Source organism: Anas platyrhynchos, chromosome 1, assembly GCF_047663525.1.
Source record: "Anas platyrhynchos isolate ZD024472 breed Pekin duck chromosome 1, IASCAAS_PekinDuck_T2T, whole genome shotgun sequence".
Lineage (NCBI taxonomy): Eukaryota > Metazoa > Chordata > Aves > Anseriformes > Anatidae > Anas > Anas platyrhynchos.
In genome coordinates, this window is record NC_092587.1 from 11,045,084 (window position 1) to 11,117,172 (window position 72,089).

At 35.7% G+C, this 72,089-nt stretch overlaps 1 long non-coding RNA gene across 1 annotated transcript; it reads left to right on the forward strand.

Moving 5' to 3' along the window:
- Window positions 1-16,382: 16,382 nt before the first annotated feature.
- On the forward strand, window positions 16,383-45,286 carry LOC119715601 (uncharacterized). Its single transcript, XR_005262840.2, has 2 exons — window positions 16,383-16,501; window positions 40,646-45,286. It is a non-coding gene; the product is annotated as an uncharacterized lncRNA (long non-coding RNA).
- Window positions 45,287-72,089: the final 26,803 nt, after the last annotated feature.

A 72,089-nucleotide genomic window follows, 5' to 3' on the forward strand; every position in this document is an offset into this window, starting at 1 on the left:
CCCCTGACCCTGCCCACAGCCCAGGACCCACTCCATTCCTTGGAGCCATGGGTCCCTGCCCTAGAAAGGCCATAAGATGTCCCCAGCCCCACCACAGCTCTGCCAGCTCCACAACCCACTCAGCACCCTGCTCACCTTCTCCTGACCCAGCTCCTGCTGCTCCCTAGGCAAGGTAAGTAGAAAGAAATAGGGACAGCAGGAGCAGACAGGACATCCTGCCCAGCCCTCCCCAGACATCTGTGACTGCCTTGTTCTGTTTTGCCACTGCTGTCAGAAATGGGATTTGGTCCCATAACTCCTGAGGTGTCTCACAGATAAGACCACAGAAGCTTGTCCACAGGAAATCTAGGTATGGGGCTGTGTCTGAGCCCAAAAAAGGGCATGGATCTTTCCCTGCCTGTTCTCTCATGCTCTTTCACTCCTGGCCCAGTACCACTTTCCCTTCCCTTCTAGACCCCACTGCTTGGGAAAGTTGGGCAGGACACGATGTACTTGTAGCACTAATTAATGAGTAAATAACCGAAGTTAAAAAATATAAATCAGGTCCTGATTTAAAATAAATATAAATCAGGCTTGTTGTTGTTGATTGTTTGTTTGTCATGCAAGTAGTACCCAAAAATTAGGAACTGGCATGGCCTTGGTGATAAAACCTATTGCTGCTTCAAATATTTTGGGTGGGATAATCTGCTGACAAGTTTCATTAAACTTCTCCCTTTCCCCAAGTTCTAAGAACAGAGTGGTATGACAGTCTTATAAGATCCTTATTGAGCCATTTGTCTCTGTTCCCAATTTTGTGCACTGATGCTGAGAGGCCAGACTTTGCCATTGGGTGAGCTCATCCATCTTTTGAGGAAAGGGCCAGCTCTTTGGCTGCCTCCTGAGGTTGTCTGGGTGTGACCAACAGCAACTCCTGGCCCTAGAAATCAAGTAAAGAACTTTCTGCTCTGGGCTGACACTAATGATTGGCCTTTGCTCACATTAAAAATATGCACACTTCAGCAGAGGGTGCGTTAAGGAATTCTACAGTCCAATGTGCATCAAAAAAGACTCCCTGTGAAGCCAAATATCTGAGCCTGTAAAGTGTGTTTAAACACATTTAAAAATTTTAAAATCCAGGTAAGATGTTTGATACTTTAAAGCTTTCACTAGAAACATTACATTTTTAATACATTAACATGACACATTCTGTTTCCTAAACCTGAAGTTTTGCCTCTAAGAGACTCATTGAACTTAAATCTAGTCATGTCAAGTACTGTGCTTCGTGGTAATAACCATGAAGGGATAAATCAACGGTTACTATTTGAAATCTTCAAATCTTTGAGCCATTAGAAATCTCAGTCTATTACACTCTCCCAGATCTTTTAAACAACAGACCTTGTGTGATACTTCAGATGACGTTTTGATAGTTCAAGGAACATCTACGAAGTAGAACTCATAATTATTTAAAGATGTAGCTTGTCCTTTCTATTCAGACTACAGCCATGCCTTTCCATAACTGATGCAGATCTTATATAGAATAATTGCATTAGAAGACTCTGCATATGTATAGCTTTTTTTCTTTTCTTTTCTTTTCTTTTCTTTTCTTTTCTTTTCTTTTCTTTTCTTTTCTTTTCTTTTCTTTTCTTTTCTTTTCTTTTCTTTTCTTTTCTTTTCTTTTCTTTTCTTTTCTTTTCTTTTCTTTTCTTTTCTTTTCTTTTCTTTTTTTCTTTTCTTTTCTTTTCTTTTCTTTTCTTTTCTTTTCTTTTCTTTTCTTTTCTTTTCTTTTCTTTTCTTTTCTTTTCTTTTCTTTTCTTTTCTTTTCTTTTTTCTTTTTTTAAGAAAAATATAATTATTATTTGGAACATTAGTTCTACATCTGCATAGAAATATTACTGCATGGTTAAAACATGTCCTATATGTATCATTTATAAAATAAAAAGCTGCTGAATAGATTAATATCAATAAATGCTAAATTTTATAGATGAATTGATAAATTATAAATTAAACTATAATGTTGAAAAGCAATAACTTCATTCAACATGAAAACTGATATTACCTTGGTTTAAATATTCCTACATTCTACTTCCTTGTTTTTGTTAAATTATTGAATTCTTTTTCATGTGCATACATAGTGCTCCATAAAACTCTTCAGTTCAAAGTATTTCATTATTGAATTCAAACCTTTCTAATAAAGCCAGTACTTCTCATTTACTCTACTGGGGATCTTTTTTTTTTTTTTTTTCTTACTACATATCAAAAATAAAATGATTCCATTATTATTTGAAATATCTTTTAATTTTGAAATCCTCCACAACTGCAGTTTTAGACTGATTTCAAATCACTATATAATGTTAAAAGTAAAATATATTTTACTGGTCTAATCTCCACACTTTTAGTGCCTCAGAAATACTAGCAAATTGAAAAAGACACACGTATTTTTCCACAGTTAAAATGAATATTCTTAGTGCCACAGCTATAAAAAGTAGGCTAAACTTGAATTTAGAGTAATATTACCTTGAAGTTTTCTTCTGTAATATATATATATATATATATATATATATATATAATTTTTTTTTTTTTTTCCAAATTGCCAAGCCATTAGCAGCTAATTTTCTTTAAATAAATTATTTGAAATGTTTAGGCTGTCTGAGTTAACCTGAGTTGTCTACAGCATGTTAACATTTGAACTTGTCTCTTTTGTTCTCCCCTTCTACAGTGTTGTATGGAAATCATCACTTTGAAAGGACAACTAATTTAATTTAAAGAACTTTCACTATTGACATTAGTTAAATGAATGAGACACCACAGTCAGATGTCCACCTTTAGTCAGGTTATTTCCTGTGACATTTGTGGCATAAGTTTCCAAAAATACAGAAAGCATAGGATTAAAGACTATGTGATCCATAGTGCGAAGGGGGCTCCCATAATGTGCAGATTGAACATCTATGTATGTATGTTTTACAGTCAGAGGAGACCAAATGGCATATTTCAATATTCTTATTAAAAAATGACAGGAAGCAACTTTTAGAAGGTATAGGTATAAGGGATAGGTATAAGGTAGAAGGCATAAGGGATATTCCTCCCCTTATCCAACTGTCCTCTTGTCCTTAATTTTTTCAGATATTTGAATTTAGTTCCATGCTTATGGTTATCAAGAATCTCAACCAAAATGCTGTATTCAACCTTTCTCCTGCCTACCAGCTCATAACTTTCTGATTTGGTGTCCAACCATGAGAATCAGGTCATCTCCATCTCTAGTTTTAAAAAGAAGCAGGTGATGTTTTCATAGCTGAGCTGTATTAGAATTAAAAATATTCATGTTACATTAAATGAAGTCTCCTGATTTCTGAAGTAATTTAATACACAGGGAAATCTTTTGGATTAATATTTGTATGACTAGTTCCAGCACTGCTGACTGTGATCAGCTGTGTATCAGGTCAGGGGCTTTCATTTCTGGCATTCTCCCATCTTACTCTATACTCTCAATCTGTTTCCAATGATTTGTTCATTTTGTTAAAGTTTAAATCACCACAAGTGTTTAAAAGGATATCTCTTTGTAGTATTGCAGTTAATAAAATTCAAACTGATTTTAAAAAATTCATGGGAACATGAGAAAATAATAGAAAAATAAAAATCTGAGGGCTCATAAATTATAATGCTTTCAATTTTAAGAATGGACAATAAGTTGTTCTGTTTTGAATTCCCAACCAAGAGATACTACCATAATCTCCAATACATGTTTCTCGTATTTTTTAACTGTTATAATAGCACAGCAGGTCCAAAATTGGTTTTGGCGTTTTTCTCCACTAATGAATTTGCCATAACTTCATATAACTCCATAGTCTAGCAGGTGTTGATCGTATCAGAGGGATAGGTGGCAGACTCAGAAGTCTTCTCTGTGTTTGAAGATATCTCTACCTTGTCTGGAGGAATTATTATTTTTACTTTTTTTCTGACATAACATGACAAATTCTATACGGAAGAAACTCTCCTGTACTCCTCTCCTCTCTTTCCATCTATCAGAAAACAATTTTACTATTTTTATCACAGGTAGATGGCTTTTGTAATCATCAGCTAATTAGGTAAATTAGACTTGATTTTTCTGACTAAAAATCATGTAAAAATCTAAATTTCTGTTACTCTTCCACTGTTGCAATTACACGGAGTAGAAATTAATCTGAAGCTAGATTAATAGAATAATATTATCTATAGTCTGAAACTGACATACACAGAAAATGGCCATTAAGGAAAAAAATCATTTTAGAATTGCTTTTTTTTTGAGTAAGATTTTTTTTTTTTTTTTTGGTCAAAGATAGCATTTGTCAAGATAGTAATTTTCATGAAATCATGATTCAATTTAAGAAGCAAACATACATATTAAATCTTAAATAATACTGGGAAAAAAATCAGATTGAAACCAGAGATACCACTGATTATACCATTATACCATCATACTTACAGAACATTTTACATGGCTCCAGACCTCTTCTTTCTGCAGGCAAAATTAGGGCTTTAATAATTGATTAACATGATCTTTACAGACTACAAAAACATTGAGGATTTTTGCCGAATCCTGGATGCCAACACAGTTATGTTAGCACATAAAAATATCATGTTCAGTGGGCATTAAAATGATGTATAGTATCCACAAATGATGTAAAATTTTCTGAAAGCTTTATAGGCAAAATAGATGAAAGAGATATAGCCATAATTAATTGTCACCAATTCCATACCTTAATAAAAGAAAGAATAGGCAAAATTTTGAGTGAACATTGCAATCTGTAAAATACTCCTGAGAAATGTACCTTAGTTTTAATTAAAAACTGTCAGCTTTCCAAGAGCTTCCCATAAAAATTACTTAGTTGTCTGGACACCATTCATTGCAGACTCTATAATCTTTTACTGTTGCTCGAGTTCACAGGAAAAGCTTTCGAGCTCTGTAATACATGACAACCTGCAAGTAAGATGAAGATATTTAGAAAATATTCTTGCTCACTATTTTTATTTTATGGAAGGCAGGGCATTGTCTCATTTCTAACATGAATTAAAAAACTTTTTTCAGTCCCAGCTACATTCATTCTGAATTTCTTCTTTGTACCAGTTTTAACACTCGAATCTTCATACATATTCCTCTAAATAACATGTTATAGCCATCTATTCACCACAAAACAGTTCTAAACAAAAAAGGGATGGAAACTCTTCTAGTGAAGTACTCAGAAGCCATCATATGTTTGCTGTCACACACTGAAATTTTACCAATAAAATACTTTTTCCAAAACAGAACTCAACTTTGTTCTTTACGGTGGACTTGAGAAATAATAGAGGCTAGACAAACAATGGGAGGTAAATACCATGTTTATTGGGTTGAAAGGCAGCTAGCCTATAAATTGAGTGGAAGGTAAGAAAAATGGCCCTGAAGGGAAGAAGAAAACAGTCTCAAGAGGATGGGAGAAACCTGGAGGAATCCTCTGTGAGGAGAATCAACTGTCTGTAGGAAATAATGAGAAGAAAGTTAAGATGAGTAATGCAAGAGAGCGTACCAACCCTGGGAGAAGACAGTCTTTAAAGACAATACTTAAAATATTATACAAGTTTGCTTTCTTTTGTTACTCTTCAGATACCAGTGCCCTGCTCTAACAGTTTTTCCTTTCCACTGAGTTGCAGTAAGCACATGAGGTCTCACAGATTGCTTTTTCCAGTGAAGGAAAAATCATAGTAAAAAATAAATAAATAAAAAAATCTTATATAAAGTATATTATTTGTATTCACAGCTGCCCTGCAAAAGAGATGAAAAAAGCATTCAAGACATACTCTTCTTTGAGGATACTTTATTTTTCAGACACTCAATACCAACTTCTCATGGAGTAAATCTACATCAAGGACTGAATGCAAACAAAACTCAAACTGAAACATCTCTTAGTACTTATACGTCTCCACTTATTTTAACTCAGATATCACCTTCTTATATTTTTCCAAGACCAATCATTTTTTCTACTAAACAAACAAACAAAAAAAATATTTGCAGTATTGCAACTTTCTAATGACTACAGCTGATTCTATGTCTTTTTGCTTTCTTCGTGCTGACATCTGCTCTTAGGGAGGACAGCACACAGACTTCATCCTTCTTTTTTCTTTTGTAAAAAATATAGCTTATCAATGTTTTCATGTTATTTTTTTATTATTATTTTATTTTATTAAAGTTAATAACACCTACAACCAATTATAGTTGTAGGGGCAATACTGAATAGCCCCTTAGTGGATACATATAATTTTTTTTTTCTTTTTTAATTTGCATTCTCAGTTAAACTTTTTCACATTTACTTGGAGGATTTCCTCTTTTTTTTCCTTTTTCCATTTTTTTTTTTTTTTTTTTTGTAATTGTCACAGAATCATAATCCCTTTCATTGATCATCCTTATCTTAGGATAATGATGGATGGGATGGATAGGATGGAAAGGATAAAAATGATTTCCAAAAAATGTTGAATATTTGAACAACTCTACTGGAAACAAACTTAGTATAAATTTATCCCAGATGTATTCAATCTGACACCGGTTTTACAAAACCTTACAAAACACTTCAAGTGAAGGTCTGGAGGGTTCAAAAGTGTTACCTCTTGGGAGTTCATTGTGTTACTGTAACTTTGTTTGACATGAGCTCTACACAGAGTTCATAAATCAGTGCAGAAGAGCATGGTGACAGGAGATTTGGGCTTATTTGGTTCACAGAGATAACCCTTTTCCTGTCATTTCACCACCAAAGTATGTCTTTTCTTTCCTCCCTCCCTCCCTCCCTCCCTCCCTCCCTTCCTTCCTCTCTTCCTCTCTTCCTCCCTTCTTCCCTTTCCTTCCTTCATTTAAACTCAAAGTGAAGATGAAACAACATTTGTTTTTCAAAGTTCTATATTTGAAAAATATGTTAACTTGTTAAATCTAGAATACTGCTCTTCAATATCTTTTTTTTTTTTTTAGTTCTGTTACTGTAACAAACTTTATATGTGTTATGCAATCTGCAATGTTGCTAATGAAGCAAACCAACTGTGCTGTCTTTGCACTTGATGTTTGCTAGATCTGATTGTATAAATTTCTGAGCAACCTTCTAGTGCTGTTCTATAATGATCTTCAATAACATTTAACTTTAGTTAAATGATATATCATTAAATTTAGCTAAATTTAGTTAAATGAAATATCATTTAACTTTAGCATGTACCCCTAATTATATCAAAACTTCCATGGTACATGTCATCCCAACATTCTGCCTCTAACTCAAGCAGGTCAATTCCTCTGTTGTGAAACTAAAAGGATTCAAGGACATTTTTGCTCAAATCTAGGTCATGTAACAGAAACTGAATACCACCCCAAATTGTGCCTAAAGATTTTCCTAGCATGATGAAACAATTGTGTACTCTAGGACTAATAAACTAATGCTGACTCATTAGCCTGATAAGAATTCTGTAAGGGTTCGTGGACTGAGTGGAACAGCAACCCATGTTGTAGAAGAATTAAGAAATGCAAAATGCATAATGGCATGGCATTCAGAACACCTTAAGGACATTTCAGAACTGGTGTTCTTTACCTATCGGTACAGAGTCAGAGAATATTACACACTCCTGAAGACATATGGAAAATTTAGGGGGAAAGTAAAATTGAACATTCAGTAAAGTATTACGTGTATTTTGCAAGCATTTTTTTTTTTTTTTTTTTTTTTTTTTTGTCTTGGAAGTGCTTACTACTAGCTTTTTACCAGACAAATAAAACGCTCTTCTGTTTTAGTTTTCTGATTTCTGTGTTTTCTGCATTGTTTTCTGTGCATGTGTTGCATTGGAATGTGTATCACCATGCATCATCATATCTATATAAACGCATGAAAAATCCTTGTGCTAGTAACCTCAAATAGAGATTTTCCGTGTAAACATAGAAAATGACTTTACCTCATGAATGAAATGCAAAGCTATAAAGTAAATATAGTGCAGTTTACATGTATGTCCAAATAATACATTACATGGCACAAGATCTGTTTTCTCTAATTATAATTTCATTTGTCCAGGAGAAGCCACAAAGATGATGAAAGAACAAGAACACCTCTCTTACGAGGAAAGGCTGAGAGCTGGCACTGTTTAAGCGAGAAAAGAGAAGGCTCAGGGAGATCTAATCAATGTATGTAAATACCTGAAACAAGAATGAAAAGAGGACAGATCTAGACTCTTTTCAGTGGTGCCCAGGGGGACAAACTGTACAAACTGCAGCACAGGCAGTTACATCTGAACTTAAGGAAACACTTTTTTTTTTTTTTTTTTTTTTAATGTGACCAAGTGATGACCAAACACCACTGGAACATGCTGTCTGTAGCAGTTGTTCAATCTCCATGCTTGGAAATATCCAAAATCTGGATGACTCCGCAACTAATCTTTGTCATTAGAGCACAGCAAAATGTTAGTGGAGGGAGTTATATAAGGATTGCTGAGACTTCCAGTTATTTCTCTGGGTTCTTCCCCAGAATATTCATAAAATATCTGCTTCTATTCAACAAAAAGAGGAACTGAGGACAAGTAAGTGGAACAGTTAAAGTAGCCACTATTTGTGAGGTGAATGCTGACAGAATTATAGAGGTAATATTGTCTGTATCTGGTATATAATTTCACTGCTTTCCAACACCATAAAGAAGCTAGCATGAAGGAACTCTGCAGTCCACTGTCCATATTTCAAAATCCATTTAGGTTATCCAAGATTTTGTTTCTTGCTACTTTTTTTTTTTTTTTTTTTTTTTTTTTTTTTTGGTGTGTGTTATGTGGTTTTTGTTTTGTTTTGTTTTTATTTGTTTAAAGAAAACATATGCTACTTCATCCACAAAAGATGTGAAAATTTCCTATGCCATGTGCAATGGAATAAATTTACAGCTCTTATTATTTCTAAGACTCTTGTGACTCATCATGCACACACCAAAGGAAACTGTAATTTAAGTTCTGTAATGGTTTCAGTAAACCCAAATAACTTTGGGGTCTTATCAGAACACTCACTGCTCACTGATGGCAAGAAGTGAAACACAAGATTCCATTTATTACAATAAAAATTTCCCAGAATCGCAGATAAAAAGACCATGAAGCTAACACTTAACTATACCTCCATCTTTCTTTGTACTGCTCTTCTCACACTTATTTATGTGTTAGAAAAATATAAACTCTACAGGTATCACCAGATACCTTTGTATATTTTTTCAGAATTCTAAGGATGAAATAGAAATACAATATAAATGCTCAGGAAATTCAACAAAGCTCTATCAACATCCTCGGGAAAGTTAAATAAAACAGAATGTGAGCAATGTGAAGTATATCTTATCTTGCACTTGAAACGTACTGCAAATATTTCAAATATTGGGCAGCTATAGAGAGGTAAGGTTTCTGCAAACTGTAGGGACTATTAATTAACATTTATCTTAGATGGAATGCTATGACTTTACTTCAAACTAAGTACCTAAACTTTGGGAGGAGGAGGTAGATACATAGTGGAAATATCTTTAGTGAAGTTTAACAAAGAAATTATTGTCTGTGAGGTATCAGACTTTTTCTCTCCTTAATTATATTGCTATAAGAGCTGACTCGAAGCAAACTGAAGCTAGAGGAAGTATTTCCACTTGTTTTTGTGGACTTCTGATCTTACTTAACATATTAAAGAATGTTGGTTAAGTAATTGTAAATACTCTACTGCTATAGTGATAGCAGTCAGATGAAAATGGAGTCCATTGTTTCTTAACATTCTCTTTTTGAGATCAATGTATTAGAGATAATTTTCACAGCCCATTTGACTAGCTTGACCTTTTCTTCTTTTCTTCTTGGTAACTTTTGTTTTCTCTTTTGTTCTTATGGTGTTGTTATTGTTTATTTGTTTGTTTGTTTCTTCTTGGAAAAATGAGAATATCTTTGAACTTATATTAAAAAAATATGTAACTTTAAATGGTCTCAGAAAACGTTGGTTCTTATAATTAATTGCAGATTTCTTAAATTACTCTGGTAAAACATGCATGTTAATGAGAAAGTTTCTTATGTATGTTCTTAGAAATAATGTTAAGATGAACAAACAAAATGCAAATTAAGACATTTTAAAAGAATCAGGAATATTTATGTATTGTGTTATTTTAATAGAACTTTCAAATAGATTGTGAAGGCAATGTTCCAGAATTCATAGAAAAGAGAGAAGAAAAATCCAGTTATTTTATTAAACAACTTATTTCAAGAATGTTTATGGCCTTGTTTGTCTTTATAATTGATTAAAGCTAAAGATGAAAAACCTGGATACAGTTCAGAATTTCTGACTTTAAAGGGAGTAAGTACTAATCCAGTCTTGATCTGTAATGAGTGAAAATGTTCCCAATTATATGTCCCAGTTTTAACTATAAGAGTTTAAATAGTTATATAACTATATATATATATATAGGTATAACTATAATAGTTTAAATATTCATCTGAATGTGAATATAACTGTTCTCTTATTTCTTTTAAATTTTTTTCAACACATTTGTAAGTCAGAGGCTGCATTTTTATTTTTAAAGTATCTATATGAACAGGTTAAACAAACAAACGTATATTACTGACAACCAACAGCCTGACACGAGCCATACAATAAGTTCTGTATACATTTTTTCAGTCCTCTTTTGTTTCCTAAATTTCCTCAGACTGAATGGACTACTGAAAGCCACTCATTCAGTAGGGTGGTAGCGTGCAAAAAAGAGGCCAGGGTCTATTTGTGAAAATAATTACCCGATACCAGGGAACCTACTGTTTGCATGTGTGTGTTTAGCCATTAAAAAGTTATTAAAAAAGGTATTATACTAGCAAAACATAGGGCTTCCATTATAGATAGCCTAAAAGAAAAAAAGAAAAAAAAAAAAAAGAGAGAGAGAGAGACCAGAAGCAGGGCAGGAAGCACAAGTCATTTGAGAGAGAGCAGGAAAGGAGAGCCTCAGTTTACAAGCACCAACATTAAAAGGTCCCATCGTAGGTTTTTATGTTTATTTATGAGCTTATATATATGGTCATAATGCCTGACATATATTCTTGCTCTTCAGAGATATTATCTTCTTTTGTTCTCTCGTCTTTGATTATTCTTTCTGTCTTCTTTAGTGAAATGAAACATTAATGAAAACCCCTTGTTCCCAAAGAAAACAATTGTACCCAACATGAGGAGTGCTATGTAAGGTTCTAAAGTTTAAAATACTCATGTATTTAATTAATTTAATGAAGAATCTTACTGAGATCATTACAACTATTTGCATATACAATGGAAAATATATGGGTGAACAGTAGGAATCTTAGGAATCTTACTTGAATCTCTATTGTATTTAATAGAGGATGCTGATAATTTTTTAGCAAAAACAACAGCAACAAAAAAATTATGGTATGGTGGTGGAAACAAAATAAACAAAATGTAAGATTAGAAGTGCACAATATTATATCACTGCTGAGTGCAAGATGAAGAACTGACAGAGGGAAATAACCAAGAAAAAAGTATGTGACTAGAAACCAAACAAAACCAATTACTGTAAATTAAATACTCTTTAGGGAGAAAAATATTTTTCAACCTACCCAGTATAATCATAGATCAGAAAAAACATTGGGAAGAATGTCTGGAAAAAATATGAAGAAGTGTCAATAAATAAATGGAAATGCAATTAAAATATTAATTATTAAAATTAGTAAATATATTGTTTTCTGCACTTTATTTAGGAAAAAAAAAAAAAAGAAAAAAAAAAAAAGGGTTGATAACTACTTAAGATGCCTCATTTTTTTTTTTTCTTACACCAGAATCCCCATTCCTTTTTCAGAGTGTTATTTTCAGGATTTTTAAAATTACATGACGTGAAATAACTTATGTTTCTGATTTTTCATAAAGAGTGGAGTTGTGATCTCACATGCATTTGGTGTGTGTGTATGTTTGTGTATGCATGTAGAATATTGAGTTCAAACATTTTTTTAGTATACTTTAGAAACTTCCTGAAACAAGCCAGGAGGAGATGGAGGAGACAGGAGGAGCTAGTAGGAGAAAGGATGAGATATTAAAATATTTATTGTTAATTTTACTGCATAGAAAAATATTTCTGTTGTGAATATTCATTAAAAGATTGGCTGACACCGAAAGGGCATCATATTTTGTAAGGTGACAGATGGACTGCTAAAGTAAAATTAATGGCACACTTGGAAAAAAAATATCTTTTCATGCTATTATTGCTACAATATATATATATGTAATATATATATAACGATATATAATAATATATAGTTATAATTTATATATATATATATAATTTATATATATATGAATATATATATAAATATTATATAATATATATATATATATATATAACTGCAGAAAGGTAGCTGGCCATAGTATTTTGTAAAATACCAGTTGGACAAATGGGTATGAAAATTTTGAAAGTAAAAATCAATATTAAAAAAATTAAAATAAAATAAAATAATAAAATAAAATAAAATAAAATAAAATAAAATTAAAATAAAATAAAATAAAATAAAATAAAATAAAATAAAATAAAATAAAATAAAATAAGGCAAATAAACTATATCCAAATTTTATTTTACAGCTCATAGACCAAAACTATTCATTCATCTCATATTACACCTGGCAGCCAGGTCTTTTTTTTTTTTTTATAACTTTTTCTGCCCTACTTATCCATTTCCCCAGCATATTGTTAAATATTAAATTAAAGCATAGCTGAATCCTTGCTTATCATTGAATTTTCCATGGCACTAGCTACTATGGACTTGTCCAGAGCACGAGTCTATGTACAGGAATTACAAGGCGTTCCACAGCATGAGTAACCAAGTGACCTGTAACAACACATATGTTGTCTCCACATGTTTCTGAAATACTTTGTCCAGCTGTCTCAATGCATACATTATGCTGGCATACAGCTGGCCAGCCTTCTGAGAAGCAAGCCGAAGCACATAGCTGCTCTCTCTTGACTCCTTATATATATTGTGCTACCCTGAAAAACACACCTTGGCATTCAGCTTGCCATTAAGTGAACTCTTGGATGGATAGGCTTTTGCTCCCATGCTGAGGGAAAAATTGAAGGATTTCTTATGATAAAATACTGCTAGCAGTACAGCAGAATGGATGGTAAAACATTCACAGTTCAGGACAGGATGAACTGTATTGTGTCCATGAATGTTAGAAAAAATTTCAGGAACTAGGATTTGGTTTGATATAATTTTGTGGTGTGGTCCACAGTTTGGAAACTAGAACCCCTAAATTCTGATTTCACCTCTGCCACTCATTGAAGCTTGACAATGGTCCCAATCATGTAATTTAAACAACCTTCTTAAAAATAATAATAATAATAATTAAATAGAGGAAACTGATGCTACTGACCTGTGTGAGAACTATTTTTTTCAGCACTTTGAATAGGTAAGGATTTAATAATTTAATTTCACAGTATCAATTCTTTAATTGAGTATAGCATGTCTTTGTTGTACAAGATGAGGAGACATCTTTCACCAAACGATAAGAGGCTTTCCTACATTCATGAACAATGTGTGAGTAGGTCAGTCTGCAGTTGCTTTTATTCAGAGTTGGACAAGGTCCCCTCAGCTTTGAATTCTTCCCTATCTCTACTGCACTAAGTACCTTCAGAGTCAATGTGTCTCAGACACAATTAATTCCTCTTATCCTTTGTCATTTGTTTAAACATATTTAAATCCATTTATTCCCTTCTCTGATGGCTATATTGAATACATTTATGCTGGCTTCACTTTATATCTTAGCATTTCTGCCATATGAAATAGCCTGCCTGAATTAATCTTTAAACCATGCACTAAGGGCTATATTTTCATTCTTCCACAAATCCTCAAGAAACTGGCTGCTCTTGACTTGGACAGGCACACGCTTCGTTGGGTTAGAAACTGGCTGGATAGCTGGGCCCAAAGAGTCGTGGTGAATGGAGTCAAGTCCAGTTGGAGGCCAGTCACTAGTGGCGTTCCCCAGGGCTCGGTGCTGGGGTCGGTCCTCTTTAATATCTTCATCGATGATCTGGATGAGGGCATTGAGTGCACCCTCAGTAAGTTTGCAGATGACACCAAGTTAGGTGCGTGTGTCGATCTGCTTGATTGTAGGAAGTCTCTGCAGGAGGATCTGGATAGGCTGCACCGATGGGCTGAGGTCAACTGTATGAAGTTCAACAAGGCCAAGTGCTGGGTCCTGCACCCGGGGCGCAATAACCCCAAGGGGAGCTACAGGCTGGGAGATGAGTGGTTGGAGAGCTGCCAGGCAGAGAAGGACCTGGGAGTGATGGTGGACAGTCGGCTGAATATGAGCCAGCAGTGTGCTCAGGTGGCCAAGAAGGCCAACAGGATCCTGGCTTGCATAAGAAACAGTGTGGCCAGCAGGGCTAGGGAGGTGATTGTCCCCCTGTACTTGGCTCTGATGAGGTCACACCTCGAGTACTGTGTTCAGTTTTGGGCCCCTCGCTACAAGAAGGACATCGAGGTGCTTGAGCGGGTCCAGAAAAGGGCAACGAAGCTGGTGAGGGGCCTGGAGTACAAATCCTACGAGGAGCGGCTGAGGGCTGGGCTTGTTCAGCCTGGAGAAAAGTAGGGTCAGGGGCGACCTTATTGCTCTTTACAGGTACCTTAAAGGAGGCTGTAGCGAGGTGGGGGTTGGTCTATTCTCCCACGTGCCTGGTGACAGGATGAGGAGGAATGGGCTAAAGTTGCGCTAGGGGAGTTTTAGGCTGGATGTTAGGAAGAACTTCTTTACCGAAAGGTTTGTTAGGCACTGGAACAGGCTGCCTAGGGAGGTGGTGGAGTCACCATCCCTGGAAATCTTTAAAAGGCGTTTAGATGTAGAGTTTAGGGATATGGTTTAGTGGGGGACTGTTAGCGTTAGGTCAGAGGTTGGACTCGATGATCTTGAGGTCTCTTCCAACCTAGACAATTCTGTGATTCTGTGATATGTTGGATCAGGCCCATCAGGTCCATCTGCGGCTGGACTGACTTTCAAGATGGATTTTAGAAATGTACTAAATTAAAAAAAAATAATAATACAAAAGGCTGTAATTACATCTCAAGGATGGTAACAATCTACAACATATTTCCCATTGTAGTTGAAGTATATTAACCCCTATAGACTGCAGGTGCTGCCCATTCTGAGAAAAAAATGTTGCTAAAATTCTCACCTGTTTCTGTAATATCAAAATACAGATTATTGTAATATATTAAAACTATGAGCAGTCTTAGTTTTAATATATTACAATAATCTTTTTAAAAAAAGAAAAGTTTTTTCTTTAAGCCTTTGTTAGTTTATATTTTTGAATTTGGTTAACAGAGCATGGAAACAGAAAAGGATCAGAAGAAAGAAATAGAATAGCAACACTGACCTAATGAACACATATCTAAAAGAAATCTAAGTGTTTATATTCACAATTTAATGAGCACAAATATATGCATATATTTGATTTTTTAATATTTGTAAACATAATTTGATTATGATTTCTGATTATGGGGCTGTAAGTCAGAAATACCCTGGCTTGGAAATGGACATGGCTATATATTATATATATATATATATTTATATTTATAATATTTATATATAACCATGTAGTGGTGATACTGGTAACATAAAGGTTAACATAGTAAATGATGATTCCAAAACATTTCCACATCTTTCTCATCCTCACTTGTTGAAATAACAGCGATTGCACTATTTTAGTAACACATACACACTTTGCTTATTTTAAGTTAGGAAGAATTACATGTCCTTGGTTTTGTTCTCTTGATCAGTTTCATTTCTACTTTAATTTCTAAAGAAGAAAGAAATTGGATAATGACCCATGGATAACTAAATTTCTGAAGTAAATCTCAAATTCAAAAACAGCAAGGCAAACAAAGGGACAAGTGTTGTGGCCTATATGTAAATAAATATGTTTATTTACATATGTTGTCATATTGTGAAAGACAATTTCTGTTATCCAAATGGTCACATCATATAACGGAGAATATTTTTTCACTGTAATTATGCACAGGATTTAAAAGCAACTAACTATGCAGAATGCATCTGGGCAATGTCCTGAATGCACTAAGCATTCTGTTACTAGTATTGCTATAAAAAAATAAAAATAAATAAAATAAAAAATAAGAGCAAAGAATATTAGAGAAAGCAGATAACTTTGAGATTTCTACAGAAGGAAAGCAGAAAAGGCTGTTTGTTAGTCTCTCGTACATTGAAGGGGACTGCATTATCCCTAGAGTGTTTTTACTAATAGCTGAAAACAAAACCTGTTAACAAAGCTAAAATAGTCAGTCATGGCAGGCCCCAGTATTAGGAGCAGTGAGGGGAGTGATAAGGAGTGGTTAACAGAAGCAGAGCAGCTTAAATTGGATCTCCTATCTGCAAGGATTTGACAGCCCCAAAGTGTGAGTGAGGTATTATCACAGGAAGGGGGAAAGAACCAGCTGTCTTAGCAGCTGCCTCATCAAAGAAGACTGTGACATGGAATTAGAAATGCATGACAATTAGGTATTGTATGCTTCCCTGTTTATGGCTTTGTTAGGACTTTATTTTTTTTAATTTTCTTCCTTTTATGCTGTTAAAAAATGTTTATTAAGACAATGGATTTCAATTGAGGAAATTAGCACACTAGGAAAAGTACGTGTATTACATTTTTCTAGGTTTCAGAGAAATTCCAGACAATGCTTTTTTAGTACTACTTTTATGTATGAATCCAACCCGTGTTGCTAACACTCAAGAAAGCTTGTTTCTGGTTAACCAAACCAGAAATATCTGATATGGAAATCTACTACATTTCAAAAATGTATTATTATATCTTTTGAGGCAATACATTATAATTGAGGAGTGAAATATTGTACTTCCTGCTCAGATCAATGAAATATAGGAATCACTTATCTGGATAATACCCCAAATAAATCTAGTCCTAAAGCTTACTTTTGACCTGTACTAAATGTTGTGAGGAAGCTGTAGGAGAAAGGACTTGTCTGTTTTAATCTGATAATGTTTTATTTTTATCCCATAGGTGTTATTGATTTAATTTCTTATTCATTTCCTTTGCTGGGTCATATTTTTTTCTTAATTATATGCTATGGATTTTTTTTTTTTTTTTAAGACTATTAAGTGACTCTCCTCAGTGCAATTTTCCATATATTTGACAAGTTTTTTGCTATTCTGTGAACTTGTTGAACTTTGTTATTTCTTAACATTTTTTTAAAAAAATATTATTATTTCTTGTGGAAGACCCTGCATGACATAAGTTGATGTAGATCCATCAGTTTCCACAGAGACAATAGACTATCCTCTACAGCCTTGCCCATCCTCTTTCTGAAATACCTTACATATTGTTTGCTTTTTAACCATAGCTCACCCAGAGCAGAGGACTACAGAAATAACATGATGTCCTTTTAACATGTGAAGAATTGTATGATATGGTGTGACATAAAGAGATATTAGACACCACAGATATTAAGTAAAGCACCATAAGTGATCCATAATGCACTAGAAGTCTTGCCTTTAGTCTTGCCAATGTATGTATGCACTGCAAAAAGTAAAACACAAAGTATTACTTTTGTCTTAAATTGTTTATTTAAATATTAATCTTTATGGAAACAGTGCTCCACTATCAACATTAAAAAAAAGGTAATATATGCCTGGATGTACTACTTTTCAGGTGAGACACAAAACTAGAAAATAGACTAGAGTAGACTTAGAAAGAATAGTAGACTATTATACTATATTATAGTAGACTATATTATACTATATTAGTATAATATAGTATATTAATAGTAGACTATATAATATATTAATAGTAGACTATATTATACTATATTATAGTAGACTATTATAGTAGACTATAGTAGACTATAGAAAGAATATATGTAGTAAATTAAGCTTTATTTTCTCCTGGAAGGTCACGCACAGGATTATTATAATTTTCTCAGGTGTAAACAAGAATACCCCTCATCCTCATTTTAACATATGCTGAATATGTTAAATTCTGTTTTTATATGCAAAGTTTTTCTAATAAAAAAGTGATTATCGTTGAGAGAAAAAATATAAATAACACAGCTTTAATTTTGAATCTCTGTAGAATAAATATGTTTTCATAATGTTATGATTAGATTATGAGTATCTTCAAAGTAAGTGTGGTGATTAGTTATGATGGAAGAGCATTTTTGAGAAAAGTTATCTCATCAGTTCTACCAACTGTGTTCAGAGAAATTATTTTTGAAAGTCTTGGTACTTAGAGTAAATTGTAATAGCTTCACAAAGATGTTAAAAATGAACATTAGCTATAATATGGAGAGATTTAAATCACAGAAACAAGACACATACAAGAACTATTAAATTCTATGTACATCTCTGACAGGAAGCATTATTTCTAATGATAAATTTCCTTATATTTTTTTCCCAATTACTGATGAATGTTCAAAATACCTGGGGCACTACTGCTTGCCTAAGGGATATTTCATACATCCCAAAGTATTGTCACAAATTTTGTCTTTTATTTTACATTTTTAATTTCATAGTTTTAATCTTTTAGTCCAAACCACCAACTGGGCCATCACTCTTAGTGTTTCCTTTCTTCACATTTCCCATATTCAATTTCTATGCTCTTTTTCCCCTTCATTTATCTCATAGTTGTTTGTTTGTTTGTTTGTTTGTTTTTGCATTTTTTTCTTCTGTAGTCAACCTGAATTTGATATCAAGACAGTTTAAAATTTTCATGTTCTCTGTAGTAAAGAACAGGACATGCCAGCATTCCTTTTCCCAAATCTACTTAACTGTTAAGAACAATAAAATTGGGGGAAAAAAAATATTGCAATGTTGCTAAAAATGGCTATTTTATAATCTCACTAGTTCCACCAACTAGATGCATTCTATGTACATTCATCAAGATGAATTCAAAACAAGTTATTTTTCAATAAAATGTTAACATAGTGCTCCTCATGTCTAGCAGTTACAGTTGCCATTTAAGAAATAATGGCAAGGATGTATTATATAAGCTAAACTACGGTGTTTCACATAAATTTAATATTCAAACATTATAAGTCTTATCTTGGTGAATGATTAAAGAATAGATTCCTGCAGTGAAATTTAACAAAGAATTGCTTCAGTTCAAAATGGAAAAGTGTAATATTTCATTGGTTTGGATGCCAGCATATAATATTCATAGCTTTCAAACTGAATTTGGTTCTCTAATTCAATACAGATGCTTATAACATGTCATTCAGTGTCTGAGTGATACAATTAACATTTTGCTGGTTAACTAAAAATCTTAATAATTGCTTCACTTATTCATCATGAGCTGATGAATACAGAAATAGTCCTCAGTTTAAACTTGATCTTTCTTTTCCATCATCAGTCATTTGTATTAGATAGCCAAGTGTGTCATAAACATGTCTTTCATTTTGGATGTAAGGTTGCAAAGTTAAGCGATGGGAGTTTCATTAAAAATGTTTATTTCTCTAAATATGCATTAACTGATGAATTGCTACGTGCATTACTTTTATAGCATATGCTGCAATGACTGAGAAAACACTTAAGCCTATCACTTCTGAGAGAGTCTCTAACAGCAACATTTAGACCACATAGATTCCATCTGTGTTGTGACTTACACAGAATGGAAGTATTAAAAACATATAAGGTACAGTTTGCATTTCTAGTGATACTTAAGGGATGATATTCTGACTTGGTTCTCTCTTCCTGTGACAGAGGTGTGACCACTACATGAAACACGTCCTAGGTGTGGCCGCAGTTCTTAATTTTTTGACAGGCCAAGTTCCCAAAGCAGAATAAGAACATGGTTCCCTCCTCCCTCTGGGATACCCAATTTCACTGAGTTGTGGAACTTCCCTTTTCTGTTTTTACATTTCCTTTGTCCACAACAGTCTTGACTTCCCAACAGCCCAAGTTCAGAAGTTTTGAACAGAAGGTATTGGCATTTTCACACCTTGAGAAAAAGGCTGCCTCAGGATGTGGGAGCTGTACCTTTCCACCATCTCGAAAAGGCAAAAGTATTGAAGAAATCTTCCCATTTCCAAAATGCATATGTTGACACTTTCAGTTTCAGCTGATCTGGAAAGAGATACCTTTGCACACACCTAAGAAAAGACTTAGAGTAATTCTGAATTATGAAAGTGGGGTCAGGTTGTAAAGGTCTGACTCAGATACTTGAAATTGTAAAGATAGCCCACCTCTGTTACCATTTTTTTTAGTTGAGTAATTATAAATGAGTAATTGTTGCTGCAACCACCTTACAGAGACCATTATACTGAACAAGCTATCAAAGAGAGGTATAAGCGTCTTGAATCTACACAGCTGGCAGACAGAACAGAGATCTGTACTAAATAAATTTTATACCTGGTATATTCTATACCTAACAGGAATGAGATAAATATTCTGGACACCTAAAATAGGCTACCCAATTATTATTTTTATCCTTAAACCAAAAAGTGTCTTCAGTGCTTTTACTAATGTGCTTGTAAAATTCATGAATGAAGTTATGGACTACAAAGAAGTGTAATTTTTATCTCATCTTGAAGTCTTTACTTATAAACTGAGCCCAAATAAGTGTGCTTTTAATATACTATGGAAATATAAGAGAATTTTTTTGATCCTTGCCAGCAATACTAAACTCTACAGTTTAGGAGAGAAGTGAAGAAAGATCTCCTTTAATAATCTTGTAGATACAAAAATAACATGGAATATTACCCCATCTGAATTACCCAAACAGATTCAAATTACCCAATTTAAAACTTGTTCAGAAGCCAAGTTTAACGTTTCATGTACTATTGTAAGCAGTGCTGTGAGATCTTTTAATGATCAAAGGTGCCTGACTTTGTTTTAATGATTTATTCATAGCATGTCATGCTCCAGCACCATTATAGGTCACAGATGAAGTATCAGTTCACAAAGAAGGCTTTAACTACTAAATTGCTCAGGCTACTTCCTCATCATTTAGATCTTCTTTGTAGACATATAACAGTCTAAGAAATATTAAGCTTGAAATTGTATGATTATGATAAACAATATGTTTAGCAACTTTGTTTCTCATAATCTGAGAACTCACAATACTCACTCTATTCTATGCAATGGTGAAGTCATCTACAGCTTACATATGGTACAAATATATATACACATATTTATGCATAAGTATCAGCAGACTATACAAGCTACCTGCCAGGCTACCTACCATACTTATTATCAGATACTTCTGACTTTAAAGAAAGTCATAGCTTGCATTTCTGAAATTTATACAAGACCAGGAAACCAAAATTGTATTTAAAAGAAACTCCATCAAATATCTTATTGTTTGTGATTGAAAGTTAACACAAAATCTTTCTTTTAAAATTAGCCAGGTAACTCTAGACAGATTGGATAGACCTACAAGTTTTGGTAATAGTTTGATAGTTTCCAGTGTGAGAAGATGTCAGTGAAAACACTTCAGTTCTAACTACTTGCAGTTTAGCATCATTTAGCTGGTAAAGTGCTAAGGGCTTGTGACATGTCAGTTCCTTTCAGTCATGTCCTTTTCTCACTGTTATTAGCATAATTTAATATCAAAGAAATATTATTTGCAGTAAGGACAGACTATGAGATTACAAAAGCTGAAAATAATATCTCATTGTCATTTAGAGAATTTTGTTTCATATGTGGAAATTGATAAGAATCTATATTGATTTTAACATAAATTAGAACAACCTCTTTTATTTTTAATCTGGAGTGTCCAGTGGAGGCAGGTCTTTCATGATCCCTGGCAATTCAAAAACTGCTATTGGCCTGCAGGCAATTGAAGTAGTATTTATGTGGAGAGTTAACAAGCCACAGGGGACCTGGAACATGAGCAAAGGCATAACCATCACAACAAGCCCATGTTTTCTTACAGCTTGCTTGCTGTTGTAGGGTCATAGGCTGTTAAGCTGTGGTTAGTGAGAGAAATTAGTCATGAAAACAGCATAACACAATGGGGATTTATAATATATGAATCAAATCCGATTTTTCTTTGTTTAAAAGAAGCTGACTTGAAAACAAACAAACAAACAAAAAATTCTTAGCTGTATCCTAGTGGCATAAACCCATGTTCGAGAATACTTCTATAAATGCATCGTGTTGACAGATTTCACTTAGAAGACATAACAATCCAAAAGCAAGAATAATAGAGGATTTCAGTGCCCTGAACATTCCATTTCAGTCGGGAAAACAACCACACCTAGTATAAGAAACTACACTGTACTTTTCCTTTGAAAGCCACAAACACTTCTAAATGCAAATTTTTCCATGGGGTGGTGCCCACTGTGCAAGGCAATGCAGAATTCATCTACAAGACTTAGAACTGTCAAAAGCTCAACAGTGATTTAAAACCAGTAATAATTTGATATCTGTGTAGCTGCACTGCTAATAGAGTGTCACTGAAGTACCTATCTCAAGATGATTCAGGGCTATAAACACCTACATTAAACATGACTAAAGCAAGAAACTTGCTTGTATTTTAAAAGGAGAAATGACAGTTTGAAAAACAAAAGCTGTTACCAGACAGCAGCCTGGCTCTAGTACTGTGTCTCAGGTACTAGAAACTAGGTACTTTCCTCCCTTAGGAGGAAATAATAACATAGCAAATGCAGCAGTGGTGGAATTGTTTCTGCCATTACAACAACTAGGAAACAGCTGGGCTTAAAATAGCAGTTCAAAGCGTGATAAGAAATGTCTGTAGAGTATATTACGTAATTAGGCAGGTGTCCACCTTCTCCCCCAGTTTCTTAAAGCAGTGGACAGTAAGCAGATCTTTGCTCACTGTGATAATTTTTGCATGTTCCAGAACCTTTTTTGTGGCTCAACTCATAAGCTGAGACACAGACACGGTTTTACTAAACAAAGGTGCACACCAGCTGAAAGGATAACACCCGTGAATTACATTGGATATAATTGTTTAGTGTAATTAATAAAAAGGTAGATGGAAGGAGACATCATAAATATCTTCAAATGAATAAAGATTAGTTACAAAAAAAAAAAAAAAAATTAATTCAGCTATTCTCCACACTTACTGAGAACAGGGTATAAAGGCACTTCTAAGGAGACAAGCAAGGAGACTGAGGTTAACCAGAAAATAATAATAATAATATAATAATCTAATAGTAAGAATAGGTAAATGTTGAAATAATTTGGTTAGGAAACTTGTTGAACTTCTATTACTGAAATGTTTAAGTCTGGACTTGAATAACGCCATTTGGAAATGACCTGTCATGATATCTCCTAGTTCTATTTTTTGTTAACCTAAATTTAAATACATCCAAGATAGGATAAGTTATATATATCTTTGCAAGGGTTTGTAAATTCACTAATACTGAGTTGAAGATGCAAGATTACATCTCAATCAATTATCTCTTTTTTCTGGATCATGGGTAAGAGCTGTATCTCTGCAATTGGCAAATGCACGTTTGAAAGGTCTTCAGGTACGTAGAAGAAAGCATGTGTCATGATGAGAATTTTCCTTTGCTATCAGTAAAGCTCCAAGTAACAGTACATATGACTAAATTACACAAGAGAAAGACACTGCACGGCAAGAAAGTGGTTCTTTATCATTCTTAGTGGGACTATTTACCATAGGGGTATTACAAATCAAAGGGGCAAACTAGGCCATGTACACAAACACAGTTATTTCATATCCTGGAAGTAAGAAGGTTACTTGTGTTTTGTTATAAATTTTTGAACATGACATTATCTATCAAAAGTCTCAGACAAAGTAGTATGTTATAATAGATGGTTAAAACGAAAAAATACATTTTTTCCCCCTCCTGGGTGGCAAAACCATTTAAAAACTACAATTAGGAATACTTTTTTTTTTTTTTAGCTCATGTTATTTTTATACAAATAATGTTAAGAGAAGATGACTGTGATAATTTCAAATATTTCTTTAGCAGTCTTAATTTATTTTTATTTATTTATTTTATTAGTAATATCTTGATATATAAAATGTTGAGATTATCATCTTAAATGCATTACAGTTGTTACTGTGTTGTTTTATATATATATGTAAATTTTATTCTCAAGAAAAAGAGAGGAATGGAAAAAGAACAGAGAGATCAGAAAAAGAAAGCTTTTCTTAAGCATGGAACAAAGTAAACAAGAGGATACATAGTTCAGTATTTCAGAAAAAAAAAAAGAATAAAAAGTATGAAAAGTATGAAAAATAATTCAATTGAGTAAATAGGACTTGCTTTTCAAGCTTAATATAACACTGAATAAAACAGAGATAGGAACTTATCAATCTATTTTGATTACTTTAAAATAGGTATTTAAATATATAAAATAGGCAAGTGAAACATTCTACATTGTATACAAAATCCTCAGAGTACTCTGAGGTCTCATAGTGTTCATCAGTTTCATCTCTGCAGTAATGTTGGGGAAATTACCTCCATAACTGTAGGAATCTTCCCTCCTTCTCTCCTTCCTTTTCTTTGCAGATGCAGCATAATAATACCAATTTCATTCTTTAATTCTTGGAAATAATATAACTATAACATAATTACCTTGTGTGATATTAGTTCATTCTAATTGATTCTTGCAAACTGTAGTGGTTAAACATTCATTTTGGTCTCTCTCAAAGATGAGGGCCTCATGGGTATATCTGAGTTCATGATGCAAATTGAATAACTAAAGCAAATGAACTGAAATTCTTCAGATAAAGTACATTAGGCTTGCAGAGACCTATTCATCAGTATTCATAATTCAAGGGAATAGTTTGTTACAGAGCTAATGAAAAGCTTCTTATCTTTATGCTATATGGATTTACTAAAAGCCTAATAAGGATTGAATATATCTAACTTCCAGCAGTTTATTCAAGGAGCTTTACCATTTATATTATGCAAAACACTATGGCAAGGGGCTACATCACACTTATATCCTTGAGCAGTTGAGCAATCACGAAGAAAATTTATGAGAAATAAAGCTCTTTTGAAATGTAGTGGAACAAACAGAGTTCAAGTTCAGAAGTACTGAAGGAAGGAGTAGGCAGTAGTAATCTTAGATAAGTGACAGTGACACTACCGCACTCTCCAAATTACTTAAAAATTCCCCTTTTGAGTATAAAGGAAAGGTTTCAGAAAAATGTCATTGTATTTTTATGACTCTTATTCGATTCTCATTGCTGTATTTAGGGGTGTTGTTATTTCAACTATAAACCTCTGGTTTTAAGGAGATACAACAAAAATCTTTCTGTGCAAAAATTTGCCATGTAATAGATCATCTTAGGAATCCATCTTATTATTTTGGGAGAAAATGTTTATTTATATATTTCACAGTAAATAAAAATGAACATGCTATCTTAGTGGTTTTTTTGTTGTTGTTTGTTTTGTTTTTTGTTTTTTAAACATCATGAGTTATGATAACATTCTGGTTTCCACTAAAGAAACATCTCATAAGAAATTTGATAGTTAGTTAAACTCGACCATCCATTCTTTGGAATTCAGCCCTTACAAGAATGTTGACATTGATAATCTAAAAATTGATAAATTTCAAACAGATCAACCAGCAATTTTTATTAGAGATAGACTAGTTGTCAATATGAAGAAGATGTGCTACAGGTGCAGTTTGTATCAGTGGATGACCCTAGACAAGAGGGCAGCAACGAAATGACTTAAGAATTAAGACCAGGCCATGACTGCATTGGCTAAGTTTGTACCAGCAGCCTGAACACAAGTAGTATTATAGTGCAATAAGACTAAGAGGAAAGATTGCTAGGCACATTGAATAATAGGTTTATTAATCAAAAAATAATTTTGTTTATTTATTATCTTTTACGGAAGAATTAAGTCTTGTAATAACACCGGACTGAAATAACCAGGAAGGTTGGTGAGAAAGTCTCAACCTGTTGATGTTGTGTTACATTGCCATGTAACACCTGTTCCTTGCAACAGGAACAGGAATGCCCATTCCCTGCAGTGCCCTACAGACTCACCTGTAGCAGCTGATATCAAGCCAGGGCTCCACAGGAAAAGCACATCTTAATTTCATGAGGGAGATATGTTCCCATCACATAACCCATCATAGAATGAATGTTCCCTTATCACAGTTTCCAAATGCTGGGTATAGCTCACTCCTACCAAAATTAAGACTGCTTCTGTCCCTTCCAATATCAAGAATTTTCTGTCTCAATTTTATAGCTGTAGTTCTATTTGTGACCAGTGAAAATATTGCTGGCATTGTAGAGTGTTTCCTTTCTCTGCTATCTTGTTTGATCCATGCTGTTCTTCAGTCCGTTGGCAGAGTTCAGACTCGTTGTTAAATATGCTATTGATTCATCTACATACTCCACAGTGTCCTGGTATTTCCTTTCTTTCCTTTACTTCTCATTTAAGGAAATGACTCATCTGCCATGAATAACTTCTTAAAGATTATTTTATGACTTATATTTGATATATGAACCTCCTGTAGATTGTTCAAGAAAATTTGGACTGCAGTTTATCTGTTTCATTAGTTATCATGTTATATTTCAAGATCTTCTCATCATAATCTCTTAAATTACCTTGTAGCTGGACATCTGTAATAATCTGTTACATTGTCTGGGCAGCTTGCTAATTAAATACCTAGGAAATACTAAGCTAATTTAAAATGTGAGGTTTAGTGACAATAGTGAGGAATTGGATACATTTATAAAGGCTAGAAATTTGAAGGGGGAAAAAAGTTCAGTCTAGACAGATGAAAAAAAATAACTGGGGAAAATAAGTGTGAAAAGCTATTGCTTAACTCTCAGGGTAGTAAGCATTTGCAGTAGTGTAATTGCTCAGTTACAGTTCAGTGAATGCTAAGTATCTTACGATTTGGCAACTTAACAGATAAGGTGTTGTTGTAAAATATGCTAATGGAGAGACAACAAACAATTTGAAATTGCTATGGTTTTGAGTATTTTATTTTTTTTATTTTGTATATTTTGTATTGTTATGTGTTGAGTGGTATTTGGAGACACAAAGGTAGGCATAATGCTCAGAAATGAATATTTAGATTCATTTCAGTCACATTCTGATGCAAACTTGAAATGCAAATTGATAAAATTAAAACTCACAAAGAAGTAATGAAGAGGATAAGGAAGATTTCAAAGTTCATTTTGCTATAAAATTTTACATTTCGTGAAATATTAGGAATACTTATCACCTAACCCTCCTCAGAAGTTTAGGCCAGCTCTCACACAATGATGTGATGGTGGAGAAAATCATTAGTTTAATTATGTGGCTGAGGTAGAGTGATCAGAGAAATGTTCCAGCTCACCCTGAATTGTTAAAGGGCTTACACAGACTGAATCAAAGCAGAAGGGGTGATTTTTCTCCTAAAGTAGCATCCTTATGTAACATTTTTGATATTATACTATTATATAAAACAAACAAACAAAACAACAACAAAACAACAACAACAAAACAACAACAAACAAGATGCTTTGGTACAAAAGAAGAAACAGTAAGGATCCCATCATGAATGCTGTATTAGAATTCCATTAGAGGTTTAACAGGAGTAATTGTATAGTAAAAGATTATTCAATCTTTAGAAAAAATATAAGTTAGTAAATATATCAAGCTTAGCCAGGTAACAATTAATAGTTACAATAATTGTGTTTATGTATTTAATGAATTATGTATAGAATCATAGAATCTTGGAATCATAGAATGGTTTGGGTTGGAAGTGATTTTAAAGATCACCTAGTTCCAACTCCACTGCTGTGGGACACCTTCCACTAGACCAGGTTGCCCAAAGCCCCATCCAGCCTGGCCTTGAACACTTCCAGGGATGGGACATCCACTGCTTCTCTGGGCAACCTGGTCCCATGCCTCACTGCCCTCAGAATGTCTTCCTTCTATCTAATCCAAATCTATACTCTCTCAGCTTAAAGCCATTACCCTTTGTCCTATCACTACACTCACTGACAAAGAGTCTCTGTCTGGCTTTCCTGTGGAACCCCTGTAGGCTGCTATAAGGTTTCCTTAGAACCTTATCTTCTCAAGACTGAAAACCCCTACTCCCTCAGCCTGTCTTCAAATGAAAGAAGCTCCAGCTAGTTATCTTCATGTCCCTCTTCAGGACTCACACCAACAGATCCATGTCCTTCTTATGCTGGAGACCCCAGAGCTGGATGCAGTATGCAGGTGGTGTCTCAAAAAAGCAGAGTAGAAGGGAAGAATCAACCAGGATACCATTGGCTTTCTGATCTGCAAGCACACATTGCTGGCTCACATTGAGCTTCCTGTGAATCAACACGCCCAGGTTTTCCTCAGGGATGCTCTCAATCCATTCTCCACCCATCCTGTCTGTATTTGTGGTTGGGATTGCCCCGGCCCAGATTCAGGACATTGCACTTGGCCTTGTTGAACTTCATGAGGTTCACACCATCCTACTTCTCAGGCTTGTCAATGTCCCTTCAACATCCCTTCCCTCCAGGACATTGACTTTACCACACAGCTTAGTGTTGTCAGCAAAATTGCTGAGTGTGCACTCGGTCCCACTGTTCATGCTACCAACAGAGATGTCAAACAACACCGGTCCCAATAGGAACTGGTCCTGATCATTCAGGAATTCCACTCATCACTGGCTTCCAGTTGGATGTCAAACCATTGACCTCAACCCTTTGAGTATGACCATCTGGCAATTTCTTATCCACCAAATTTATGTTAATCCATCAAATTTAAATCTTTGCAATTTAGAGATAAGTGTATCATGGGGGACAATGTCAAATGTTTTGCACCTGCACCTGTTTTGGAACTGACAGGTCCAGGTAGATGACATCAATTTATATTCTTTCATCCACCAATGTGTAACCCTGTCATAGAAGGCCACCAGATTTGTTAGGCATGATTTGCCTTTAGTGAAACCATGTTGGCTGTCACCAATCACCTCTCTGTTCTCTGTGTGCCTTAGCATAGTTTCCAGGAGGATCTTCTCCATGATCTTGTTGAGCACAGAGGGGAAACTGACTGGCCCGTAATTCTGTGGGTCTTCCTTTTTTCCCTTTTGAAAAATGGCGTTCTGCTTCCCCTCTTCCAGTAAGTAAAGGTTTCACCATATTTCTCAAATATGATGGATAGTGGCTTAATAACTTCATCTTCTAGTTCCCTGGGGACCCATATTATTTCATGATGTCCCATGGACTTGTGCACCTTCAGGTTCCCTAGATAGTCTGAAATATGATCTCCTACACTGAGCAGTTCTTCATTCCCCTAGTCCCTGCCTTTGTCTTCTGTGACTTGGGCAGTGTGGCTAGAGCATTTGCTGGCTAAGACTGAGGCAAAAAAGTCATTGAGTACCTCAGCTTTCTTCCTATTTCAGGTGACCAGGTCTTCCATTTCATTCCAGAGAGGACCCACAATCTCCCTAGTCTTCCTTTTATCAATGAAGTACCTATAGAAGCTTGACATATTGCCCTTGATGTCTCTGGCCAGATTTCATTTTATCAGGGATTTAGTTTTCCTATCCTAATCCCTGGTTGCATGGACAATGTCTCTGTATTCCTCCCAGGCTATCTGTTCTTGTTTCCAGTCTCTGTAGACTTCATATTTTGTGTTTGAGTTTGTCTAGGAGCTCCTTATTCATACACACAGGCCTTCTCACATTTTTACCTGACTTCTGCTTTGTTGGGATGCATTGCTCCTGAGCTTGCACGAGGTAGTGATCCTTGAATATCAACCAGCTTTCTCAAGCCCCTCTTCCCTCCAGGGCCTTATCCCATAGTACTTTAAGAAACAGATCCTTGAAAAGGTCAAAGTCTGTTCTCCCAAAGTCCAGAGTGGTGAGCTTACTGTGTTCCCTCCTCACTGTCTTAAGGATCTTGAACTCCACTGGTTCAAGGTCACTGCAGCCAAGGCTGCCCGTGAGTATCACATTCCCCATCAGCTCGTCATTGTTGGTGAGAATGAGGTCCAGTATAGCACATCTCACTGGGGGTTGACCTGATGGAGAGGAGCTCTTCAGAGAAGGACATGGGGGTCCTGGTGGACCACAGGTTGGCCATGAGCCAGCAGTGTGCCCTGGTGGCCAAGAAGGCCAATGGGATGCTGGTGTGCATTAAAAGGAGCATGAACAGCAGGTCAAGGGAGGTGATCCTGCCCCTCTACTCTGCCCTGGGCAGGCCTCATCTGGCATACTGTATTCAGTTCTGGGCTTTCCAGTACAAAAAAGACAGGGAGCTCCTGAAAAGAGTCCAGTGGAGGGCCACAAAGATGATACAGGGCCTGGAGCATCTCCCCTATGTAGAAAGGATGAGAGACCTGGGTCTCTTCAGCCTTGAGAAAAGAAGACTGTGGGGACATCTTATCAACGTTTATAAATACTTTAAGTGTGGGAGACAAAAGGATATGGCCAACCTCTTTTCAGTGATTTGTGGGGACAGGACAAAGGGCAATGTCTAAAAAATGGATCACAGAAAGTTCCACACCAATATGCGAAAGAATTTCTTCACAGTGAGGGTGATGGAGCCCTGGAATGGGAAGTTTGTGGAGTCTCCTCTGGAAATATTCAAGACCTGTCTGGACACCTACCTGGGCAACTTGCTCTAGGGAACCTGCTTTGGCAGGGGGTTGGACCTGATGATCTCTTGAGATCCCTTCCAGCCCCTACGATTCTGTGATTCTGTGATCTCCTTGTTGGCTCCTCTATCACTTGAAGATGGAAGTTACCATTGATGCATTTCCAGGAACCAACCCGTTGTATTGCTTATATCCTTCCATGTTGTCCCTACAGCAAGTATTTGGGTGGTTGAAATGGCTTGAGAATGTGGAGCTGTTCCTATCTATAGAGGACCTCATCTGCTCAGTCTTCCTAGTCAGGAGGCCTGTAGTAGACCCCCACTATAATGTCACGTGTTCTTGTCGTCCTCTTAATACTGAACCATAAGCTCTCTATGAGCTCTCCTGAACCATAACCTCATCCATCCCTAGGCAGAACTCCATGCACTCTAGCTTCTCATTAACATAGAAGGCAACACCCTCTTCCTGTTCTTCCTGAATAAACTATACTCTTTCATTCCACTACTCCAGTCATATGAGCCATCCCACCACTTCTTGGCATCCTGCGGTGATGCCAATAATATCATAGTCCTACAGGTGTGCACATTTTATTGTTTATTCTTGTTCATTTATTAAACATTTATTTTTGCATTTCAATAGTAAAATAGAATAATAATTACAAATGACATTAAGCCACAAATACTGTTTGTAAATTTCCAAAGCGAGAACTAATATATACCTGAAAAGAGATCTGGAAATATTGTAACTAGATAGTGTTAAAGATTCACTTAAATTTAGAGCTGCAAGTCAGCAGCTGAGATCTAGGTCTTTGAACTGACTGAGCTCTTCAGGAATGTTTGATTTCTTTTGTTTGTTTGTTCTTGTTTCCTTATTTCATGATTCTGTTAAATTATATTTAACTTACACAAATATTGTGGGACTTAAAAGTGGGGTCATGAGTTCCACCTGATTTTCTTTTAGAGATGTGAATTCAAATTTTTGATCCTCTGTAAATGACCATCAGCATTCAGAGGTACCTGAACTCGACCTCTCCCCTGATGGTCTTTGTTCTAACTAGCATAGGTCAAGTGTTGTTTACATTGCATGGCCATACAGAAAATTCTTTGGAATTCAGGTTTGTGCCCCACCTCTGAATAATGAAAAAGCTGGACAAAAATGCAATACCTATTTTTTTTAGGTTATCCTGTAACCCAGAGGGAGGGGCAAGCTGATATTTTTTTTTTGTGGTTTCTGAGGCTTCAGAACCTATATTCTAAATATATCATAGAATCATAGAATCATAGAATCATAGAATATCCTGAGTTGGAAGGGACCCATAAGGAACATCAAGACCAACTCCTGGCACTGCACAAGTCTACCCAAAAGTTTAGACCATGTGACTAAGTGCACAGTCCAATCGCTTCTTAAATTCAGACAGGCTTGGTACAGTGACTACTTCACTGGGGAGCCTGTTCCAGTGTGTGACCACCCTCTCAGTGAAGAACCTCTTCCTGATGTCCAGCCTGAACCTCCCCTGCCTCAGCTTAACACCATTCCCACAGGTCTTATCACTGTTGATTACGGAGAACAGGTCACCTGTTTCTCCACTCCCCCTCGCGAGGAAGTTTTAGACTGCAATGAGGTCCCCTTATCAGCCTCCTCTTTTCCACACTGAACAGGTCCAGTGCCCTCAGCCACTCCTCATAAGTCTTCCCCTCTAGGTCCTTCACCAGCTGGACAATATGCTGGATCATATTCAACTTGAATTTAAGTAAAATATTAAACTCTTTTTAAGAAATGAAAAATAATCTTCAAAGATTTTGCTTTTTCTTTCTTTTGAATTTCTATTAAAAATGCTGATACAGAAAGGACAAAATTATAAATTCTGACACATATCAATCATTTATTTATATAACTGGGATCACTGGCTTCTATATCAGTGTCAAGAATGAGACAAGGCAGATGATATGAGAATGTCCTGATTTCAATTAGAACAGAGTTAATTTTCTTCCTAGAAGCTGGTAGAATGCTATGTTTTGGCCTAGGTTGAGAAGAGTGCTGATAATACCCCAATGTTTTAATTGTTGCAGAGCAGTGCTTATACTAATCCAAGGATGTCTCAGCTTCTTGCTCTGTCCTGCCAATGGGCAGGCTGGGGGTGTAGCAAGAGCTGGGAGGGGACAGACCCAGGACAGGTGACCCAAACTAGCCAAAGGGATATTCCATACCATCTGACATCATGCTAAACAATATATAGGGGTGGCTAGCTGGGAGAGGGGGGGGCCAGACTGCTCGGAGTTAGGCTGGGCATTGGTCAGCAGGTGGTGAGCAATTGCATTGTGCGTCACTTGTTTGTACACATTATTAGTAGTACTATTATTATCATTGTTATTATTATTGTTGTTATTATTATTATTATTTTTATTATTATTTTCCTGTCTCATTAAACTGTCTTTATCTCAACTCACAGGCTTCACTTTCCATTTCTCTCCCCTGTCCCAGAGAGGGAGGGGGGAGGGTAAGCGAATGGCTGTGTGGTGTTTAGCTGCTGGCTGGGTTAAACCATGACAGAGATAAATTATTTTTTTAGTTTTCTCTTTGTTTAATTTTGCAATATTCAGAGTAAAGTGATCTTCTGCATCGGTAGCTCAGAATCCTCTTACTACTCAGTGTGTTAGATACCTATAATTATTATTTTTCCTTTTAATGCAAAAGGTCTTACATTCACCAGTATTACATTTCCTTTATATCTGTCATTATTCCATTTATGAAACAGATTCCTTTGAAATTTAACTGTAAAAGGCTCAATACTTGTCTGTTTCTGTCCCTCTCCTCCTCCCGACATACTCACAGAATCAAAGAATCACAGAATTTCTAGGTTGGAAGAGACCTCAAGATCATCGAGTCCAACCTCTAACCTAACACTAACAGTCCCCACTAAACCATATCCCTAAACTCTACATCTAAACGTCTTTTGAAGACTTCCAGGGATGGTGACTCCACCACCTCCCTAGGCAGCCTGTTCCAGTGCCTAACAAACCTTTCAGTAAAGAAGTTCTTCCTAACATCTAACCTAAAACTCCCCTGGTGCAACTTTAGCCCATTCCCCCTCGTCCTGTCACCAGGCACGTGGGAGAACTGGCCAACCCCCACCTCACTACATCCTTCTTTAAGGTATCTGTAGAGAGCGATAAGGTCGCCCCTGAGCCTCCTCTTCTCCAGGCTGAACAAGCCCAGCTCCTTCAGCCGCTCCTTGTAGGACATGTTCTCCAGGCCCCTCACCATCTCCGTCGCCCTTCTTTGGACCCGCTCAAGCACCTCGACGTTCTTTTTGTAGCGAGGGGCCCAAAACTGAACACAGTACTCGAGGTGCGGCCTCACCAGAGCCGAGTACAGGGGGACGATCACCTCCCTAGCCCTGCTGGCCACACTGTTTCTGATACAAGCCAGGATGCCGTTAGCCTTCTTGGCCACCTGAGCACACTGCTGCCTCATATTCAGCCGACTGTCCACCATCACTCCCAGGTCCTTCTCTGCCTGGCAGCTCTCCAACCACTCATCTCCCAGCCTGTAGCTCCCCTTGGGGTTATTGCGCCCCAGGTGCAGGACCCGGCACTTGGCCTTGTTGAACTTCATGCAGTTGACCTCAGCCCATCGGTGCAGCCTATCCAGATCCTCCTGCAGAGCCTTCCTACCCTCGAGCAGATCGACACACGCACCTAACTTGGTGTCATCTGCAAACTTACTGAGGGTGCACTCAATGCCATCATCCAGATCATTGATGAAGATATTAAAGAGGACCGACCCCAGCACCGAGCCCTGGGGGACGCCACTAGTGACTGGCCTCCAACTGGACTTGACTCCATTTACCACAACTCTTTGGGCCTGGCTATCCAGCCAGTTTCTAACCCAACGAAGCGTGTGCCAGTCCAAGCCAAGAGCAGCCAGTTTCTTGAGGAGAATGCTGTGGGAGACGGTGTCAAAAGCCTTGCTGAAGTCAAGGTAGACCACATCCACAGCCTTTCCCTCGTCCACCCAGCGCGTCACTTTGTCATAGAAGGAGATTAGGTTCATCAAGCAGGATCTGCCTTCCATAAACCCATGCTGACTGGGCCTGATCGCCTGCTTGCCCTTCAAGTGCCGCATGATGACTCCCAAGAGGATCTACTCCATGAGCTTCCCTGGTACTGAGGTCAAACTGACAGGCCTGTAGTTCCCCGGGTCAGTCCTCTGGCCCTTCTTGTAGATGGGCATCACATTCGCTAGCCGCCAGTCAGCTGGGACCTCCCCCAATAGCCCGGACTGCTGATAAATGATGGATAGGGGCTTGGCCAGCTCCTCTGCCAGTTCTCTCAGTACCCTTGGGTGGATCCCCTCCGGCCCCATCGACTTGTGCACATCCAATTGCCGTAGCAGGTCACCAACCAGTTCTTCGTGGATGGTGAGGGCCACATCCTGCTCCCCATCCCCTTCCACCAGCTCAGGGTACTGGGTATCCAGAGAACAACCGGTATTGCCGCTAAAGACTGAGGCAAAGAAGGCATTGAGCACCTCCACCTTTTCCTCATTTCTTGTAACTAAGTTTCCCCCTGCATCCAGTAAAGGATGGAGATTCTCCTTAGTCCTCCTTTTTGTGTTGATCTATTTGTAAAAAGATTTTTTGTTATCTTTAACGGCAGTAGCCAGATTGAGCTCCAGATGAGCTTTGGTCTTCCTAATTTTGTCCCTGCACAGCCTCGCTACATCCTTATAGTCCTCCCTGGTGGCCTGCCCACTTTTCCAAAGATTATAAACCCTCTTTTTTCTCCTAAGCTCAAGCCACAATTCTCTGTTCAGCCAGGCTGGTCTTCTTCCCCGCTGGCTCATCTTTGGGCACATGGGAACAGACCGCTCCTGCGCCATTAGGATTTGCCTCTTGAAGAGCGCCCAGCCTTCCTGGACCCCTCTGTCCTTCAGAACCGCCTCCCAAGGGATTCCACCAACTAGTGTCCTGAGCAGCCCAAAGTCAGCCCTCCGAAAGTCCAATACAGTGGTTTTACTGGTTCCCTTCCTGGCCTCGCCAAGAATAGTGAACTCCACCATTTCGTGGTCACTCAAACATGAAAGCTTAACAAGTAATCAAAATTAAAAGTAGTAAAGAAACAACTGCTGTACTCAACAGGACAACACTATTATCTTTCACATCTAATCATGGTATGTTGCAGAATCACAGAATGACTCAGGTTGGAAGGGACCTTAAAAATCACTTAATTCCACCTTCCCTGCCATAGGCAGGTATACCACCCACTAGATCAGGTTGGCCTTGTATATGTGTTTGGTCTTGTTTTGTTTTGCTTTTTAAGGCAGGACTTCATGATTGATGTTTTCCATGTGAATCAATTACAAGGTATCTGAAAGTTCAAAAGTTATCAGTTTCAGCACAACTGTTAAAACTCACTTTCTGTAACCTAACTGACGAATGGCTATAAATGATTCTGGGGTAAGTCACAACAGGATTTATATAGGCACACACGTGGGAAGAGACATATCTTGCCTCCTATGTACTGATATGCAGCAACTGTAGTTGCCATGAGTGCCATGCAAGCACAGTACTCTGAAAAGACAAGGAATATGGGACAGAAGAACCAAACTGGATGTCTGAATCAAGTACTCCTGAGTTTGTACTGACAACATACAAACTCTTGAGAAGGTAACTTTGCTAAATGTATCATTTTTTCTTTATTTCCAATATCTATTCTGCGTAAACATAAACAAAGTGATTAAATAAGACTTTTTATGAGTAAACTAGAAAATAAAGATTTTATTTGTGTAAAAAGACAAATTTGTCCTTGGCACAGATTAAATAATAATAATAATAATAATAATAATAATAATAATAATGATAATAATAATAATAATAATTCTTAGATTTCCAAATGATGTAACAAAATCAGCTTATATTTTATCCAGGAGTAAAAAATGTTATTTTACAATGTTTTTAACTTTCAAGGCTATCCATATAAACATATGGATAAACACATATATCCATATATAACTTGGCTTACCACCAAGTTATAATATACAATACTGACTCTACTAATGTTATTAAAAGAAATTCATGGAGCATAAACACACTCTGAATCAGAATCCTACTGCTTTACATCAAAGGATAGCTTGAAGTTTTAATAGTTTTAATACAGTAGAGTGTGTAAGTGCCTAGTTGCATAAACCAAGTTAGCATGCTTTGTCCACATGTTGCATTCCTCTGATATTTTGGCTGATCTTCTGTTACTAAAATGCCTTCCAGATGCCATCATTGCTATTGCAGATTTAATCCAAGTTTAGAATACCTTAACACAAAACAAAACAAAACAATAATAATAAAACTAAAGTAAATTCTTTGGGGGGTTGGGTAATCACTTCAAAATGTTGTTTAAGCCTCTGTCCCACATTTATACTTCTGTGATAAAATAATATTAATAATTAATAATTATAATAATAATTATAACAATAATAATGATCTAAGAAACAGAAGAACGGCTTTATTAGGATTTTATGATGCTTTCGTATGTGTTATTATTTTATGATTGAATAGACCTCCTTCAGACCACTGAAAAATAGAGATCTTATAATTCTGATTTATTCAGAATTGTACTGTGGTGTCCAGGAGAAGATAAAGTTATAAAAAGTTGCATTTCCTTATAATGGAAATTAAATAAAGAACAGCATTTATTCTTATTTTTTTCCTTAGACAATAAAATAAATGTAGTGCCTTTCAGATGCTATTTTATTTTCAGTCCTATAAGCTGCATTTGCAGCTAACCTTAACCAGAATGTTAGGCTGATAATATATCAAAATGGTGTTGTCAGATGGCAGTAAGACTGATGCTGACACTTGGGGAAAGAGATGAATAATCCCAGATGTATTTATTCTCAAATGAAGTCAAAGAAATACAAGTAAATATGTTATATATATAGAGAGAGACTTTTTAAAGGAATGATAGAATCATTTCACCCATGCAGAATATATTACAATGTTTGTATACATTCATTAAGGCTTGCTACTCATATAAAATAGTAACATTTTTATGAATAGGAGTTACTCAGAAAATATTCTCCTGTGTATAAAGGATAAGGCGTGTATTTTCAAAGTGTATTTGAAAATGTCCCAAATTGTACTGATGAGGCTAATTTCTATAGCAAAATGCTACATAAAAGAATCAAAACTGTTTACTGTGAAGCAAAGAAATGTTCTCAAAAATGTTCTATTTCATTACTGCAATACAACATAGTTATCCTTCCTCTGTGAGATCATGGTTACATGAAAGGTTACATTATTTTTTATTGAACAGATAGGAAATTACTGCTTTCTGTCCTAAACCTAAAAGACTGAAGACCACACAGATTCAACTCTACAGGGCTAACTTGGGTCACACATGGTATAAACAAGTAGAGTCTGTACAGAAATCCTAATATTTGAGTTATGTAAGTATATGGCTCAGATGACTCAGATGGCACCACAGTATTTTACATCAGGCCAGGTAAACAAAGAGCGATACATGGTTTCAGTATTCTTATTTTGTCAAAGGGAGATAAAAGCTGAAGGAGATAGAAAAAAAAAAAAAAAAAAAAAAAAAGACACAAAACCATTTGTTTAGGGAAAAGTACATGAACTGTTTAGTATAGAAAGACTACCACATTGCTGCAGCTCGATTCATCCAAGCATGATAACTGTCCTCCTTGTCTCACACTTTTTTGTAATATAATGATGGTTAAGTCATCTCTTCATAACGTACTAAGCATCATAATTCTACAGGGAGGAAGCAAAGCAACTTATGGTCTGAAATTCAAATTTAAACCTAACAAGTGTTACTGTGAAAGTCACACATGTACAAAGCCTGGACTGGGTCCATAGTGACAGAGAAGGGGATACTGACAGGTTTGTGTCTGTAATGTAATTATTCCAAGATGCCCTTCTGTGCATGATATATAATGTGGTTAGAATGGGAGGGGGGAGAAGAAATATATATATTTTTTTAATTGGTAGTTCTTGTCAATATTATGCTTCGGCCCATAAAGGACCTGATTCTAATCTTTGGTGCCTGTGATAATACCTTAATATAAATTGTATTTGTTATGCATCCACAGTGACTTCATTATGCAAATGGATAAACTCTGCTTGCAGCTCTTCTGTTTAGATGTAGTTTTGGACTTGACCAGAACTTGGTGGAATCTTATCAGTTTGCAGTTTTTTCAACTCTTCTGTCACATACACACATGCAAACACATGTAAGCAGTATCTTTTCTTAGAACAAATGAAACATCTCCCCTTTATCTGTTTGAAGTTTTAAAAATAATGACCAACTGAAAAGCAAGTTTAACCCATTTGAGATTAAACCTAAATTTCTCTTCTTAATTGTACTCTGAATATAGTAACACATAAATATTTATATTTCTTGATCAAAGTGGAAGCTACTAAGTATGAAAACCCTTTAAGTGTTTCTTCTTTCCCCTTTGTTTTTAAAAAAACTTTGCAAAAAACCTTCTCAGGTAATCAAAGCTTATGTTTTTATTATGAGACATAACAAGATAATATTGATATCTTTTTGAATATTATGAGGTTTCCAGACGTTTTATTAACTAAGATGAACAGTGACAGTGAAGGGCATGCTGACAGCCTGTAATGTAATTAATCCAGATTATTATAATTAATATATATATATATATATTCTTAAAAGTAGTGAATATGTAAACCGAGAATTAAATCTAACCAGTTTTTCAAAGTGACTAATTAATTAGGACTAATTCAAAGTCCTAATTAATTTTGCTTTTCAGATCCTAATTTAGTGACAGCAGGATTTTTTTCCACACCAGTAAATGAATGACAGTTCAGGGAACCTATAAAAGAGTATGTCACTGTTTATGTCACTGCAAAACTTTATTTTCAGCTACGAGAGCACTGGTCAAATTAATATCCATTGTGATTTTTATAATTATTAATATTTTTAGATTTATTTAGTAAGATAGAAAGGAATATAATTACATGCTTGAATTATTAGCTTTAGATTAATCTTAAGAGATTTATTCTTGCACTGCTCAAGTAAATAGAAGCCCAGAGAATGACATTACATTATTGGGTTTAAGATCAAGTTCAAATAGCATTCAACATTTTTATTTTTTTCTTGATCATGTGTGCCTTTGGCTGGCAATGGTATCTGATGTGGAAAGGTTGTACTTAAAAAAAAAAAAAATGTCAACAGAAAAAAAAAGCCCCTTTTTTATCTTACAACACCTATGAAGTAGCTTTAATTTTACTTAATGGGTCACAAAATGTGTCTCATTATCTCTGTTTTACAGTTCAGACAACAAAAACACAGCAATGAAAAAGATCAATGATACATGTGAGAAACATAAACTTGTTCCTCTCCTATGGCTAGAATAATGTCTATTAATGTGAGAGATCTTTATGATTTTACATAAATGTATTTTAGAAATACTCTTCTCTCTCTCTCTCTTTTTTTTTTTTTTTTTTTTTTTCTACTGAGGTGTTCTAAATAGTAGTTTAAAGGTGTCACAGTCTCTGAAAATAAGGATTGAAAAGTCTGATTCGAACAGGGGGAGTTGACGGTTCCTAGCTGTAGCTTATAATTATGATCTTTTCACACTCCGAAGCCATATATGTAAAAGAAGTTAATGCTCAATTTATTTTTGAGATGAAGCCCTTTTCTTAGCACAACAAACCAGGAGGCAGTTTACTCCTGGTTGTAAATAAGGTGCTATAAGAAATGGTTTCTCAAGCAAGAGATCAAATACTGTGGTGCCCTAAATACACTACAGATCATTGCCCTGGCAGACCAAGGTTACTTTAGATAAACAACCCTGCCTAAAATGAGATTTGTTCCTGTCTTACAAAAGTTTTTTATTTATTGCTGGAACAGTTTGTTACTGGAAAAAAACATGGCTGAGGCAAAGTCATTAATCTAAAGAGACGGCTCTTTTATGGTCCAAAGTTATGGCACTGTTTATTGAAAAATGCAGAAAACTCCATTGAATGTTCCAGCTGAGTCTATTCCTGGGCAGATTTGCTCTGTTTATACAGTTTTGGCATCACCAGAAGCATCAAGACCAAACCATGTGATTGGCTCTGTTTTGTAGTTCTTACTGTTCTCTTTCGTCCCTTACCTGACAGGTGAAACCTGTAAGACAGTGAACCTCAGGAGCCTTTCTGTCATGCAACAACCTATACACACTGCCATTCATGCTCCAGACATCCTTGTATCTACCATCTTGAGTCTGTTAATACATATTGCAAAGCATGCCACCAAACAGTGGCCATTTACCAGGAAAACAAACTCTCAAGGAAAAAAGGCTGGTTTTCTGTCTACTGAAGGAATACCTTGGAACCTACAGGTCTGAAAAGACTTATCCCAACAGGGACATGCAGTTGTAAACATGAATAACAAACAGGATCAACAGGTCCATAATAGACTGAACATCATTGATGTAAGAACATGAAAGATATACCAAGTCAACCTGGGGAATATGAAGGGGAGGAAGAGGGATCTCTAAGTATCAGGTCATCCAGAAGGTCTTTAGCTAGGTGCTCATCAATTATGTTCATACCCTCAGTAGTAGAAAGAAGAAATGTCAGAATGCCAAAATGAGAAGAAAATAGTGATGAAATATTTGGCACATACCATATACTGATAGCTCTGAGTGTTTTTACCAGAGCACTGACTTATGACCATGTCAAGATACTAACGGATATGATCAGCTCTGCTAGTCAGAAGTCATCTCCATTATTAAACGATCCTCCTTTTGTTTCCACAAAACACTTAGCAACACAACCAAGACTTATTCACCTCCCAGGGCTGATCGAAAGGTCTTCTACGGTATTGCCACCAGTGTCATCCGAGGGAAGATATGGAATGCTAATAAGTTTTTTTTCACATCACCTTATCTTGTGACAATTGAAAAAGGGATTTCAAGGCAAGAGTTGGACATACTTCTTGAACACTGACTACATAAGAGGAGACAAAAGAAGATATAGTCTCAAACATCAGGTCTTCTGCAAAGGATTGTGCATGGCATAATTATGTGACGCTTTAAGAGGAAGTATCTCAGCCACATTTCAGGAGACTGAGCAAACAGAAATTAGAATGTGCAAATTCATTCTGTAGAAAATCTGTTCCAGTCCTCATAAGACAGAAGATTTCTTGTGAAAGGAGGGCGAATGCCAAGGAACTGCAGTGATTCATCCAACTTGCTTAAATGTTTGCACTTGAAGTGTGAGGAAGAAGGAGGGCTTGTAAACACCATAAATTCTAGGAAGTAAGAATTCAACTGTCAGCGTTAGAGGTGGGTCCAATTTTTGGGGGGCCGCAGGTGACTTTGAGTATCCCAAAGATTTTCTGCAGGCAGGCTAAGTGAATTAGTTGGCTTTACAGCTGTAGATAAGGGGAATCATCTGGTCATCAGAGTCACCGTCTCAGCAGCACAGTTAGCACCCATGGAGACGAGGAAGGTTTTGGACTTAATTTTGTTTTACTGTATAGTACAAAATGTTTTAATCCTCAGGTGCATTGAAGGACCAAGACAGAATTTGCCCTGTCTTTACATTCTCTTTTTGTAACCTGCCATACCCTAAAGACTTCTGGGTACATTTATCTGAATGGAATATGATGTTTTAGATGGGTAGAGCAGGCAAGAGCAAAATGAAACATGGTTACATACCAAGGCTTTATGCCTGACTTGATCTTAAAAAAAACTTGGCTTTCCTGTTGTCCTATTTGGACTGCATTTAATGTACACTGTCTACAGAAAAAAAAGGACTGAACTACATGTAAATATTGTTTCTCTTTCAAAAAATATTTCAAAACATTAAAAAGTCCCTGTTTTGCAGTGTGGGCTGATTTGCAAAATTTACTTTTTGTCAGCAGCCTCACTATGTGAGGCCAATAAATTTGCTTATATTTGACAATGGAAAAAAGCTTTTGTATTTGATGACAGGAAAGTATTATAGTAAATTATAACACATGCTTGTTCTTTTGACTCCATGTTTCCTGGGAAGGAAATCTCTTAGTGCTGTAGTGAACTATATTACTCTAACTGATAACTGATTAGTCAGTAATCATATCAAAATAATTAGTTTATTAGTTGATGCAGAAATCCAAGTCCTGTTTAGAGAAGGGAAATCAAAGACATGCTTTAGCAAAGAAAAGTAAAATACATAATTAGAAAGGACTGGTTGGCAGCATGATTTAAGAATGGAGCAAGAAGGAATTTCACTATTCTGATTAACTTACATTACAGGACATACAGAAATGTCTTATCTTATGGATAACTGGTGTACCAAAACAGATGTAATCAAATGTAGTTCCTTTCTTTCTAGAGTACGCATTCTTATATCCCAAAATACCACTTCAGAGTACTTTAATTATCTTCCTAGTCAACCTGCCATGACAGAGGCAAAAGATCAAAAGTAACAGTGAGAAAAATTGTCAGTTCTCTGGAGGTTATGTCTACTTTATTAAACATGCATTCATTTACTACCTCTACTTTTAGAATAAATGAGTTATTATGTAAATAAGGGAAGAATATTTAAATTCAGTTCATAGGGCTGCCATACAGCCTTAGTGTAAAAATCAAGTTTACTGACATAGAAAAAAATATTTTTAATTTGTTGCTCTATAATATTTAACACTTTCCATATACACATGTTTATAAATTTGGAAAAGTACATTTCATCCCCTAATTCACACATTCTTTCATTTTCAGTGTCAGATGTTTACCACTACAACTTTAATGATGTGACATGAATTGATGTATCATTACTGTTGGGAAGTGAAACTCAAAAAAAAAAAAAGAAATGATTTTAAACAAGAGAATACTTGACTGTGTGAATATACATATTTAGTATATTAACATGAGTTACTTTCATACTGTTTCATGTTCACTTAGTCAGAAACTCTTAACTGAATTTGAATCTTTCCCAGGCAATGGTCTTCTTTTGGATCTATATGACTGTTGTATCGGCTAACTGCATAATTTTCTTAAATATATATTTTCTGTGATGCAATATTATTGGTCTTACCAGGAATATAAGTTTGTTCTTCTTTTGGTCCATATTCTTTAATCAGTCCAAGTCAGTAGTTTATATATGTTATGACACAGATCTCAGGGCACTGTAATATAAAAACTTTCTAAACTCAAGAGCTGGCTTCAAAACAAGGAATGCAAATATAGCTAACACTTGGAAAACTCAGTTCTACCATAAATCAGATGCAAAAGCTGAAGACCCCAAACTTTGCTTGGGTATATGGAAAGTCTCTTGTACCTCTGAATCAGGTTGAGCTATTAAAATCCCATCACTCTCTATTAACCTTATAGAAGATTATGATGATACAAATAAATAACATTTGCTATTCAGAAAGATATAGAAAGATATACTGTCATGCAATATTACCCTCTTTGGAGCTTTGCTCATTCATCTGTGACAAAAAAAAAAAAAAAAAAAAAAAAAAAAAAGGGTATTCACCTAACAGCAAGAAGTAACATCTACTTGCACGGCTTTGAGCATTCTTATGGGAATGAACGCTGGTTTTACCTATTTCTTTCAAATGTCATCTATTTGGAGACATTTCAATCCTGACTTGATTTTGTGTTGGGTACTGAATAGACGGTAGTGTACAGAGAAGTTCTGCTAAGTCCTCATGACTTAGAGAAGAATAAAAAAAACACCTTTGCTTACTCTTCTAACTGTAGCTTTTATCCCAGTAAAATACAAACACACGTAGGTGACCACAGTGAAAAATTTATGTGTTCTGTGCACATAACACATTTTACAAATAAAGTAAAATACTGATACATATTTTTTTTTAAGAAAGCAGTCTTCGCATGGAAAAAAAAAATAAAAAAAAAAGAAATAAAAAGAAATAAAAGAAAAATAAAGAGGAAACAAAACCTTATTTACAAATCACCAGAGATATTTGGGGCCTTTAGAATTAGAAATAAAGCTAACAACAAACCATCTCCATACATTCTCAGCAAAAAAGTGGAGTAGCAAAAAGGATGTATTTCAAGTCTGCAATCTGTTATAATCTGTTATATGGATTTTATTAATTTATCTTGCTATAAAGCCTTTGGGACTGAAATTCATATCTTCTTCATCTTTTTACTTTTTACTTTTTATTATTTTTTTTTTAAATTATTTTCCTAGAATTGACATTTCTGCAGCACCATAGCTAGCAAGAGGGGAAAAAACAAACAAACAAACAAACAAAAACTTACTAATGAATACTAAGAATTACTTAGCAAAATCCTCAGGATTTATTTCTAATATTGAGAACAAATGCATATTTTACAGAATATCAGACTGTCCTGGTTTCAGCTGGCATAGAATTAATTTTCTTCCTTGTAGTTTGTATGTTGCTGTGTTTTGAATTTAGGATGAGAATAATGCTGATAAAAACCTGATGTTTTAGTTGTTGCAGATCAGGGCTTACCCAGAGCCAAGGACTTTTCAGCTTCTAGTGCTGCCCTGCCAGTGAGGGGGCAGGAGGTGCACAAGGAGCTGGGAGGGTACAGAACCAGGACAGGTGACCCAGACTGGCCAAAGGCAGTTTCCATACCATATCGCATCATGCTCAGTAATAAAACTGTGGAGGGATTGTTTAAGGAAGGGTGGCTGCTGTTTGGGGTATGGGCCAGCTGGTGGTAAGCAATTGCATAATGTATAACTTGTATTGTATGTGCCTTTGTCTTTATTACTCTTATTATTGTTGTTGTTATTCCCTTCCTTCTCTGTCCTATTAAACTATCTTTATCTCAGCCCATGAGTTTTACCTTTTTTTCTGATTCTCTTCCTTATCCCACTGGGCTAGGTGGGATGGCTGTGTGGTAAATGGCTGTGTGGTGCTTAGCTGCCTGCTGTGTTAAACCACAACACAGACTATTATATCAAAGTTTCTGGAGATTAATATACAATAATTCATTGATAACCGCAGCCTTGTTGTCTGTAACACAGATGGAATTAAAGGCACAGAAACATCTGGATTAGTTTAATCATTTCTCAGTTATAACAAGGAATGAAGGAGACAACTAAGTTGATTTTTGTTGTTTATGAACATCTGGAGTTTCTGACCATTCTCACTGTAAATAATATTGGATCCAAAATATTTCACATTCTGCATATTAAAATAATATATCCAAAGATCAAAAGAGAATATCTAAAAACAATAACAATAAAAACACTGACATTAGGAAAGAATTAACTTTTTAAAAAATAAATGAGCTTAGCTTCTTGTCTAGTTCAAGATACATGTAGCCAAAAGATACATATAATACCAGTGATGATAAGACTGGTTAAAAATTGTTCACCCAAAAGATTTACACTATTTCTTAGTAGAATTATGATGTTTTGATGGTGAATATTTTTGTGGGATTCCCCACAAATAAGAAAGATAATTTCATTGTTATTTCCTCCATAGAAAAGATGAACTTTTAAGTGGTAGGAAGTGTTAATTATCTTTAATAATGATCTGAATTGTATTAGCATTAGGAAGATTAACATATTTGATCTCTGAATGATTGGGATGATCAAAGTTGCTGCTGGAATACTTTGAATTATAAAATTATTTAGGACTACTTGTCTCCATACCTCCTGCCATTTATCTCACTACATACAGGATCTAACTACAAGCATCAGTCTGAAAAGCTCCAAATTTTCCTCTCCCTGTGTTTTTTTTTGTTTTTTTTTTTTTTTTTTTCTCTTCAATCAAGATTACTGAAATTTGAATATCTTCTTTCCCTAAGACATCTTCTTAAATGTAGAGATAAGCCTACTGCATTTAGTTTAGGACTTGACTTGTTATGTCTTTCTTGATAACCTGGGACATAGTTTAGTAATGGGATTTTGTAGGCTGTGTTGATGGTTGGACTCAGTGATGTTAAAAGTCTTTTCCAACCTATTTGATTCTATGATTATACAATAACTGTCCAGTAAGTCCATATTTAGGATTTTCTGTTTTTTGGCAGAAGCAGATATGAAGGAACGCATTCCATATATATTATGCTTGTCTCTGGTAAGAAATCCTCAGTGAGGGAAAATGCTATGGTTTAGGTATAACATATCCAATTAAAATGTATGGAAACAAAGCTTTGTGATGTTTTCTATTTATTTTATTTATTTCATTTGAGCAGAGAAAATAAATAGGTCCTGCACATTTTTACTTCAGCCAGCAAGTAGGAATGGGTACAAAGTACAGCAAAAGAAATTCTGACTAGACAATGGGGACATTTCACAATGAGGCTGCTCAAACATGGGAGCAGGTTTCCCAGAACAGCAGTGAAAATTTATATCTTTGCAGGTATTCAAAATTTATTTGGATAGGACCCTGAGCAACCTGATCTAACTTTTAACTTGGATCCAACTTTGAAGCTGGTCCTGCTTTGAGGGGAAGAAGTGGATTTGGACCAGATAACCTCCAGAAATATGTTCCAAGCTAGACTTTGTGATTCTATTATTTAACTCAATTTATCTTTGATGTGTTACTAATCAATTCCATTAAGTACAAGTGAGCACCGTTACAATAATATTTTTGGAATTTGCATTAAAAATGAAGGTGTTTTCTTATGATTGTATTTCATTCTTTTCTATTATAGCTCCCACCCTCCCACCTCTTCAATATATTGCAGTAGTTAAAATTTGAACACAAGCACAAAAGAATGCCAATGCACAGACTAGGGTCACTTTGGTTAAATGAATAAGTAGATCAACAAACTCTGGCACTAGACTTATATCCTTTTTCTGAGAGTAAGTTATAAAGAGAATACGACAAATACTATGTCATAATGTTATGTTTGGAATATTAACTATAATTATTTCCCACTTCAACTTTTTAACTTTATTATTATTATTATTTATTATTATTAAAGTAATATTCTAATACAAGTGGAAAAATCTAATAATTATGACATGGAAACATTTTAACATAAAAGACATGAATTTTATGCCTTTTATGAATTTTAATAGAGATGGAATATTACTGAAAGTAATTACTATTACATATTATGAATATAGATTCAAGTAGAACAAATCTACAAATCATTTGTGTTGGTGTTTCATTTTAGATGAGCGATTCTGTTATTAGTTAGCAACAGGATTTACAAAAATGTGTTGAAAATTTGGTAGATTGTTTTAGCCAGATTCTCCCACTGAAGTTACTGGCACAGAATCCACTCTTAGCGGTACCTATGGGTCTATCAAAAATTCTTATATTACTTTTCTTGTCTTTTATCTGCAACAGTGTTAAAGAGAATGGAATAGATTCATTAACTAAGCTTCTCAGTGACCTGAAAATTCATATTTCTTGAACACATTACTCTATTTTGAAAACAAAGAAACTCTTCTACTCTCATGTCCATAACACCAGTTTTATGAATGGATTAATAAATTAAAATAAATAAATGAATTAATAAAGTCTCTCTAATTACTATTTTAATTTCTAGGACCATGTAGTCTACTTCTGGAGCCAGTAATTTCATGTCTCTCTTTCTCTCTCTTTCTCTCTCTCTCTCTCTTTTTTTTTTTTTACTATAAAATGTTAATATATTTGGTTTTTTTTTTTTTTTTCTCTTTTCCTAAGTCTGCTTTGAAAACCTTTTCTTTATCCCAGCCTGTTTGAACCATATGTTGATTTAACATGTGTTTTGAGACAGAGTAACAATTACTGTGCCAAGATGATCCAAAATCCCTCTTCTGTATCCTTGATAACAGCCTGGTATTTAGTACCCTCTCTAGTATTTTGTTTCAGTAAACCCAACATATTTGCAGCTGGTTTCTCTGTCTGTATCATTCATGCAGATGAGAAACATAAAAAGATTTGGAGTTATGGCACCTGTTGGGCTTCACTCCATATTAATTTGCAGATTGACATGTAATCTGCTTTCTCTTTCAGCATAGTTTCCTTTCTTTCGACACATTTGTTCCTTTCCTTTCTCACTTCTGTATCAGAAAGCATCACTCACAACGAAGACACAAAAAAAGACATGAATAAAAACTTGTTCTAGAATGTATGTGAGACTTGCAACATTTGGAGGAATTTCCAAAAGCAATATTAATTAGTAATAGCACTGTACCTGTTTTCAATTTTATTTAAGTTTTTGTTAACATTATTATAATTATCATTGCAGTTATCATCATCACTGTTGTGATTATTGTTATTATTACTCTCAATAATATTTAAAAAAAAAAAAGTGGAAGAGTTAATATAACAGCTATCAGTAGTGATTCATACTTCAAAGCATGTCACTCTTACATTTCATTTTTCCTATTATAAGAAGTAATGGAGAAATTCAAATATTTTTTAAAAGAAACTTTGTTCTACATGTGCAGTGAGTGCAATTTCTGCCATTTTCTTCTGGAAAATTCTTTAAAGCAAATTCTCTATTGTCTTGACTCCCATGTATTCTTTCCCTTTATATTATTCACTCAAGTTTATATAACCCATTGAGTTGGACTAATTTTCTTTTGAGCACAAAAATATTATTTTCTTTGAAACGTAAAATGATTTTATGTATGTTAAGAAGGTTTTTTGCACCTGTCTATGCTTTTGTGCAGTACAACTGTCAGGGCCCCTTGATAGTTGACTACAAGTTGACTATAAAAGACTACATTTTCTACTAATTCCATTCTATTTAACCATTGGGTGACCAATGGACTCTAGCTGAGATGATTAATGCCACAAATGTACTTTTTTTTTTTTTTTAATCCTGTCTAGAACACATTGAAGTATTTACTTTACCTTGGCCGCCCTACAAGCTTTTGCAGCTTTCATGTGTCCTTAAAACTAAGAATATGAGATTCAATTACAATGATTTCATCTGATTTTTATTGTCATCCTGGAAATGATGATGGACTCTGTGGGCCCAAGTCTAGTTAGTGAAATGGTGAAATGATGAAATGATATGTTTAGGAAGTCCTTGGAACTTTAAAAATGTATGCATCGAATACAGTATTTCTGGTTAGAATATAGGAAAATTCAAACAATTTTGCTGTGAAACATGTTTTCATAGAGTTCTCCCCAAGTTTCACAAACATTTTTACTTATTCGAAGATATTTTCCCAAGATATGATGGATCTGCTTAACATGAAGATGAGAGTAAGTGAAGTGCAAAACATTGGCTAGATACTTGAAATCAAGTATTCTAAGCCATTTATGAAAGATTGGAATGACATGATGCCAGGCTTCAAAATAGTTCTTTTAAATTCATTTCAGATAGACAACATAAGCTAACAAAATTATTATTTTTTTCTTTATTTCTACTATGCTTTTATGTTTGCTAGGATGAGAAGTAATTTTCCTTGTTTCTGTCTTGAGTTATAAATACTACCATGAAGGAATAAACCTTTCATTTTTCTGCTTGTGGAGAAAACTGTTTCATTTGAGTGCTACCAAGATACAAGCACACACACAAAAGGCCAAGTACTATTTGAGCTTTTCATATCAAGGAAAATATTTGCAAAACATTTCTGAAGAAGACATTGTTCTGATTTGCATTTTAAAACATGTTAAACTTGTAGGATATTTTTAATGGAAAAAAAAAAATATCACTTTCAACAAGGTGTTTATTTAGTTTGATTTACTTTGCTTTTTGTATTTATATGTCTATAGTATGTTTCAGAAGATGTTTACTTCTTTATTAACAAGAGAGATTTTCAAAAACACACTTAGTTTATATCTGTTTTCACTGACTAAAGGATAAAGAAATTCTAGTATTGTGGATTTTCTATTCTGTCTTAGGCACCTCTTAGGTTAGAACTTTTTAATAAAAATTTATAAGTGCTACTAAATTTTATATTAACCTTTCAGCTGGTTATAGTCACTCTAAAAAATGCAATAAATTCAAGCAAATAAATATAAAAGGACAGAACTTCCAACAGTATAGTATGTTTGATATAACATCAAATAATATTGTATATTTAGCATTTTAGTGTCGTAAAACATTCATATTAAGTAAAGATGTGCATATCACTCAACAAAAGTTGGTCATAAAACAGCAGAAAGTTTAATCCACCCTAATCTGCCCCAGCTTTTTCTTATCCTTGTTCACATTATACTAGGAATTAATTTAAGATTCAATGAACAGTTTGCTCCAACAACCTCTGTGCCAAATATCCTTAACCTAAAAATACATCTCAATCCATAGTGTCTATTAATAAGATGTAAGTGTGATATGTAATATAAAACATTTGGATTCTCCCTAATGTAAGACAGATTTTAAACTGCAGTACATTTTGGATGTACATATGCCTCATCATGATAAGGAAATACTTTTTAAAAGTCCACAGGCTCTTGACATCAATGAGGTTGCATGAAGTGTAAGTCAGAACAGCACAGGCCCCAGGAATTTTTATGAGGCATTACTTCCTACAAATTGAAACTTTTTAATGTAATTCCACCATTTGTTGACTAAGTGAGATAAAAAAGAATTAGTTTCACAAATGTCACTTTCCACTTTTCAGTAAAAGATCTACAGTCAGAAATAAAATTAGACTCACTTACCATGATCGATTTAGTTTGTATAAAAAGGATTAAAATACACATTCTATATACTAACAAAAGAAATGATAGCAAGACAAGAATGATTTTTTCAGTTCTGTAGGAAATTACCAAGTTATTTTTTCCATGAAATAACACATTTTTGGAAAATATGGAAATACTTTGTAGTTATGTTTTATGCAGTGTATACATTCATTTTCAAAAGAGTCACTCATGTTTGACATGGAATATATAGATATAAAAACACTGGAGATATAAAAATAACAATAGACATTAAAAGCATACTAGAATATAACATGCTGGAATTCTGGGATTCTTTACACTTTACAATAGACACTGTACACTGTCACATAAGCTGTTTCATTCACTTAATTTGGAAAATAAGCCATTGCTACTCTCTCTGATGATATTGCAGAATACAAAAGTAGAATCATAGAATCATAGAATATCCTGAGTTGGAAGGGACCCTTAAGGATCATCAAGTCCAACTCTTGACACCGCACAGGTCTACCCAAAAGTTCAGACCATGTGACTAAGTGCACAGTCCAATCTCTTCTTAAATTCAGACAGGCTCGGTGCAGTGACCACTTCCCTGGGGAGCCTGTTCCAGTGTGCAACCACTCTCTCTGTGAAGAACCCCCTCCTTATGTCAAGCCTAAATTTCCCCTGCCTCAGCTTAACCCCGTTCCCGCGGGTCCTGTCACTGGTGTTAATGGAGAAAAGGTCTCCTGCCTCTCGACACCCCCTTACGAGGAAGTTGTAGACTGCGATGAGGTCTCCCCTCAGCCTCCTCTTCTCCAGGCTGAACAGGCCCAGTGCCCTCAGCCGTTCCTCGTACGTCTTCCCCTCCAGGCCTTTCACCATCTTCGTAGCCCTCCTCTGGACACTCTCCAACAGTTTCATGTCCTTTTTATACCGTGGTGCCCAGAACTGCACACAGTACTCGAGGTGAGGCCGCACCAGCGCAGAGTAGAGCGGGACAATCACCTCCCTTGACCTACTAGCGATGCCGTGCTTGATGCACCCCAGGACACGGTTGGCCCTCCTGGCTGCCAGGGCACACTGCTGGCTCATGTTCAACTTGCTGTCTACCACGACCCCCAGATCCCTCTCTTCTAGGCTGCTCTCCAGCATCTCATCGCCCAGTCTGTACGTGCAGCCAGGGTAAAGTGTTATAAGGGAAAGAACTGTCATGTAAGAAATGATGCTGTAGCTATGAGATTCTACCCAAATTAACCAAACATATTTTGAAGAATTTGATACCAGACTACAGAGGGTAACTTTGGTGACCTTTAAAAATGAAGCAAATGATGAGACAAATCTGGATTTGGGTTCATAGAAACTGGGAATGTGGGCTCTCAATACTATATCTTATTGATAACATCATATAACCAATTGTCTGTATTAACTAATATCAAACCACCATACACTTAAATATTAATTATACTATTTTCTTCAACAGTTAAGGAATGTTCCTGGAACACATTCTTCTGACATATGAACTTTGCTTTCTGCTATCCAGTTAAATTTATGTACAGTTTTTAATTATTTATACTCATTCTTTTCATAAATCATGTCTCCACTCAATTTTTGCTTTTAGAATGTTAATAGAATACCTGTTTTAGCTGAGAGTACCAGATCTCTACTTATGTTAGCAGTTCTTTCTGCTTCTATTCTAATGTAAAATGCTTTTTTTTTTTTTTTTTTTTTTTGTTTCAGAGGGTGTCTTATTAGTGCTTTATGCAGTGACCTTTATTGTGAATGAAACCTAGGGAGAACCTCTATAAAAAGACTTCAAATAATAAAGACACTGAAAGAGAATTTGTGTGGTTGTGTAGCCATTTCCCTATCTGGAATCATGGAATCAAAGAATCATACAATGCCTCAGGTTGGAAGGGACTTTAAACATCATCTAACTCCAATCCCCCTGCCATAGATGGGGATGTCACCCGCTAGATCAGGTTGGCCAAGTCTTCATCAAGCCTGGCCTTGAACACCTCTAGGAATGGGGCATCGACAGCCACAACCTCTGTGTGCAACCTGTTCCAGTGCCTCACTACCCTTACAGTGAAGCATTTCCTCCTAACCTCTAGTCTAAATAAACCCTCTTTTAATTTAAGGCCTTGTCCTATCATTATCTACCCAAGAGTCCTTCTCTATCCTTTTTAGAAGACCCCTTTAATTATTGAAAGGCCACAATGAGGTCACTCCAGAGCCTTCTCTTGTCCAAGATGAACATCCCCAGCTATCTCAGGTTTTCTTCACTCCAGCCCTCTGATCCAGCCCTCTGATCATCTTTGTAGCCCTTTTCTGGACTTACTTTAGCAGGTCCGTGTCCTTCTTGCACCAGGGGCCCCAAACCTGGACACAGTATTCCAGGTGGAGCCTCACAAGGGCAGAGTAGATGGGGACAATCACCTCCCTCCACCTGCTGACCACTCCTTTTTTGATGCAGCCCAAGATGCAGTTGGCCTTTCATCCACCAGAACCCCCAAGTCTCTCTCTGCAGGGCTGCTCTCAATGAGTTCTTCTTCCAGTCTATACTCCTGTCTGGGATTTCCCCTATTCAATTGCAGCACCTCTTTGACTCTTTGACTTGTTTAACCTCATTAGGTTCACATGGGCTAGCTTCTCCAGCCTGTCCAAGTCCCTTTGAATGGAATCTCTTCCTTCTGTTGTAGCAACTCAGCTTGGTGTCATCTGCAAACTTGCTGAGGGTGCACTTGATCCCATCATCTATGTCATCGATGAAGACAATGAAAAGCACCGGTCCCAGGACAGACCCCTGAGGGACACCGCTTGTCACTGGTCTGCACCTGGACATAGAACTTTTGGCCACTGCTCTCTGGATGCAGCCATCAGGACAATTCATATTCGCTGGATGGTCCACCCTTCAAATCCATATCTTTCCAATTTAGACTTTAGGATGTCATGTGGGACCATGCCAAATGCCTTGCAGAAGATCAAGTAGATGACATCATATGGTCTTCCCTTGTCAACTGATGCAGTCAACCATTGGAACTGAGCTTGACATCTGGACAGACAGATGAGCAGGATTTCAAGTCCTGCTGTGTATCTTCCGTGCAATTTAGATAGAATTTAAATCATGGAGGTTCGTTTTGTCCTTGTGGCTTAGCCTACATTAGTGAGTAAAATAGTTCAACACAATAGATTTATAGAACATTGGTTCTGAGGTCCTGAGGATGCAGTCTTCACACAACATGCATCCCAAGATTTGTATTTCAGAATACCTCTTTCTTAGTCCCATAGCTTCGAAATGCTGATTAGAGGACATTAAACATCCTTAAGGACTTTCTCTTTTGATTCATTTACTCTGTAAGGAATCCAGTTGTCATGCTTTGAGGCTGATCTTGGTTGCAAACTGCTGCACTAGAATTGCAACATACAAGACATTTTTTTAAAAAGTACATTACTGATTCTGATTAAAATGAGAACCATAGATTCAGCTTTCATGTCCCTTTCCTACAGTAAACTATTGGAGTGGTGTTTATCTTGCCATTGATTCTTAGTAGTGTCAGCATTTGTGTGATCCTATATGGTGTAGAATAAACCATATGGGACACTTCTGGAAAAAACAAATAAATATATAAATCATGATATTGAAGCAGTAATATGTAACTGATGGTGTGAATTAAAATGAATAATGAATACAGCTTGAAGTAGAAATAAGTGAATAACATATTTTCATTATTGTTTACTAGGATGTGATGATTTTCCTGATTTGCTTATAAAAATAAAGAGCTCCTCTTTGAATTTGTTTTTCTTGTTTCACTCTTCATTTGATCAACAGTGATTGGTCATCATGGCAGGGATGGAGGAGCAGATAATACAATGTTCTGTTCTAAAGGACATATGTAACTTCTAAAAAATATATTTAGGACTACATTTTAATGTTTAGACGCAACCCATATGCAGGGTGTGGTATGGGTCTGGATGAGATTGAAGCTTCTTGGCACCTAAAGTCCTTGGTTTACAGTGGCCCTATACAGTTTCCAGATTTCTTGGAATTTGTCCTGGAATTCATACTGATCTGGATGAGGGGGAACATATGGAGATATTATTTCTTGTACTCATATAAGCTTCACCATTGAAAGTATAGTTACATGTCCACTTTCCCTGAGATATAAGCTGGTATATCTTGATGATTATTAGAAAGGTTAGAAATCTGGTTATAGATCTTCAATCATAAACCTTGTTAGGACAGCAGCATGAGAAGTTAATCCTTACAGCAATGAGTAAGGCAAAGTCTGTAAGGAACAGTGAAACTGATAATGTTTTGAGACCTTAAAACACTTGGTGTATTTATTTTCACAGAATTTAATTTATATTGTAGATTTTGAAGCAATCTTTAAAATATGGAAAGTACATTCTGCAAGGTGTCTGTATGTGATGTATATCTGCACAGTGTCTCATGTTACACTTTTGAGCCTCCATTTTTAGCATGATGCTAGAAATGTTCATTAAATATGGAGATGTGTGTGTGCCAACCTTTCAAACATTTTGAACTGTTCTACAATTCTGGTGGGTGAGATGTTCTGCCAAATTATTTTGGAATTCCCAATTTATTTAATTTCTATATTTTGCACTAATCAAGTCTTAAAACTAACAATCAATAAAACAGATTCTGCTCTCAGTTATATTTGTAATTAGGAGTAGATTCTTTAAATTTATATGATTGAAGTCAATTACTTTTGCTGAACTCTATGATCAACAGTCACCATGCTGTTTATAAATCCAATGCATATCTAAGTTTCAGTCTGTGCTGATATGCCTACATGTCATATCATGGTTTTAGCTGAGATAGAGTTAATAGTCTTAGTAAAGGCTTATATGATGTTGTATTTCAGATTTTTGATGAAAGTAACCACCATGATAGCACACTGATGTTTTAGATGTTACAGAGCTGTGTTTACACAGAGTCAAGGCCTTTTCTGCTGTTCGTGCTGTCCTGCCAGCGAGGAGGCTGGGGGTGCACAAGATGCTGGGAGGGGACACAGCCAGGACAGCTGACCCAGACTGACCAAAGAAAGATTCCACACCATATGGTGTCATGCTCAGCAATAAAATTTGGTAAAGAAGAAGGAAGGATGGGGACATTCAGAGTGATGGCATTTGTCTTCCCAAAGAATTGTTATGCATGAAGAGCCCTGCTTTCCTGGAATTGGCTGAACTCCTGTCTGCCAATGGGAAGTAGTGAATTCCGTGTTTTGCTCTGTTTGTACATGAGCCTTTTGCTTTACTTAATAATCACATATCACATAAAGTCATTATCTCAACACAAGATTTCTTGCACTTTTGCCTTTCTGATTCTATCCTTCATCCCACCTAGAGAGTGAGTGAGCAGCTGTGTGGTGCTGAGCTGCCTGCTGGGGTTAAATCCCATATATACACTGGTATTATAATTGATTGTTAGCCTTTTATAGTCTACAGCAGCAAAGTCTGAAAGTTCTGTTGTAACCCCAGAAAACCAAAATATTTTTGAATTTGTTACTAATCTTATGGGTTCTCTGATTTTGGTCTTGTGAGAGCCACATGAAAGTGTGACATTTTCATTGCCTCGGGAAAGAAATGGAAGAGCCAGTCCACTCCACGTGAGGAGAACTGACTGGTGTGAAGAACATCTACTTTCAAAAACTAAACATTGTTTAAATTGCAGCATTATCTTGATCATAGAAGTGTTGTTGTAAACCATCTAAACAAATATTGTTGATGCCACAGAACTCAGTGGCATTAAGTATAAAGTAGCTACTGTAGGTTTGTTTATGCTCAGAGGTTTTTTCCAGAACATTGAAATTTGTTATTGCAAGGCTGCAAATGACAGAAGACATTATTCTCTACATGATCTAACTGAGAGCTAACTATCATGTCTAAAACACATTTTCCAGCCATGTGTTTTGCTGTTGTTATTGTTTTTCCAGGAATTATGAAATGACTATAGCTAAAACTTATTGTTTCCTTTTTTTTTTTTTTTTGTCAGCCTGTCAGTAAATAGACAACCTGTCAGTATGAATTTTTTGGACAGCCTGTCAGTATGAATCTGTATTAACAAAATGAACTTGTTATACCTCTGGTAAAAAGAAGTTTTAGATAGAAAAACTGTCACATATATCAGCCAGTTACCTTTTCATTCATTCATTTATTTATTATTTTTTATGCATTACCCTTACTGTATGGGTTTGTACATTTTTTTTTAAGTACATCTATATATCAATATTACTACATCTCTGTTTTAAAAGATTAATGGACTTTGAAGGCAATGGGTGATTTCAAATCATCAACTCTGAAAAACTTCAACTAATTATTTTGTACAAGATCTATAACTGCAATCTGAACTATCTGTTGGATCAGTATAAAGTCTTGACTCTAGAGGTGAAAGTGTTGGAAAATCTCACAGTAAACACTGTCAGTAGGAAATTGCTTTCACTGCTAAAAAAATATTTTCCTTAATATTAGTTCAAAATAGACTTATTAATAAAGAGTAGCTTCAGATATAATTTTCTGATTTTTTTAAACATCTGTTTTATTCTATAATACAATTTGGAATGCTTGATTTCCACTTTCTGTGACAAAATAAAAGCATATGATATTGTCACACCTCTCAAAACAGGATTTAACAAAAAAGGCTAATGTTTTTACTTCTACTTCTGTGCTTGAATTCAGTTACTGGGCAAGTTACATTTCTGACCTTTCCTTATTTCCTTGGGTACACTCCTCACATGTTTCTGGATATTAAGTATTAACTGGCTTAGTACAGAATCATGCAATTCTTTGCTCTAAAGCTGGGTCATGGTACTAAGGATCATTATCTGAACAGTCCTGGCTTAGATTCAAGCCCTTCATTCTGCCCCCTTTGAGGCATTGATTATGATGAACACTAGCCATCCACGTGACTTTAAGTTAAATATCATGTTTAGTAGGAAATACTAATCCAAAAACCCTCGAGCAGACTGTGAATTTTATCAACTTCTAAGATATTTACCTGCCTTCCAAGCTTGTAGCTATAAACTGGTAGCTATAAACAGATACAGAGCAGAGATCTTTATATATTATACAGTCTAGAGACCAATTCCAACTTGCAAAGCTTTCTTCTTTTCTAAGGCAATTTAAAACTTTTCTGTAGTAGTCTGAAAGTAGCCTGAAAGTCTCCTCTAATTAAGTAGTTTATGAAAACAGAGTTCATCTCAGTACAGAAAATTTGAAGAAAATTATTCCCCAAAATCATTATCAGCAGTAACAACACCAGCAGCTTCAACATATGAAAAGAGGAAAATAACACTGTGTATATGCAGGTTATACTGTAACAGTCATAGAAGCATACAGGGATAGCCATTATTTAGCTATGGAGTTTAGCCTCTAGATGCTGTGATAAAAGGGTAGTGTCTAGGCTGGAAGGAGATCTGTGTGTCTGCTGCCAGACTAATCTAGCCAGAAACATCTAGGATCTGAATCAGAAGCCAGTCCAGTCCAGGGGAATACCTTTGGAAATAGTGAAAGGTAATTTGGGGATAAAGGGCCTGCAGAGTATATCAGTATCTTAAAGAGCTGAAGAATGTTCTTTGCTTCTGGAATACAGGTTGAGGAAGAAATTCTCATATAAGACACAATGAGATTCTCAGTCATAGGAAAACTAATGTAAATTGTCATTTTGCATAATGGTGATATGTATCACAGTAGAAGAAATAGCTTGTATTGTTTGAAACTGAACTGTGTAACTTTTATATATTGGTAAATATATATTCACTATCCCATTTGAAATTTATAGGTTTGTGTCTTGGCTGGTTTGTAAGCACTGCACGGTTAGACTGTCCTATTAAGACTTGCCAAAATGTATGTTTACTTGCTAGACATGTGGTTCCCTTTTTGATTCAAAATATGAACTCTTATAAAGGTAAGAAAGTACTTTCCAATGAGTTAGAAATTTCTTGAAGATTTTTAAACCTCCTGAGCCTGATTTCCTTTTTGCGAACAATTGAATACAACAGGCAGAATTCCATGGCAACTGGTGAGGAGAGACAGCTCCATCTGGAGCTCTGAAATATTGTTGTAATAGCAATGTAAAACTGCTGGATTTAACTAATGCTTAAAACAAATTGCTGCCAATAACTTCTCAAAATTGATGACACCCCATTACCTTTTCTCATTTCTATATTTATTCTCTACTTTCCTCACCCCTCTCTTTTGAGAGAGCAAAAAATGGACACAGTAATAATCCTAAGGCCAACAGTTCTTGTTCTGATGTACTCATAGAATACAAATCAAGCAGATGAAAAATTAACTCCACCTCTGTTAGAATCCAAGACCTACACTGTTGTGGTTTTATTGTATCTAATGAATCATTAATGATACATCTGTCACAATTTTCACACCTACCAATAACTTGGGATTCAGTGCAACTCAGACAATAAAAGGCAGATCCTCCATGTGCAAGCTTGTCCCAATGGCATGAGACAATTCCATATTGCCTACATTACAGTAATTCACTTTCAAATGAGCTGAGTGACTTCAAGATCTGCATTTGAAAATCACCAAAATTTTGAGTGTCTAACAAACACAAATTATAAAGGAATGCTTACCATCTACAATTCCATGCACCGCCATAGATCTCAAGGGGTATCAAAAGTGTAAATAAGAAACCTTATTTGATAGTTTAGAACTTTTCATGTACTATTAACACAACAGATATGCACTGGCATATAAGATTTTCTGTCTAAATGAAGTTTAGACAGATGTAGCAATATATAATATGTGTAGCAATAACTGCATAGCTACAGCTACTGCATTTCTTCAGCTGTTACTACAGACACCTTGTATATGTCTTCCAAAAAAAACTTCTTGTAAATGTTTTTTGTATGAATGTGAATAATAATTATTTCAGGGACTGTGCAAATATATCCAAAACACATTTGAACACTTGCTGTAACCAGGATAAGTCATTTCCCTAATGGAGTCCGGTATAAGATGTATATGTTTATTTGTATAGAAAATGTAACAATTATTTTCTGTGGTGTTTTTCACTGATTGCCAGTCTTCAGATGATAATATATATATATATATATATATATATATATGCAGATATATGCTCAAAAAATTAGCATTAGCTTTTCATTGTCCACTTTGCACTGTGACAAGTATTCAAATTTATCAAATTGAAATTGCATTCTATTCCACTGGGTTCTGCATGTACACATAATAACAATCTTAGATTAATAGAACAAACAGGTGATTCTGCTGCTATATTTAGTGTTGGTGTGGCCTTGCCTTGGACATTGTGTACAGCTCCACAATATATAAAGGATGTTAAGGTTGAAAGCATCCCAAGGAATGTAACAAAGCTGGTAAAGGGACTGGAAGGCATGTCTGATGAGGAAAAGCTCAGGACACTTGAGTTATTTAAACTGGAGAAAAGGAAGCTGAGAGGTAACCTCGCTGCTGACTAAAATTTCACTGGAACAGGCTTCCTACACAGGTGGTTGATGCCCCATGTCTGTCAGTGTTCGAAAGCCACTTGGATAATGCAGCTAATAATAATAATAATAATATTCTTTAGCTTTAATTTAGCACTGAAGTGGTCAGGCAGTTGGACTGGATGATCTTTGAAGGACCCTTCCAACTGGGCTATTCTGTTGTATTCAATTTAGTTCCAAACAAATTATTTTATTTTTCTCTTATTCATTTTCATGGTCAAATGAGAAAGATTTGTCCTTAAGGATCAGTATTCCCAAAGAAATAACTGGTGAATTACTTCCTCTATATGCTGTACAATTTGGGGGAAGTAACAAGATTTTAATTGGAAAATTGACTATGTCACTTAAGCGGCAGTTTATTGATTGATTATTAAGTCAACTTAAGATTTTTATAAAATAAATTGTTGGACACTTTAGTAAGTTTCATGGTTTTATTAAGTCAGTGGAAGAAGGCCGGGTGAATTTTTTAATATTAATGTATGAATTGGCATAGAATATCAAGCATATGACTTCCACAGGATTATACACACTGAATCACAAGAAAGGATGAAAGGTTGATGAAAAGCTGAATAGGTTTTACATCTTGTTGAGAAAAGGATTTGGGGTGAGTGGGCAGGCTATGTCATCTCCTTGAACTAGTTCACAGGCCATTTTCATGAACACTAGTCAGATGGCAAATTGGTTGTGAATATTGATCCAGATATGGAGAGTGAGATGCACAGGTATCTCAATTGTGTTGCATATTACAACACTGTGACTTTGCAAATACTATTTTTTATTTAATCCTGCTTGAGTTACAAATATCAAGGGTGCTCCTGATTACAAAGGTGACTACCCAGAAGCATATTCACAACCTTGTTTAATAAGTCACTAAGATAGAGAGTGGCTGAGTTGTCTTTCAATGATAGGAATAACAGCAAGTCTGTCACAAGGCACAGGGATCTCTTCAAGATCTTAGGAATTTTGTGACAGAAAACAAGAAAGAAAGTAGAAATATAATAGCCTACCTTGAAAATCCATCATCATCGTTGCTTGAATAAAGTAGAACATCTGAAAATATATCCTCACAGAAGCTATGTGTATTTCTATTTTTTTTTTAATGTAGATTCAAGTAATTTCTTCATCTAATCCTATTTGTGATATTCACACAGTGAAGTGGAGAAAAATGTAGTGTTAATTGCAACCAGCAGCACACTCTCCCATAATAGGATCACTGCAGTTTCTTTCTGAAGTATTCCTCTTGGAAAGTAGTCATTTCTTGGCTAGCACTGAAGGCAGTTTGAAGACCAGAAGTATCTTGGCCATTATTTGGAATCAATAAAGGAATTAGAAATGGTAATGTCCAGTTATTAACTGGCAAAGTGGGTTTATGTGATATGTAAAACTAATTTGACTGCATTTACTGGCTAATTTATTTTTTAGCTGAATTAGATCATACTAAAAGAAATGCATAAAATTAGTCCACAATGCTCCCATTGTGCAATATTAAGTTTCAGGAAGTGCTGTGTTACTTCTATGTATGCTATGGTTGAGATAATAGGCCAAAGCTAAAGAAACATTAATATGTGTACCAGGAATATCCCAACCCTTCCTGAAAAATATTCTAATGATACATAGCAGTACGTTACTTGTTAGGAGTCACAGATTTCATTACTCTGACATCTCTGTTGGTCAGAGAATTAGACTGAAAGACAAGAGTGCATGCATACATACAAAATGGAGGTGCTGCAGTGCTCGATCTGCATATGAGTATGGTGCAATACCTATTAACAAGGTTTATTTCAAGCTGCAATTGCTCAGAGTCCACCCATGAAGGACCATGATTCCAAGCCCTCTCAAGTAGCAGGCATATTTACACAGAGTTCATCCTGAGAAGGATTTTTTGTATTCTATAGAACTGCTTTCACAGAATGTTTTGATAAAGCCTGATCTCTAGCCAATAAATGATTTTTGCTGGTCCTGTACATGGCTATTTAAAAGAGAAACTATTGTTTGCCAGTTCTGGAACACACATAATACTTTTCTGAAAGTGGCTTTTGCAGTCATCTTAGGGAACTGAGGTGCAGAAAATCTACTAAGCTGGATTTCACGAAAGGACTAAAAGGGTTCCAGGACACATACTAAAATTCTGCTTTTTTTTTTTTTTTCTGAAGATACCGTTACAGATAAATAAAAACACATGGTATACCTTCAAGATACATTTTCTCTTCTAAACAGATTTATTTTAGTATAGTTATATATACATTCTATACAATATATAAATAATAGGTTTAGTATAAGAAATATGTTTTATCACGTAATGTATGGACATGCAAAGTCAAAGAGAATGGATTATACAAAATATATTTGTAAATTAACTTTGTCATCCTGGGACAGAAGATAGGGCGACTACACACCAATCAGATTTGTCTCTATGATTAGCACTTTGATTCAGCTTATCTTGTTAAGTTCTTGTCAACTGTAAACCAGATATGATCTTGAAGTACATAATATCCCTTAAATAAAGGTAACTGTTTTTCAGATTGCATTTTTAATTAAACATTGAGCTGAAAAGGGAGTGTAAATAATATTATAATGTAATATTAAACATATATATATTTATTTATTATAAGTTTTGATTCAAGCAAAAGCTTATTTTGCTTGAAACAAACAAACAAACAAAAACAGTAGAAACATAAGTAATGAATTTCCTACAACTTGAAAAATTAAGACAGAGATTGCCCTTTTCCCATTTCCTTACCAGATACCTCTTGCAGAGAATGCAATTACCATTACCTCTTGCAGAGAATGTATAAAACTAGAATTCATTTCTCTTCTTCGGAAGACTCCACAGATATTCTCCAAACATTGCAAAGATGTGATGAATCTTTCTTGCCACTTTTTTAACACATATTTGAACAGATATTGACAGTTTTATTGTGGTTACTGTTCAGAATTCAACATAGTTTTCTTTCACAAATGTATTGGGTACCCAAACTAGTAGGCTAAACCTCCATTTCATATATGTATAAAGATACATATGTGTGTGTGTAAGTTATTACGCCCAGTTATTACGATAATCATGTGTAAAGTAACACCCTGTCTTTTTCTGGGGCAGTTTATCATGCAAAAGCTGAAGGTTTTTTTTCCCTGCATAATAGGGGATAAAAGAATAAGATTCCTTAAACTAAGAAAAGAGAATACACCCCCAGCATCATAGCCAAATGACTGCTTTGGTACTACTGTACTACTGTACTATAGCTCTTATTGAGGAATGGAGGTTTGGCCTGATCTGAAATTAGTTATTGCTTTTTCTTCTTAGGGGTCATACCTTGATACTTACAGGTTACCTGAATAGTGATGATCCTCTACATAGGTGTCACTAGGTCTATGGGAGAAATGTCACCACTATTGGAAAAATGTTTATTTGCAAAAATGGCAGAATATCAGTGTCATTCTTTTTTTCTTATATTTTATGTCAAATGAACAGAACAGACCCAGGATTCATCAAACACATGTGAATCATTTTGAAAGCAGACTGATTTGAAGGGAATGTAAATGTGAATTCCTTCCTCCCTCCCTCCCTCTCTTTCTTTCTTTCTTTCTTTCTTTCTTTCTTTCTTTCTTTCTTTCTTTCTTTCTTTCTTTCTTTCTTTCTTTCTTTCTTTCTTCCTTCCTTCCTTCCTTCCTTCCTTCCTTCCTTCCTTCCTTCCTTCCTTCCTTCCTTTCTTTCTTTCTTTCTTCCTCTTGTCAAATTCCCAAAGTTATTACATTTGTTACCTGTATTATCGACATTTGTTAAAATAGACACATAGGAATGGAATTTATCATGGTATGGACACAATTCCCTTCATGAAATAAACAATATGTGATAATATATAGATATATATAGAGAGATATATAGATTATTTTTTTTCCCCCGGGACTTTGTCATTCTAATATTAACATTAAACCACCTGACTTAATAGGTATGCAAACTAAAATAAATTTAGTTAATAATTAAGTCATAAACTGAAGTTAGAAAAAAAAAATGTATTGGAAACTCTTATCATTATATGGATGAAATGAAATGAAAAGCATACAATCTGGCCTTACAGATTAACAGAGGGTACCTGAAGTTTATGTCAATTTTCATGTTTTTTAGAGTTTGTTAAAAGTCATAGAATCATAGAATCAGAATGGTTTGGCTTGGAAGGGTCGGTCCTTAAGGATCATCTAGTTCCAAGCCCCCTGCCATGAGCAGGGACACCTCCAAACAGACCAGGTTACCCAGGGCCCCATCCTACCTGGCCTTGAACACTTCCAGGAATGGGGAATACATGGCTTCTCTGGACAACCTGGTTCAATGCTTCACCACCCTCGGGGTAAAAAAAAAATCTTCCGCATATCTAATCTAAACCTATCCTCTAAAACCATTACCCCTTGTCTTATCACTGCATTCCCTGATAATGGGTCCTTGCCCAGCTTTCTTGTAGTTAGCAGAAGGCCACTGTAAGGTCTCCCCAGAGCCTTCTCTTCTCCAAGCTGAATGCCCTCACTCCCTCAGCCTGTCTTCACTGGAGAGGTGCTCCAGACATGGCCTTTCTTTAGACTTGCTCCAAGAAGTACATGTCCTACTTATGCTGGGGGCCACAGAGCTCAGAGCAGAATGCAGTGCTCTCCAGGTGGGGGAAGAAAAAGAAATTTGTATTTTTGGATTTTTCTTAGAAACTTTGATTGTTAATATAATCAAAACATATTTTTCCATGGATGTCTAAACACATGGGGCATTTTTTGTATGAAAAGACAGCTGAAGTACCAAAAGTTCTGAACCTTTTGTATTTGCTGATGCATGACAAAAATTATTCAGTTTAATATAGTTTTTGAGGGAAACAGAAACAATTCTTTATCCCAATAAAACCTATGTTGGAACCCTACAATCATGCTATAATATAGTGCATGAAGTGTTTCAAGTACAAGTTTCACCTATGAGGAAAAAAGAAACATACTATATGAACATGTAGAGCAGAAAAGACCACTATCTTAAAAGCAAGTGGGCTCAGCCCTTATGTTTCTCCATTTCAGTACTAAGATGTAGTTTTCTTTTGTCCTATTTTCTATTCCTTCTTTGTGCTATTAGGACACAAAGCTCAGACTGAAGACATTTGTCAGATTTCTCTAATGACTTTAAAGGTTCTTATTTATGGTAAAAGTGGTGGGGTTTGGGGAGTTGTTTATTTGCCTAATATCTCTGTGTTGTATCCTTATAGTCTTACTTCATCTGATTTGTATTTGCTTAGCAGGATAACTCCCAGCTGTTAAAATGCTAACATAGTCTCCTACTAAATTGTTTCTCTACTTGACCTGTGTCCCATGAAATTATGCAGATGTGCAGAGGGGTTAAATCTGAAGAGAAACTAGGTTTGCATTATGTATGTGTGTGTGTGGTGGGGGAAGTCAGAATTCTGTCTTCCTGAGGAAGGTTTTTTTAGAAAGTTTTGTGTGTTTGTTTGTTTTTGTTAACTTTTTACTGTATGGATCCTGAATTATACTTCAGTAACATTCTCCCAATCTCTAGGTGTTAATTTATCTTCCATGTAGACCCTGTTCTACAGCAGATTTGTGTCATTAGTGACTTTTTTATTTTATTTTATTTTATTTTATTTTAGTACAGTGCTGGCAATAAGTGGCTTCTAAACATGATTCCATCAGATCATATTTATCTCTTACGTTCTTTCTGACTTTCACTGTATACTTCATGCCAGACTGAAACTGTAGAGAAAGATAAGCTCAGCATAGATCCTCCTGAGAATTTGGGATGAGTAAAATGATACTGGTATGTCTGTCAGATTTATGGTCAGGGTTCACTTCAGGGAATGTTATATGTCATCCAGGAAAGTCCACCTAGACTTCTAACACAGTGTGTTTCATAAATATTCCACATGAAAACAACACACAGATTCTTCTGATGGAGAAATCCTGTCACTTCATTGCATGCAATATCACTAAAACTATTGAGACAACAAAATTTCATTTGAAGTAAAAATGGAACAGGCCAGTAGTCAGCATACAGAATTTAGAGCATGACTTTACAAATGAAAAATTGTATTATTGGACTGATGAACTTTTAAATTATCATATATCCATTCCTAGTAATGCAAAATGAGATATAACCTACCTTCCTCTTAATAATTAGAAATATTTTATTCAAAAAAAGGGATGGGTTAGAAATTTTCCAGTATACTTTTTTTGAGGAAAGACTAATTTGATGGAGACTTGTCTCATCAAGACAAGATAAAAATTACATTAAAAAAGGATATTGTTAATGGTCTTTTTATATTGTTATCAAAACTTTAATATTATTTTTTAAAGTCTGACATTTATTTTGTATTTTATTACTACCTAGAAATTTGTTGTAAATACCCAATCAGAATAAAATCTTTCAGATTACAAAACAAACAAAAAAAAAAAAAACAAACAACAAACAAACAAAAAACATCGTAACTAGAAGCAAAATACACTATCTTCAGTATGCGTTTTTGAGAAAGGTTGGCTTGTAGTTTGCTACCATTATATGCAGTTTAGCATGGAAAAGACCTCTAAGATCACCTAGCTTTAAAGAACAATTCATTTTTGTTTTACCTACAGAATTCCAAAATTCAATTTATTTCGTGACTACTCTGTAAAAAATAGATGTGCAAACAAACACTTAAATACACATTTCTTAACTGTAGGAGTTGTAAATCTCATTTCATTTACCTAAATCATGTTCATGTAATTAGTTAACATCTGAAATAATTACCATAGGCTCCTTTGCTAGTCAGTCAAGCACAATAGAGACCTATTTTTTGCTGGATACTAAGATATCTCAACTGAAATATGCTCTAAAATCTTCTGTTTTTCACCACAAACTACAAATAGATGTTAGTGAAACAATAATCAGAAGAAGGCATTTACATTAATTTAACTGCAACTGTCTATAGAAAAACTTCTGTTTTAAAGAAATAATTTCTTTTTTTGTGTCTGATGTACTGGTCTTGGTGTGAAATCGGTGTTAATCAGGTAAAGTCTTAAAATTTAAATCTGGATTTGAAAAAAATATATACATATTGAAATTTTATTTGAAAACCATCTACTTCACATAATTTAATGGAAATATTGCATGATCTAAATCAATGCATGTATGAGGAAGGAAATATATATATGTATAATGATGTAAATTTGAAAATATGGAGGAAGTATTCAGCCTACGTCTATACATAGAAGAAGAAATTATATCTGTATAAGTATGAAAGTATGCATTTAGTATACATAACTCCTTCATAACTGTTAATCTTTGTCAAATCCATTTATATTAGCCATTTGTTTTAGTCTGTATGAACTATGCAACTGTTATTAAACACAACTCCAAATTTAATAGAATACTTATTATTTAAGATTTATTTGTGGAATAACTACTTTCCAAATATTTATTGAAAGCATGTATAGTTTACAAAGTTTTGATGATTCTTTTGGAAAACTGTATCTGTTAAGTTTCAATGAATATTTGTTTAAAATCATACATTGGATTTTCATAGGCATTCATGCCAAACTCCATATAAGATATACTCATGCTGTGACTGATTCATCTCTTATTTTTTGCAGATGTAAGGTACTGCTTGTACTGCTGTCATGTGACAAAGATGCATTAAAATGAAATAGACAATGCCAGTGCAACGCCTACATTAAATGTTGACCATTTGCAGCAACAACTCAAGTGATTTTTTTTTCCACAAGACCAGAAATTCTATTTAATATATTCAGTGTCTCTCATTAATTCTACCAAGGTCATGTAAAAACAAATATAAATACGAAAACAAAATAAATATATCATTACAGAATAGTTAGGTTGGAAGGGACATCTGGATGTCATCTTGTTCAACCACTCTGCTCAAGCAGGGACACCTAGAGCAGGTTGCCCAAGTCTATGTCTGGTATAATAGATAATGTAGAAAATAATAGATAATGTACATAATAACCCAATTTCAACTTACAATAGTTTATAATCACATTAAAAATCTATTTCAGTTGTACTTCAGATGTGAATTCAAAGTAAAGGAAAAAAGGTAACATTCTCAAGTAAGGTTTAAAGCTCTAATAAACTAAGAAGCCAGTAAACTGAGAAAAGACAAACAAAGATTTAAGCATGGAGAAGGTTTGGAATTTCTCTAAACCAAAAAGGCACAAATGATCTGGAATTACCACTCCAACTAAGGCAAACAGAACTGGGAAGAGAACTCCAGGAATAACTCAATGAATCGTCTCAAGAAAGATATAAGGAGTGAATAAAGAATGCAACACGAGATATGAGGAAGTAATAAAAAACTAATGGGAAGTGTTTCTTTAGTCATATTAAATGAGACAGGAAATTAAAGACCAAAGTGAAGACTGGTAAACTTTAAAACAGTTTTGATAATATCTAGTAATAAACTTTTTGTCTTTGTTTCCAATAAGAATCTTGCTGTATGACATGGAAGGTAAATCTTTTGATAGAAATTAAGATAGAAAATTGATATTAAATGTTAAAAACCCAAACTTCAGAGACTGTGCCATCTTACAACTAGCTGTTGAGCACACTCACTAATGCCACCTCTGGAACAGGGAGAGAAAATAAGGATGAGAGAGAAAACTTGTGGGTCAAAATGAAGACAGGAAAAACACCTACCACTTACTGTTACAAGCAAAACAGACTTGACTGGTAGAACTGAAGTAATTTTATTGCCAATTAAAATAAGCTAAACATTTAATTACTGATTCAGACATAGGGAAACAAGGAAGACAAACCTTTAAACACTCCATCTCCTCTCCATCACGCTACGATAAACCTTGCCATTTACACTTAGTATATATGCCCAAATGAGAATAAATAAATAAACAAATAAATAAATGTTTAGTTTTTATTTTTCTTATAGATTTTATTTTTCTTACTGATTGTATTTCCTATTTCCAATAAACTGAATTTGATGTACTCTGGGAGAAAACAAACAAACAAAGAATACAAGCAAACAAACAAAAAAACACAATTTCCAACAATTCTTGCCCAGTATCTTCAACAAAGTTTTGTTTGAAAAATATATTTAACTGTTACTTTGCTTCAGATCTTTTTATACGTTTGGCCCCCACAAGTTTTCTTACACCTAAAATGACCACAGCTGAATAGGTCAATCCTTTCAACTCAATGAGCACACTGAACTTCTAAAGAGAAAAAAAAAAATCCTTAAAAATTGGAGAAATGGTGGAGGTTAGTTGTTAGTCAAGAAGGAATTCTGTTACGTGTTCTCAAGTTCTGCAAACATTAACGGAGGATCTGGTAGCTCCTCTTTTACAGGGGGGAAGTTGAGTAATCTATTTGATATAGATTTTATGCTTACTCTTGGTAGACTTCAAGCCAGGAAACTACAAAAAGAATTATAATATTTCAGCCATTTTAGTATCAACACGGTTGGTGTACCTTAGTTCTTTTGATGGCACTTTGAGGGTTTCAGGTTTTAACTTCATCATATTTCAAACACTGTGTGAACACATCAACCATGTAAATCCCCCGCATGTGTTTTCATTATCTGGAGAAAGAAAACAGTGTTCTTTTTGCTTGCTTTCCTGGTTTGGTTAAATTTGTGGGTTGGTGTTTTTTGAAGTTGATGGTGTTTGTTTCTCATTATTATTATTGTTTCCTACTGGTGAAATAAGATTAAACCAATGGGTAATGTGGCTAAATGTTGTGAGGCAGTGCAGAGACAAAATTAGGAAGGCCAAAGCTCATCTGGAGCTCAATCTGGCTACTGCCGTTAAAGATAACAAAAATGTTTTTATAAATAGATCAACACAAAAAGGCGGACTAAGGAGAATCTCCATCCTTTACTGGATGCGGGGGGAAACTTAGTTACAAGAGATGAGGAAAAGGTGGAGGTGCTTAATGCCTTCTTCACCTCAGTCTTTAGCGGCAATACCGGTTGTCCTCTGGATACCCAGTACCCTGAGCTGGTGGAAGGGGATGGGGAGCAGGATGTGGCCCTCACTATCAGCGAAGAAGTGTTTGGCAACCTGCTACGGCACTTGGATGTGCACAAGTTGATGGGGCCGGAGGGGATCCACCCAAGGGTACTGAGAGAACTGGAAGAGGAGCTGGCCAAGCCACTATCCATCATTTATCAGCAGTCCTGGCTATCGGGTGAGGTCCCAGTTGACTGGTGGCTAGCAAACATGACGCCCATCTACAAGAAGGACCGGAGGACTGACCCGGGGAACTACAGGCCTGTCAGTTTGACCTCAGTGCCAGGGAAGCTCATGGAGCAGATTCTCTTGAGAGTCATCATGCAGCACTTGCAGGGCAAGCAAGCGATCAGGCCCAGTCAGCATGGGTTAATGAAAGGCAGGTCCTGCTTGACAAACCTGATCTCCTTCTATCATAAAGTGACGCGCTGGGTGGACGAGGGAAAGGCTGTGGATATGGTCTACCTTGACTTCAGCAAGGCTATTGACACCGTCTCCCACAGCATTCTCAAGAAACTGGCTGCCCTAGGCTTGGACTGGCGCACGCTTTATTGGGTTGGAAACTGGCTGGATAGCCGGGCCCAAAGAGTCATGGTAAATGGAGTCAAGTCCAGTTGGAGGCTGGTCACTAGTGGCGTTCCCCAGGGCTCAGTGCTGGGGCCGGTCCTCTTTAATATCTTCATCGATGATCTGGATGAGGGCATTGAGTGCACCCTCAGTAAGTTTGCAGATGACACCAAGTTAGGTGTCTGTGTCGATCTGCTCGAGGGTAGGAAGGCTCTGCAGGAGGATCTGGATAGGCTGCACCGATGGGCTGAGGTCAACTGTATGAAGTTCAACAAGGCCAAGTGCCGGGTCCTGCACCTGGGGCACAATAACCCCAAGGGGAGCTACAGGCTGGGAGATGAGTGGTTGGAGAGCTGCCAGGCAGAGAAGGACCTGGGAGTGATGGTGGACAGTCGGCTGAATATGAGGCAGCAGTGTGCTCAGGTGGCCAAGAAGGCCAACGGCATCCTGGCTTGTATCAGAAACAGTGTGGCCAGCAGGGCTAGGGAGGTGATCGTCCCCCTGTACTCGGCTCTGGTGAGGCCGCACCTCGAGTACTGTGTTCAGTTTTGGGCCCCTCGCTACAAGAAGAACATCGAGGTGCTTGAGCGGGTCCAGAGAAGGGCGACGAAGCTGGTGAGGGGTCTGGAGAACAAGTCCTACGAGGAGCGGCTGAAGGAGCTGGGCTTGTTCAGCCTGGAGAAAAGGAGGCTCAGGGGTGACGTTATTGCTCTTTACAGATACCTTAAAGGAGGCTGTAGAGAGGTGGAGTTTGGTCTGTTCTCCCACGTGCCTGGTGACAGGACGAGGGGGAATGGGCTAAAGTTGTGCCAGGGGAGTTTTAGGTTAGATGTTAGGAAGAACTTCTTTACAGAAAGGGTTGCTAGACATTGGAACAGGCTGCCCAGGGAAGTGGTGGAGTCACCATCCCTGGAAGTCTTTAAAAGACGTTTAGATGTAGAGCTTAGGGATATGGTTTAGTGGGACTGTTTGTGTTAGGTTAGAGGTTGGACTCGATGATCTTGAGGTCTCTTCCAACCTAGAAATTCTGTGA